The following is a 71549-nucleotide window of genomic DNA, read 5'->3' on the forward strand; positions in this document are numbered from 1 at the left end:
GACAGAAGGCTGATTCAGTATCCAAAGGCAGGCAGGGTTGGCAACAGATAATAAGATATGCGTAGGTACCGAATCAGAAAGCAGAGGGATAGTCAGGAATGCAATAGGTCATAACAGATATCAAACAATGCCTAGTCTTGGGTGTGAGGTCCGTGGTCTCTACACCCTGGAACTAGTCTAGAGTCGAATATGATGGTACACTGTATCCCTAGTCTTGGGTGTGAGGTCCGTGGTCTCGACACCCTGGAACTAGTCTGAAGTATAACTGAATGATAACACAAAGTCCCTAATCTTGGGTGTGAGGTCCGTGGTCTCGAGTCGACACCCTGGAACTAGTCTGAAGTATAACACAATGATAACACAAAGTCCCTAATCTTGGGTGTGAGGTCCGTGGTCTCGACACCCTGGAACTAGTCTGAAGTATAACACGATAACAGAAGTACTCTGGCTCAGTGTGAATTCCCAGGTCCTCCTGGTTCTAACACACTGTAGGATCTGACTAAGGTCTGAGTGCTTCCACGTAAGTGTTCGCAACGGCAGACAACTTGAGACTGACCAGCAGTGACTATATATAGCGCGGCGCTCTCCAGCGCCACCCATCAGCGATCAACCAATAGCCACTTGCTTTGAGGTCAGCTGACCAACCTGGTCAGCTGATCCCTCCTTGTTTGTCATAAAGGTTCTGCCTCTCAGTGCGCGCGCGTATTCCTCAGCCTGTGTGAACTAACAGGCCCAGCCCCACCAGACGCACGCTGCTGCGTGCAAACCGCCGCGCTGGACGCGGAATCAGCCGCCTTGCCGCCAGTACACGCGGCGGATTTTCCGCGTTTTATCACAGTGTGTCTCCTATACTGTATGATATATTTAACTGACATTTTTTTTATCAAAACAACCAACGATTTATACAGGAAAATCATGACAATTAACAAGGTTGCCAAAACTTTTGCATCCCACTGTATATTTCTTACTTGTCCTTCAATTGTTATTATGAAATAAAACGAAGTAATGATGATAAAAAGGACCAGTGTGGTTTGAATGATAAAACTGCATCTTTCGCTTATGATTTTTTTTGTGTGTGATAAGCATGGCGAGGGGTGTGGCTGGGCATGGACAGAGGTGTGGCAGGGGCATGTCTTAAAGTGTCCATCTTTTCTTTATTCAAAAAGCTGGCAGGTATGCATGCATATTCAATAATATGTCACATGCCAAATACAAAATGAATGGAATATTTAATATCACTGAATAAACATTCTGCAACAAAATTGTTTATGGGAAGAAAGTAGAAACAGAAATCATTCTACAGTCGCTTTAGCTCTATCCCCTCAGAAACCTCATTAAGAGGGAGGTCATCTCACGGGAATAGCCGAAGTTCAGCTCACAGATCTCGTTCTTTTCTCTAGTAACCTCATTAGGCTGGCATCTCTGGAGACAATACAAATTGTGTGTATAAAAGAGCCAGGTGACAGTGAGGTCTGTGACGTATAGGTTATCAATGGAACAGAAACCTGGAACATCTTTTGTAAGAAATATCCAGAGCTATCCGAAAGTTTGTACCTCCTGCACTATCTCTCTAGTAAGGATGAGCAAATTGGGTCAAACTAGCGTCAACTCTTTTGATTTATTTTTTTTTTTTAAAGAATGCAACATTTTCTGTCAAATTCACCCCATTTTGCGAATTTGCATCGAACTCTGTGGGCCTGAAATTTGATGATTGCAAAGTCTCCATATATGATATCACACCAAATTTAGTAGGTATTTCACAGGCAACTCAGGAAACATGTTAAAATGTTTCAAAACAATAAAAAAAAAATCCTTCAAGTTTTTTATTTTATTTTATTAAATTGATCTTAAAACCCAGAAGGGAGTACACAGTGTCATACTGTAAAGCTGCCATCCATGCGGTCACCAGATTTTCTATGTATACCAGGGTCACTAACTAGATCATATATATTTAAAAAAATGTTGTTGTTTAACCACTTCACTACCACAGTTTTTTCCCCTTTAAAAATCACTGCAATTTTCACATCATGCTCCTCCCATTCATTTGCCATAACTTTACTGCTACTTTTCACATGCAAATGATCTATGTAGTTTGTTTTTTTCAACACAAATTAAACTTTCTTTTGGTGATACCTTTTTACTAAGAATTCTTTTAATTTATATGCATTTCATAGGGAAGAAGAAAAAAAAATCATTATTTGTCAGTTTTCAGCCATTACAGATTAAAAACAAAAAAAAATTATACTGTAGATAATAAACCCACACCCACTGCGATGCAGTGGAATTACCCTCATAGGGTTCCATTCAATGATGAGTGAAAATGCTAATATTTTTTTCGCATTAATTGTTGTGAAAATAATGTTTAATTTGATTTTCAAGTGAAAATTTTATCGAAAAAGTTTTGAAATTTTTCATGTCTATCGCGACAAAATATAGATTTTTTGCATTTTTCATATTTTTTTAAATATTGTTTTTACGGGTTTTCACATTAAAATATCAACTTTATGCATTTTTGCAGTAAAAAAAAAAAAAACAGATATTTTGCGGTTTTGAGATAAATGCGAAAATTTAACTTTTTTTTTTAGTGAAAATGACTTTAGCGAAAATTCGCAAGGAACATTGGCTCCATTATCCTAGCGCTTTACCAATCACTGGCGACCAGCAAGCACACGGGATGCTCTGCTACTGGGCCCCGGACCTAAAGATATTTTTTTTTAATCAACTGGTGAAACCTTTAAAATGTAATTTTCTTTAACTATTGCTTGGAAGGGAGGGCCCCATACAGAGACGGGATAAGAGCCTCCAGCACCCAAGGCTAAGACACCAAAGTGCGCCCCTCCATCCCTCCCCCCCCAGCCGTCACACACTGATTGCTATTACACTAAGAGGCCCCTCCATCCCTCCCCCCCCAGCCGTCACACACTGATTGCTATTAGACTAAGAGGCACCCCAGGGCTCCCAACACCTTATTCTCTAGTTATCTGGCTTGCAGACACTGCCATGTACCCAGTGGCGGACACAGGCAGCAGTGGGCCCCTGTGCAAAATATCAATTGCGGGGCCCCCTGACCTGCGGCGCGCAAAGCGCTCCGCGGCAAAAAATGGGCGTGGATAGAACCTGCGGCGCGTAGCGCCGCGGCAAAAAATGGGCGTGGCAATGACCGGATAAGGGCGGAGCTAACTGTAATTTAAAGTGATCCCGGGGTGAGAGTGATATGGAGGCTGCCATATTTATTTCCTTTTAAACAATACTAGTTGCCTGGCGGCCCTGCTGATCTATTTGGCTGCAGTAATAAACTGAATTACACCAGCAACAAGCATGCAGCTTAATCTTCTCAGTTCTGACAATATTGTCAGAAACCCCTGACCTGCTGCATGCTTGTTCAGGGTCTATGGTTGTAAGAATAAGAGGCAGAGGACCAGAACGGCAACCAGGCAACTGGTATTGCTTAAAAGGAGAGAAATATGGCAGCCTCAATATTATTCTCACCTCAGGTTCCCTTGAAAAGTGCAACGCAAAGACAGTGGGCCCAAGTTTTGGTGACCCTTTCCCCAGAAAATTCACATAATTGTGCAGGTTTTCTCAAGAAAATACACATAATGTGAGCAGATTTGCCCAGAAAATACATTCAATCATGTCGGCAGATTTGCCCAGAAAATACGTGCAATGATGTCGGCAGATATGCCCAGAAAATACGTGCAATGATGTCGGCAGATATGCCCAGAAAATACGTGCAATGATGTCGGCAGATATGCCCAGAAAATACGTGCAATGATGTCGGCAGATATGCCCAGAAAATACGTGCAATCATGTCGGCAGATATGCCCAGAAAATACCTGCAATCATGTCGGCAGATATGCCCAGAAAATACCTGCAATCATGTCGGCAGATATGCCCAGAAAATACGTGCAATCATGTCGGCAGATTTGCCCAGAAAACACATGCAATCATGTAACAAATTTGCCCAGAACATACATGCAATCATGTGGCAGACCTGCCCAGAACATACACGCAATCATGTGGCAGACCTGCCCAGAACATACACGCAATCATGTGGCAGACCTGCCCAGAACATACACCTGCTAAAATAAATAATAAAAAAAAACATTTACTCACCTGCAGCAGCAGACCTCCTGTCCCAGCCTCCATCCGGCGCGCAGCTCCCATGGGTGGTTGGGTGGATAGGTAGCCTGGTGGGTAGGTAGGCAGCCGGGTGGGTAGGTAGGTAGCCCTTAGCCGGGTGGGTAAGTAGCCTGGTGGGTGGCTGGGTAGCCGGGTGGGTAGCCTGGTGGGTGGCTGGGTAGGCAGCCTGGTGGGTGGGTGGGTAGGTGGGTGGTTAGGTAGCTGGGTGGGTGGGTAGGTAGCCTGGTGGGTAGGTAGGTAGCCTGGTGGGTAGGTAGGTAGCCGGGTGGGTGTGTAGGTAGCCGGGTGGGTGGTTAGGTATCCGGGTGGGTAGGTAGCCGGGTGGGTGGGTAGGTAGCCTGGTAGGTAGCCGGGTGGGTGTGTAGGTATCCGGGTGGGTAGGTAGCCGGGTCAGTGTGTAGGTATCCGGGTGGGTAGGTAGCCGGGTAGGTAGGTAACCGGCAGGGTGGTTAGGTAGCCGGGTGGGTAGCTAGGTAGCCGGGTGGTTAGGCAGCCGGGTGGGTAGGTAGGTATCCGGGTGGGTAGGTAGGTATCCGGGTGGGTAGGTAGCCGGGTGGGTGGTTAGGTAGCCGGGTGGGTGGGTAGGTAGCCAGGTGGGTGGGTAGGTAGCCGGGTAGGTAGGTAGCCGGCAGGGTGGGTAGGTAGCCGGGTGGGTAGCTAGGTAGCCGGGTGGGTAGGTAGCCAGGTAGGTAGCCGGCATGGTGGTTAGGTAGCCGGGTGGGTAGCTAGGTAGTCGGGTGGGTGGGTAGGTAGCCGGCAGGGTGGTTAGGTAGCCGGGTAGGTAGCCGGGTGGGTGGTTAGGTTGCGGGGTAGGTAGCCGGGTGGGTGGTTAGGTAGCGGGGTAGGTAGCCGGGTGGGTGGGTAAGGTAGCCGGGTGGGTGGGTAGGTAGCCGGGTGGGTGTGTAGGTAGCCGGGTGGGTGGGTGGGTAGGTAGCCGGGTAGGTAGCCGGGTAGGTGGTTAGGTAGCGGGGTAGGTAGCCGGGTGGGTGGGTAGGTAGCCAGGTAGGTAGGTAGCCGGCAGGGTGGTTAGGTAGCCGGGTGGGTAGCTAGGTAGCCGGGTGGGTAGGTAGCCGGGTGGGTAGGTAGCCAGGTAGATAGCCGGCAGGGTGGTTAGGTAGCCGGGTGGGTAGCTAGGTAGCCGGGTGGGTAGGTAGCCGGGTGGGTAGGTAGCCAGGTAGATAGCCGGCAGGGTGGTTAGGTAGCCGGGTGGGTAGCTAGGTAGCCGGGTGGGTGGGTAGGTAGCCTGGTTAGGTAGCCGGGTAGGTAGCCGGGTGGATGGTTAGGTAGCGGGGTAGGTAGCCGGGTGGGTGGGTAAGGTAGCCGGGTGGGTGTGTAGGTAGCCGGGTGGGTGGGTAGGTAGCCAGGTAGGTAGGTAGCCGGCAGGGTGGTTAGGTAGCCGGGTGGGTAGCTAGGTAGCCGGGTGGGTAGGTAGCCGGGTGGGTAGGTAGCCAGGTAGGTAGCCGGCAGGGTGGTTAGGTAGCCGGGTGGGTAGCTAGGTAGCCGGGTGGGTAGGTAGCTGGGTGGGTAGGTAGCCAGGTAGACAGCCGGCAGGGTGGTTAGGTAGCCGGGTGGGTAGGTAGCCAGGTAGATAGCCGGCAGGGTGGTTAGGTAGCCGGGTGGGTAGCTAGGTAGCCGGGTGGGTGGGTAGGTAGCCTGGTTAGGTAGCCGGGTAGGTAGCCGGGTGGATGGTTAGGTAGCGGGGTAGGTAGCCGGGTGGGTGGGTAAGGTAGCCGGGTGGGTAGCTATCCGGGTGGGGGGCCCGACTCCTATCCTCCTTCACTCACCTCGGGGCCCCCCTCCCGGTATGCGCTGCAGCCGGTGGGAGAGCAGAAAATACAGGAAGTCTCCGGCCGGGGCTGCAGCAGACGCTAGAGGCAGCTGCTGCTTAGTTTCCGATATGTCTCCAAGTTGGAGACCAAGCGGCAGCTGCCGCCCCGGCCGGAGACTTCTTGTATTTTCCGCTCTCCCGCCGCATGAGGGGGGGGGGGGCGAGGTGAGGGGGGAGGACAGGAGTTGGGCCCCCCCAGGTTAAAAAAATAAAACATAAAAAAAAAAAAAAAAATTAAATAAAAAAAAACCTGCAATACTTAATGGGCCCCTGAAGCAGCGGAACTTCAGGGGCCCTCGTGCGGCGGCACGGCCTGCACGGCCGTATGTCCGCCACTGCATGTACCCACTTTTCTTATTTCTCTCTGCTTCAAACACAATAGGGGAATGATAGCTGAGTGAGTTGTGCGCCCCTCCTACACTGCGCCCTGAGGCTGGAGCCTCTCCCGCCTCTGCCTCGGCCCAGCCCCCGGGGCCCTTCCTACACTGCGCCCTGAGGCAGGAGCCTCTCTCACCTCTGCCTCGGCCCCATCCCTGCGCCCCCTCCTACACTGCACCCTGTGCCTGGATGCACATTTTATTGTGTAAAAAAGCAACCATTTTTTTTTGTCTCACAGCGATAACATTTTTATTTGTATTACCCACTTTCATTTTTTACTTTTGGAAATGGGTTTTCATGCGATTTTTTTAATTGCAGAAAAATACTGCAGATTTAGGATTGCATGCAGCATGGGAAAATAGACGCAGCCAGTTTTTTCGAACCAAAATAAAAATGCGAACAAACGCAGAGCAATTGCATACAGTAGCGTTCCTACCTAAGGGCTCAGGGGGGCGGGGCGCACCGGGTACCAGTCAGCCAGGGGGGTGTCACCACGACCCTCCTACACCTGACTAAGGAGGGGAAGAGCAGCGCTAGGAGGAGGGGTGACAGCAGGGATAGCGGCGGGGAGGGGGAAATATCCCCCCCTCCCTCACCTGGGTCCCCTCCTTCTGCTTCTCTTCTCCCCCCAAAAATGCGGGCAGCGGGCCGGTGGCAGTGGGCAGCGAGCAGGCGAGCGCGGAGTATACTCACGTTACTTCCGCGTATCAGCCTGGAACGCTGCGTCACCGTCACGTGCCTCTTCTGCGCCTCCAATCATTGCAGAGGATCGTGGGAGCTGCGCACTGGACGGAGGCCGGAACAGGAGCTCTGCTGCAGGTGAGTAAATGTTTTTTGGTTTTTTTCTTTTTAATTTATATTAGCAGCCAGGGGTAGCATTTATGTTCTGGCCAGGTCTGCTACACGATTGCATGTATTTTCTGGGCAAATCTGCCGACATGATTGAACGTATTCTCTGGGCAAATCTGCCGACATGATTGAACGTATTCTCTGGGCAAATCTGCCGACATGATTGAACGTATTCTCTGGGCAAATCTGCCGACATGATTGAACGTATTTTCTGGGCAAATCTGCCGACATGATTGCATGTATTTTCTGGGCAAGTCTGCCGACATGATTGAACGTATTCTCTGGGCAAATCTGCAGACATGATTGAACGTATTCTCTGGGCAAATCTGCCGACATGATTGAACGTATTCTCTGGGCAAATCTGCCGACATGATTGAACGTATTTTCTGGGCAAATCTGCCGACATGATTGCATGTATTTTCTGGGCAAATCTGCCGACATGATTGAACGTATTCTCTGGGCAAATCTGCAGACATGATTGAACGTATTCTCTGGGCAAATCTGCACACATTACATGTATTTTCACCCGGGTTCACGGCAAATTACAGTTAGCTCCGCCCTCATCCGGTCATGGCCACGCCCATTTTTTTGCCGCGCCGCATGTTATAGCGCCACCCATTTTTTGCCCCTTTACATTTGGGGGGGGGGGGGGGGGAGGGGTGTCTTATAATACCCAGCACCGGGTGTCAAATGCCCTAGGTACGCCACTGATTGCATAGTAGCCCATAGAGATGTGTACTGTCACTTTACATTTTAAAAGTTTGAGCAATTGAAAAAAAAAAAAGCATGGCAAAATTAATGAGACTGAAGCTGCTGCAATCTAACATTACACTGAGCTTAAAATGCAATTTCCAGTGTATATGCAATCTTCTTTCTCAGGGCCGGATTTACTATAAGGCACTGTAGGCATGAGCCTACAGGCACCTGATGATGGCAAGGTGGCTCCCTCACCTCCCAGAGCGCTTTCCTCCCTCCTTCCCTATGCAGAGTCCTGATGAGAGTGTAAATGAGAGGCTACTCACCCTGCTCTCTGCATTCCACTGACCAGATCTCCCTCACTCAGAGCACATCTAGCTACTTAATACTGAGGTTCCTCTAGCTACCTAATACTTGGAGACACCTCTAGCTACTTAATACTGAGGTTCCTCTAGCTACTTAATACTGAGGATACTTCTGGCTACCTAATGCTAAGGGGCACCTGTAGCAACTTATAATGGGCAAGAGAGTAGTGACAGCTGGGACAGCCAGAACACTTGCGCCACGGTTCGGTGGGGGTTTGTAGGATCATGGAGGGTGAAGTCTAAGGTTCCAGGACAATAGGCTCCTGTGAGGTAACTCCGGGCCTGCTCATACTACACAAAGGTGGTAAAATTGGTCAGTGATTGGCGAATCATAATTGAAAGTGTGTACTAGGCTTTATACAGACCTTTCCTGCTCATTGCCAACTTAAGCCTCGTACTCACCTTCAGTTTTGAGTGGCCTATCACTGACTATAGGCCAAAGAGTTTACCTACACAATCTGTCCATAGTATTCAATATCTGTTGACTTCATGCTACATACAGGTAAAACTGAAAGTGTGTACTTGGCTTTAGAGGGCAAACACACGTCCAATTTTAATTTGATTTTGTAAACAAGCGCTCAAACTACATGAAGGTGGTAAAATTAGCCAGATTGGCCCATCAAAGTTCTAGGTGTGTACCAGCCTTCAAGCCTAGTACACTATTTCAGTTTTGAGATACACATAGCAATACATGTACGGTATATCACAACTCTTTGTAGACACCATATTTTCAAAACGAATTCAACACTTGGGAAACACCTGTTTTTTTCAAGGATACCACAAGAAAGCAGCTGCTGCATTATGCATGTGGTGGTACAGGAAACCACATAGAGAAGACAAAGATGTTACAAGCTCTTACCAGGTGTCACCTCAGACTCGTACTGTATCACTGAGTCCAGTTATCAGGAAGATGAGGTAGATGACGAGGTTGTGAAGGCAGGAACCAGCACAGTGGCGGGAAAGAAAAGGAGAGAGAGTAGTATGTTGCCTACTTGCCCAGTTACAGAATCCTGCAAGAAGCAATAGGTTGTCCAAAATGAACATCCTCTCTGACAGATAGTGAATTTTTCTTTTAATCCTAGGCTTCTACCCAAGTCATGGTCATCTGGAAATTTTGTCAGCAACACTTCTAACAAAGCAATAATGGGCATCACTTGCATGAACAACCATGCGATGGTCCACTACACAGCTCAGCGGAGACCAGCTTAGCAGACCTAATCCTTCAGGACAAGACTCTGCAGACTACCTACACCTTTTCTAATGCTGCCATTGGGGTTTATGCATGCCCCATGTAGAAGTATGTGTGACAGGTCATCTTTAGTACACCTTAGAAGTCAAAGTGTGACTTCTGGTGTCTCCACCATGATCTGAGAAAACAGCGATCCCCTTCTCCTGCAGAGTATATATAGAAAACAACTAGTCTACATACTCCAGCTTTATATTCTACTGTTTAACTTCTATAGTCTTATCTCTACAGAGTTTCTCCATCTCCATGACCACTGAGGGACGAGCTCCAACCACTCAATGGCTAACCAGTCTGGTCTTGTTGAATTTGAATTAGTTGGTTTCCCCGGGGTCCCTCAGACATTCCATATGCTCTTGTCCTTCGCCATATTTATTATCTGCAATATAACATTAATAACCAACGGCACGGTCATCGTTTTGGTCATCATAAAGGAAAAGCTTCATCAACCCATGTATATACTGATCGGTAATTTGGCCTTCTCTGACTTCCTGTTTGACACAACTACTCTACCCAAAATGATGGCCAAGTATTGGTCCAATGACGGTAAAATATCCTTCATCGCCTGCTTTTTCCAGTCATATTTCGTGCATTGGTTGGGCGGTATTGATGCCTTCATCCTCCTCTTGATGTCGTTTGATCGGTACGTTGCCATATGCCAGCCCCTCAGATATTCTTCTACCGTTACCACCAAACATACAGTCATTGCCTGCGTTTCATTTTGGATAATTGCAGCTTTCCTTACTTTAGATACGATATTAATTTTCACCCACCCCTTCTGTGGTTTCAGGGTTCTTGGTTTCTTCTGTAACAGCTCCACTGTGTTGCGTTTGGCTTGTGGCAACGTTAATTCCACTCGTGAAACGGTTTTGATAAGAGGATTGGTTGTGCTTTTTGGTACATTGGCATTCATTGTTCTATCCTATCTCATCATCTTATTGTCCGTCATTTCATCGAGCCGTGGGGGTAGCTGGAGAAAAGCGTTTTATACATGTACCACTCACTTATTGGTCATTGCCATTTTTTATGTGCCTCGAGTGTTTATATACATTGCCAATTATGCCCAGTTGGCCCTCACCCCTGACCTCAATGTCTTCCTTATTGTCCTACATTCCTATTTACCCCCTTTAGCCAACCCTGTGATATATTGTCTTAGGACAGAGGATGTCAGGAAAGCTATTTCCAGCCTTTTTAATGGAAATGTCAAGTTAAAAAAGGTAACGTGAGGTCTTTAAAGTGTCTACTAGACCAAAGATGGCAACTAACGATGCAATTCTCTGAACAATCGTTTCCTTTTAAACAATACCAGTTGCCTGGCTGTCCTGCTGATTCCTCTGCATCACTGGTGTCTGAATCACACACCTAAAACAAGCATGCAGCTAACCTAGACAGACTTTAAGCAGAACACCTGATCTGCTACATGATTTTTCAGGGTCTATTGTATAAGTATAAAGGCAGAGGATCAGCAGGACAGACATGCAATCTAAATTGTTTAAAAATAAATCAAATATGGTATTCTCTATATGCCTCTCAGTTCAGGCATCCTTTAAAGAAAACCGAAGGTAAGGGCAGATGGGACACAGAGCCATGTTCTCTGCCTAATGACTTTCCTCTGAGTCCCCGCACCGCCGCTCTCTGCCCCCACCGCCGCAATTTAGCACTCCAAGTTTAGCTACAAGATTTGTCGCTAACTCAGAGGTAAACACAGGGGAGAGGAATTCCCTGATCAAAACGCCTGCCTGGGGGGTTCCTGCAGGGTTTCCTGAGCTGCCATTGGGCAGCTTTCTCTCCCTGGTCACGCCTCCAGCCGCTACGCCATCTCCCTGCACGTTATGAGAGACACACAGTCTCTCAGTGTAGCATCGTGACCTATAGGTCACCAAAGTGAAAGTGGGCCATTGCGGCCCACGGGAGTGGCGGTTTTTGTGGCTACCTGATCTGCTCAGCTCCCTGGATTAGGCAGCCCACCTTTTTTGTCATTTTTATGAGCCCACCTCAGGCTCTTTTTAAGGCAGGTTTTTGCCATCAGTGAACTGCTAGATCATTGTTGCTTGTAGCTTGTGAATCTGGCCATCTGTTCCTAGTTCCCGGTCTCTAACTCCCTGGTATTGATCCTTCCTATGCCTGTCTGACTACTCTTTTGCCAGCTGTTTGTGCTGTTCCATTTATGTACAGATTTTGTATGATTCTGTACTTGGATATTTGTCTTTGTATATATTTGCTTTAGTTAGTTAGTTAGTTAGTTAGTTAGCTAGTTAGTTAGATATTTAGGGTTATTATTCTGGGATCTGGTGTGCACTGTGTGTTTTTGACTGTGTTGTCATATGTATATATTGGGCACTTATAAATAAACACTATTATTTACTTTAAAATCCATCGTTTGGACCTCTGTGTTTCCTATCAAGTGATCTTCTGTTTCTCTGCAATAACGATGACGATCTGCATACACAGATCATTACAATACAAGTCTAGAAGGGTGGACACCAGTAGAAAGATCTTAACCACTTGCCGACCGCACACTCATACCGTGCGGCGGCAAAGTGGTAGCTGGAGGACCAGCGACGCAGTTCTGCGTCGCCAGGTGCCTCCCTAATTAATCAGGAAAGGGCGCTCGCGCGAGCGGCCGTTTCCTGTCGGATCACGGAGCGGGTCTCCGTGAATAGCCTGCGAGCCGCTGATTGCGGCTCGCAGACTAAATGTAAACGTAGGAGACACATGTCTCCTTTGTTTACATTGTACGGCGCTGCTGCGCAGCAGCGTTGTAAGGCAGATCGGCGATCCCCGGCCAATCAGCGGCCGGGGATCGCCGCCATGTGACAGGGGATGTCCTGTCACAGGCTGCACAGGACGGATAGCGTCCTGTGCAGCCCCGATCACCAGGGGGCAAGGTAGGAGAGGGAGAAGCGGAATTTCGCCGCGGAGGGGGGCTTTGAGGTGCCCCCCCACAACAATACAGCCAGCATAAGCGATCAGACCCCCCCTGCACATCATTCCCATAGGGGGGAGAAAAGGGGGGGCGATCTGATCGCTCAGCATACACCCTGATCTGTGCTGGGGGCTGCAGAGCCCACCCAGCACAGATCACAAAAAACAGCGCTGGTCCTTAAGGGGGGGTAAAGGCTGGGTCCTCAAGTGGTTAAAGGGAATATGAATTGAAAATAAACTTATGATATAATGAATTGTATGTGTAGTACAGATGAGAAATAGAGCATTAGTAGCAAAGAAAAGCGTCTCATATTGTTTACAGTACGGGAAGAGTTAAGAAACTGCAGTTGTTATTTATTCAAAAGATCTTCTCTGAGCTCTCTGACCCAACTTGGTGCTGTACAGTGCTGTTTTCTGAAGCACTTCAACAGTGAAAGACGTGCTGTACTTTTACTACCTAATACATACATTTTAGAAATGTTAGTCCTGGTTGACCAGATCCCCTCAGTTCTTTATTTTCTGCCCTCATACCTAAAGCAAAAAAAGATAAAACTCCCACAAAGCTCACTGGGATTTGGGGGTATGGTATGGTATGCAGAAGCATGTTTCATCTTAAAGGAAACCTAAATCAAACAGGAAAAAAAAGTTTCACTTACCTGGGGCTTCTACCAGCCAACCCCCCCCCCCCCCCAGCTGCCCTGCACCCGTGCCATCACTGATTGATCCTCCCCGCGCCGTGGATTAGGTTCGGTTTCCACCGACCAGCCAGTCGATGGCCTTTGTGCCTATGCAGCTCTGGGCACACGTGTCCTCATGTCACCAGGAGAGTACGCGATTTCCAAACACTGTACCTATGCAGGACGCTCCAGGCGACATGAGGATGCACGAGGCCAGGGCCGCACAGGCGCCAGGGGCCATCAACTGGCCAGTCGGTGGAAACCGAAACTAATCTGCGGCAGGGGGTCGGAGGTTTGGTGAGTGACAGCACGGGCTCAGGACGTCTGCAGGGGGCTGGTAGAAGCCTCAGATAAGTACAACTTTTTTTATTCACTTTGGTTTAAGTACACTTTAAACTGGCTGAACTTATTTAAGTGGTGAAGGAAGCAGAGTTTAAAGAATCTCAGCAATTCCACATTAGTGTTAATTTTGATAATTTAAATAAAGTTATGGTTCAGCTTATTCACTCTTTTATTCACGTGACTGTCTGTCTATTTATTTATGTATGTAACTATTAGTAACATGTGCAGATGCCTCCCATCATTTGTGTTTGTCAAAGTTCCTTACAGAGACCCTATATCCAAGTATATATAAATCCACTCCTATATCCTGGAAGATAATAATTTACTAAATTTTCTTCAGCTGCTTCTTACTCTGTAAAAGTTCCTCCTCCAAGTCTGACAATAGCATGGGGGCTCTGCTCCGCCTCTCTGCTAACTCCTCCTTCCCCGCCCCACCCCTCCCTTCTGATGAGTCATGCTGTCTGCTCACTGTGTGCAGAGACAGGCTCTCTCCCCAAACATCACTGAATGCATAGAGCAATTGTATTGTCTTGTACACAGAGAGCAGACAGCATGACTCATCAGAGGGGAGGGGTAATGAGGGAGGAGTTCGCTGCAAGGCAGGGAAGAGCTGGAAATCTCTCTATGCTATGGTCAGATTTCTGGTAGCTGGATGAGGAAGAGGAAGTCCTTCACAGGTTAACCAATAGGAATAGTGCTTTTAGTTAAAACTCCTCTTTCTGGACTGAGTACTGGATGTATATAATCATATATATAATGTAGGGATCAGCCATATCAGCTGCTATGGAGCCTTTAGCCAAGTGGGGCCCATGGCAAAGTCTGACGTTGATAATATGGTCTGCAGTGGGTCTCCTGAAGTGCAGAGTAATGCGAGTGGAGCAAAGAAGAGAAGTTATTTATACTGGGGCCTACCTAATACTGGGGGTCTATCTGGCTACCTGTATGGCAGGGCTATCTATGTGTCCCTCTGACTATCCATAATGGGGGAATGGGGGGCGCTACCTAATACTGGGGGTCCATCTGGCTACCTGTACTGCAGGGCTATCTATTACAGGAGGCCCCTCTGACTATATCCATAGTGGGGGGGGGGCGCTATCTAATACTGGGGGTACCTTTGACTACTTTTAGTGGGGCACACTTCTGGATACCTGTACTGGGGGAGGGGAGCACCTAATACTGGGGTACCTCTGGCTACCTAAAAGTGGTCTGTGTGGGAGCAGCACAAGTGTGCCTTAAAATGGTTTCTAGTTATGCCCCTGACATGGTCCCTTTAACCTGCTGGGCGGTCTGGACGAGCTCAGCTCGTCCAGTACCGCCGGAGGCTGCCGCTCAGGCCCTGCTGGGCCGATTTGGCTGAAATAAAAAGCAGCACACGCAGCCGGCACTTTGCCAGCCGCGTGTGCTGCCTGATCGCCGCCGCTCTGCGGCGATTCGCCGCGAGCAGCGGCGAAAGAGGGCCCCCCTAGCCGCCTGAGCCCTGCGCAGCCGGAACAAAAAGTTCCGGCCAGCGCTAAGGGCTGGATCGGAGGCGGCTGACGTCACGACGTCGGCTGACGTCGATGACGTCACTCCGCTCGTCGCTATGGCGACGATATAAGCAAAACAAGGAAGGCCGCTCATTGCGGCCTTCCTTGTTTATTCTGGGCGCCGGAGGCGATCGGAAGATCGCCTCCGGAGCGCCCTCTAGTGGGCTTTCATGCAGCCAACTTTCAGTTGGCTGCATGAAATAGTTTTTTTTTTATTAAAAAAAAACCCTCCCGCAGCCTGCCTGGCGATCTTAATAGAACGCCGGGCAGGTTAAAGGACACCTGTAGTGAGAGGTATATGGAGGCTGCCATATTTAATTCCTTTTATGCAATACCAGTTGCCTGGCTATCCTGCTCACCCTCTGCCTATAATAATTTTTGCCATAGACCCTTAAAGGGGTTCTGTGGGGGTTTCTGAGGAGAAAAGCTGCCACTTACCTAGGGCTTCGATCAGCCCCATGCAGCGGTAATGTCCCACGACGTCCTCCTCCCATCTGCCGTCCCCCCAGCCGGCATCGGGCTATTATTCATCTGTCACGTCATCTGAGGCTTGATGCGCAGGCGCAGTACAACGGTTTCTTGTACTGTGCTTGCGCAGTAAGCTTCTGATGATGCAGACGGAAGCGAGTGGGTGCGCGGCCACTGTAGCGCAGCCGCAGTTGGATCCCATGCCGCGCTAGACCGGGGCTGGCGGCGCAGATGGGAGGAGAAAGGCGTGGGACATTACCGCTGCATGGGGCTGATAGAAGCCCAAGGTAAGTGTCTGTTTTTCTCCTCAGAAACCCCCCACAGAACTCCTTTAAAGGATACCCGAAGTGACATGTGACATGATGAGATAGACATGTGTATGTACAGTGCCTAGCACACAAATACCTATGCTGTGTTCCTTTTTTCCTTTCTCTGCCTGAAAAAGTTAAATAGCAGGTGTGTAAGTGGCTGACTCAGACAGGAAGTGACTATAGTGTGAGCCTCACTGATCAGAAATTCCCCCTTTTACCTCTTTCTATCTCTCAGAAGCCATTTTCTGCTAGGAAAGTGTTTTATAGTTGCAATTTCTAATCAGTGAGGGTCACACTGTAGTCACTTCCTGTCTGAGTCAGGACTGAGTCAGCCACTTATATACCTGATATTTAACGCTTTCAGCCACAGAAAGAAAAAAAAATGAACACAGCATAGTTAGTTGTGTGCTTGGCACTGTACATACACATGTCTATCTCATCATGTCACATGTCAGTTCGGGTATCCTTTAACAAGCATGCAGCAGATCAGGTGTTTCTGACTGAAGTGTGACTAGATTAGCTGCATGCTTGTTTCAGGTGTGTGATTCGGCCACTACTGCAGCCAAAGGGATCATCAGGAATGCCTGGCAACTGGTATTGTTTAATAAAGAAATAAATGTGGCAGCCTTCATCCATTTCCCTTCAGGTGCAAGTTGAGCTGAAAGTGAATGTGAGCAACAAAATATTCACATGTTGCAACTTCAGCTTTAACCACAAGGTGTCTCACTTTTCCCACACATTGCCGCTTTCTCCAGTGTACACTATGTATTCAGTGTTCACCATCACATGCAGGGCCCGATCAACTACTCCCTACAGTCCTTATCATTTTCTTACCATATCTGTGTAATATCTGTCCAGTGCCTGGTGATGAAAAACATTCTACAAAATAATGATAAAACAAATAAATACAGAAGTATGTCAAACAAGTTCATACAGGGCAACTTATTTAGAGAAAAGAGATAATTTGCATATTCAGTACTGGTGCATTGTGGGTAACCACAAATGTTCACTTATAGCTGAATTATTGCAAATATCCTTCTGTTTTAAAGAAAACCTGAACTGAAAATTAAAAGTCAAAATAAGCATACACAAGTCATACTTACCTCCTGTGTAGTCTACTCCTCAGTGTCTTTCTCCTGTCCCGCGTCCTGTTTGTTCACTGTGATCAAGGGAATTCTCCGTCCTCCATTTTGAAAATGGCCATTACCCATAACAGCTTTCTGGTCAGCACACTGTTAAACTGTAACATAGACCACTTGAGCCATAGGGAAACATGCACATTACCTGGTACATCAGTTTTCCTCTCAGCTATAACTGACAGCAACTGATATTTTACTGACAGCAACTGATATATTTCAGATCTGACAAAATATTGTCAGAACTGGAAGGGATTATTATCAGAAGAAAATGGTGAGCTTCTGAGAGGAACTGACGGCAAGGTCTATGTAATGTTCATTTGAAGTTACCTCATGTGTTTATTTTAAATATTTTTACTCAGTACAGGTTCTCTTTAAGAAGGCAGATCACAGCAAGCATTGCTTATTAGTAGGAGGGCTTTTCGGTCTATTTTATCCCCTATACTCTCCTAGGGGTTTGGGTCACCCCGAGTTGCTTAGTTACTCTTTTGTACTGATCCAAACTCTATCCCCCATACAGCCATGAAACAGGCTGTCTGCATGTGGGGTTGGTGTGGCTGTGTAAAATTTAAAGGATACCTGAACTGACATGTGACATGATGAGGTAGACATGGGTATGTACAGTGCCTAGCACACACATAACTATACTGTGTTCCTTTTTTTCTTTCTATGCCTGAAAGAGTTAAATATCAGGTATGTAAGTGGCTGACTCAGTCCTGACCCTCCCTGATAAAAAAACTTCCCTTTGTATCTCTTCCTTGCTCTCAGAAAGCCATTTTCTGCTAGGAAAGTGTTTTATAGTTGGAATTTCTTATCAGTGAGGGTCACACTGTAGTCACTTCCTGTCTGAGTCAGGACTGGGTCAGCCACTTGCATACCTGATATTTAACTCTTTCAGGCAGATAAAGAAAAAAGGAACACAGCCTAGTTATTTGTGTGCTAGGCACTGTACATACCCATGTCTACCTCATCATGTCACATGTCAGTTCGGGTATTCTTTAAAGCTATAGGCTTGCTATACATCAGCAGTTCTGATGCTAGCCTGGCTTACAGGATGAAAAGATATAATTTGCATATTCAGTAGTGGTGGTGCATTGTGGGTAACCACAAATGTTAAACATAGCCGAATTATTGCAAAATTCCTTCTATTTTAAGAAGGCAAATTACACCAAGCATTGCTTATTAGTAGGAGGGCTGTTTGGTCCCTTTTATCCCCCTGTACATTCCTAGTGGTTTGGGTCACCCTGAGCTGCTTGGTTACTCTGTTATTTTGTTTATGTACCAGAACAGATTCTCCCTATAAATATGGTGAGAAAATAACAGGAGGAGATTAACTCATGAGAAAAGATAACTGCATCAGTGCCCTAGTGGCTGAAAAGCTGCATTGAAAGTAGAGATAAATAATTAGGCCAGCTTGCATGCACGTTTAATGCAAATTATAGGAGGCTGGGAAATGAGCTAATCAAAGCTGGTAGTAAGTGCGTTTGATTGACTTGATTCTTAAGCCTGGTACACACTTTCAATCATGATTGGCCAATTTAACCAATTTTACCTCCTCTATGTAGTATGAGGGTCGACAGATATTGAATGCTATGGACAGATTGTGTAGATAAACCCTTATACTAAATGGAGGTGGTAAAATTGCTCAGTGATTGGCCAATCATAATTGAAGGTGTGTATCAGGCTTAAAGTGGACCAGAGACGAGACGAAGCGCCCTCATGTTTTTTACCATATATGTCAGTGGGAACATTAGAGAAAACACCTACCCTGCTCTCTGTTTCATCCTTCACTGCTCAGCCTGCTTGTTATCAGCCCTGATGCAATCCCCCACATAGCATTCAGTCTGGCTTTGCTCAGGAATCATTATAGCTGAGTCTGTCTTCTCTGATGTCTTTTCAAGCCCAAGCCTGCCCCCTTGTGGCTCTGCTGTAGTGACTCAGCTATAATGATTCCTGAGCAAAGCCAGACTGAATGCTCAGTGGGGGATTTTATCAGGGCTGGAACAAGCAGGCTGAGCAGTGAAGGATGAAACAGAGAGCACGGTAGGTGTTTTCTCTAATGTCCCCACTGATATAAATGATGAAATACATGCTGGTGCTTCATCTCTGGTTCAGTTTAAGCTGCATACAATTAGCGTTGCATGCAATCATTTGCATCTGGTTGACCATCTCTAGTTATGTGTAAGCTCTACTGAGAGCCGCTTTGTTAAAAATGGCGCTGCCATAGGTGGTAGTGTAAAAACCCAGTGGCGTATCTAAGGAGCTGTGTGCCCCGATGCAAGTTTTACATTGGGGGCCCACCAAGCAATCTATACATAACAATTGATACGGCGCACCAAAACCTGCCAATGGCAACTACAGTGTCAGAGGAGCAAGAAGGGGATGGGGAACAGTTTGTTAATGATTACCACTGTTCAAAGTATCTATAGAAGTGATTATTATGGGCACAGGACCAATAGAGAGCTAATACTGAAGTTAAGGGAGGGCTCCTCGGGGCCCCTCTGGCCCAAGGGCCCCAATGCGGTCGCTACCTCTGAAACCCCTATTGCTACACCCCTGTAAAAACCGCAATTAGTGGTTATGCACCATTAATAACCACTTATAGCTTCTATTTATTATTTATAGCTGCTTTTCGCGGCTTTCAACATTGCGGTTGCGGAGATAGTGGGCTAGGTTTAGGAGATGTGGTCTTTAGTGTTGGGAGTGGGGGGGGGGGTTCCTTAGGGGTTAAAGCTGGACACAAAAGGAGGTTAAAGTCAGGTGCCAGGGGTGGTGGTTAAGGTTAGGCACCGAGGGGGGGTTCAAATTAGGCACCACATAGGGGTTCAGTTTAGGCACAGGGAGTGGGGGGTGGTGAATGATTCCAAGCTGTACTGAAATTGTAAAAAAGTTTGCAAACAGTCAGGAAACTTTATTATTGTTTGATCATCAGCTCTCCAGGCTGGAATCCACTAAAGCAATTTTTTGAGCGTTTTTACAGATCATTTTAAATTGCTAGCGATTTCCCTAAAGGCTTTGCCAATGTACACTCACTAACTAAAGGATTATTAGGAGCACCTGTTCACTTTCTCATGAATGCAATTATCTAATCAACCAATCACATGGCAGTTGCTTCAATGCATTTAGGGGTGTGGTCCTGGTGAAGACAATCTCCTGAACTCCAAACTGGATGTCAGAATGGAAAAGAAAGGTGATTTAAGTAATTTTGGGCATGGCATGGTTGTTGGTGCCAGAGGGGCCAGTCTGAGTATTTCACAATCTGCTCAGTTACTGGGATTTTCACGCACAACCATTTCTAGGGTTTACAAAGAATGGTGTGAAAAGGGAAAAACATCTAGTATGCGGCAGTCCTGTGGGCGAAAATGCCTTGTTGATGCTAGAGGTCAGAAGAGAATGGGCCGACTGATTCAAGCTGATAGAAGAGCAATAACTGAAATACCCCTCATTACAACCGAGGTATGCAGCAAAGCATTTGTGAAGCCACAACATGCACAACTTTGAGGCGTATTGGCTTCAACAGCAGAAGACCCCACCGGGTACCACTCATCTCCACTACAAATAGAAAAAAGAGGCTACAATTTGCACAAGCTCACCAAAATTGGACAGTTGAAGACTGGAAAAATGTTGCCTGGTCTGATAAGTCTCGATAGAGTTAGAATTTGGTGTAAACAGAATGAGAACATGGATCCATCATGCCTTGTTACCACTGTACAGGCTGGCGGTGGTGATGTAATGGTGTGGGGGATGTTTTCTTGGCACACTTTAGGTCCCTTAGTGCCAATTGGGCATCATTTAAATGCCACGGGCTACCTGAGCATTGTTTCTGAACATGTCCATCCCTTCATGACCACCATGTACCCATCCTCTGATGGATACTTCCAGCAGGATAATGCACCATGTCACAAAGCTCGAATCATTTCAAATTGGTTTCTTGAACATGTCAATGAGTTCACTGTACTAAAATGGCCCCCACAGTCACCAGATCTCAACCCAATATAGCATCTTTGGGATGTGATGGAACGGGAGCTTCGTGCCCTGGATGTGCATCCCACCAGTGGCGGCTCCAGGAAAATTTTTTAGGGGGTGCTATGCAGGTGCTGGACCAATTTCCGGGGGAGCTGACGACCTGCGGCGCGCGAAGCGCGCCGCGGCGAAAAAATGGGCGTGGTCATGACCGGATGAGGGCGGGGCTAACTGTAATTTAAAGTGAACCCAGGGTGAGAGTGATATGGTGGCTGCCATATTTATTTCCTTTTAAACAATACTAGTTGCCTGGCAGCCCTGCTGATCTATTTGGCTGTAGTAGTGAACTGAATTACACCAGAAACAAGCCATGCAGCTAATCTTGTCAGTTCTGACAATATTGTCAGAAACCCCTGACTTGCTGCATGCTTGTTCAGGGTCTATGGAAGAATAAGAGGCAAAGGACCAGCACGGCAGCCAGGCAACTGGTATTGCTTAAAGGGAGATAAATATGGCAGCCTCAATATTATTCTCACCTCGGGTTCCCTTTAAAAGTGCAACGCAAAGACAGAGGGCCCAAGTTTTGGTGACCCTTTTCCCAGAAAATTCACATAATTGTGCAGGTTTTCTCAAGAAAATACACGTAATGTGAGCAGATTTTAACAAAAAACACGTCCAATGACCCCAATATGCACAATCGTTATCAGATATGACCCCAATATGCACAATCGGTAGCAGATATGACCCCAATATGCACAATCGGTAGCAGATATGGTCCCAATATGCACAATCGGTAGCAGATATGGTCCCAATATGCACAATCGGTAGCAGATATGGTCCCAATATGCACAATCGGTAGCAGATATGGTCCCAATATGCACAATCGGTAGCAGATATGGTCCCAATATGCACAATCGGTAGCAGATATGGTCCCAATATGCACAATCGGTAGCAGATATGGTCCCAATATGCACAATCGGTAGCAGATATGGTCCCAATATGCACAATCGGTGGCAGATATGGTCCCAATATGCACAATCGGTAGCAGATATGGTCCCAATATGCACAATCGGTGGCAGATATGGTCCCAATATGCACAATCGGTGGCAGATATGGTCCCAATATGCACAATCGGTGGCAGATATGGTCCCAATATGCACAATCGGTGGCAGATATGGTCCCAATATGCACAATCGGTGGCGGATATGGTCCCAATATGCACAATCGGTGGCGGATATGGTCCCAATATGCACAATCGGTGACAGATATGGTCCCAATATGCACAATCGGTAGCAGATATGGTCCCAATATGCACAATCGGTGGCAGATATGGTCCCAATATGCACAATCGGTGGCAGATATGGTCCCAATATGCACAATCGGTGGCAGATATGGTCCCAATATGCACAATCGGTAGCAGATATGACCCCAATATGCACAATCGGTAGCAGATATGACCCCAATATGCACAATCGGTAGCAGATATGACCCCAATATGCACAATCGGTAGCAGATATGACCCCAATATGCACAATCGGTAGCAGATATGACCCCAATATGCACAATCGGTAGCAGATATGACCCCAATATGCACAATCCGTAGCAGATATGACCCCAATATGCACAATCGGTAGCAGAAATGACCCCAATATGCACAATCGGTAGCAGAAATGACCCCAATATGCACAATCGGTAGCAGAAATGACCCCAATATGCACAATCGGTAGCAGAAATGACCCCAATATGCACAATCGGTAGCAGAAATGACCCCAATATGCACAATCGGTAGCAGAAATGACCCCAATATGCACAATCGGTAGCAGAAATGACCCCAATATGCACAATCCGTAGCAGATATGACCCCAATATGCACAATCCGTAGCAGATATGACCCCAATATGCACAATCCGTAGCAGATATGACCCCAATATGCACAAACCGTAGCAGATATGACCCCAATATGCACAATCCGTAGCAGATATGACCCCAATATGCACAATCAGCATCACCTGAAAAAGAAAAGAAAAACCCATTTACTCACCTACAGCCAGAAGACCTTCTTTCCCGACCTCCTGTCCCGAGTCCCGACCTCATTGTGGCGCGCAGCCCCCGCGCGCCCACGATCCTCTTCCTTCCCGACGTCACGACGAGACTTCCTGCCTGCATGCAGAGAGCAGGGCTACGGGAAAATGGCCGCCCGAAGCCATGCACTGCAGACTCGAAGTCTGCAGAACAGGGCTCCGGGCGGCCATCTTACCGTAGCCCTGCCTGCTGCTCCGTGCTGCCGCTGTGTGAACTGACTTGGCGTCTTTTAGACGCCTGAAGTCAGTTCACTCCAGGGGGTGCTTTGGGGGTGCTTGGACAATTCTAGGGGGTGCTCGAGCACCCCCTTGCACCCCCCTGGCGCCGCCCCTGCATCCCACAAATCTCCATCAACTGCAAGATGCTATCCAATCAATATGGGCCAACATTTCTAAAGAATGCTTTCAGGCAGCAACTTTTTGAATCAATGCCCCGTAGAATTAAGGCAGTTCTGAAGGCGAAAGGGGGTCAAACACCATATTAGTATGGTGTTCCTAATAATCCTTTAGGTGTGTGTAAGTGGATGGAGATAAACCCACTGAAGCGATTGCAGGACATGCAGCATTTTAGGAGCATTTGCGAACCAGTGTAAAGTATTGAATTGCTGGCAAATTGCTTATGAATCACTACACATAGCGATTTTGTGTGTGATTTTGAATTACTGCAAACTAAAAAAATAATAATTTAAAATGACCAACCAGAATTGAAATCACTAATTGCAAATCGTAATCCCAATCGCTGGTTACACTTTTTCAAATCGCTACCAAAATTGCCAGAGAAAACGCTCATGAAATTTCTTACAAAACACTAATTCAAAATTCCAGGCCTCCTGGTAGATTGCGTGGCTTCTTCCTCAAATGGACCCCAGTCTGTGGCAGAGATATTAGCCAATGAGTGAGGTGGGGACATTTTATTATTTACAATTATTATTGATTTATAGCACTGACATATTCCGTGTGCTGTACAATGTACAGACATGAGATACAAACTTAATACAGACAATGGTATGTACAAAATATAAACATTGGTACATATTACAGAATTGGCAGACATAGTAACTTCAGTGACAAATGTAACATAATGAACACAATGTATGGCAAATTCCAAAACACAAATAGGGTGAGAGAGTAGGGTCAGAGAGGTGTAAGCAGGGGAGGGGACAGCTGCAGTGTCAGAGAGGTGTAAGCAGGGGAGGGGACAGCCTCAGTGTCAGAGAGGTGTAAGCAGGGGAGGGGTCAGCCACAGTGTCAGAGAGGTGTAAGCAGGGGAGGGGACAGCCGCAGTGTTAGAGATGTGCAAGCAGGGGAGACGACAGCCGCAGTGTCTGAGAGGTGTAAGCAGGGAAGGGGACAGCTGCAGTGTCAGAGAGGTGTAAGCAGGGGAGGGGACAGCTGCAGTGCCACAGAGGTGTAAGCAGGGTAGGTTACAGCCGCAGTGTCAGAGGAGTGTAGCAGGGGAGGGGACAATTGCAGTGTCAGGTGTAAGCAGGGGAGGGGACAGCTGCAGTGCCACAGAGGTGTAAGCAGGGTAGGTTACAGCCGCAGTGTCAGAGAGGTGTAAGCAGGGGAGGGGACAGCTGCAGTGTCACAGAGGTGTAAGCAGGGTAGGTTACAGCCGCAGTGTCAGAGGGGTGTAGCAGGGGAGGGGACAATTGCAGTGTCAGGTGTAAGCAGGGGAGGGGAGAGCAGCAGTGTCAGAGATGTGTAAGCAGGGAAGGGGCAGCTGCAGTGTGAAAGAAGTGTAAGTAGGAGGGGAAACAGCCGCAGTGTCAGAGAGGAGTAAGTAGGGGAGGGGACAACCACAGTGTCAGAGAGGTGTAACCTGGGGACGGGGCAGCTGCGTGTCAAAGAAGTGTAAGTAGAAGAGGAAACAGTTGCAGTGTCAGGGAGGTGTAAGCAGGAGAGAGGGCAGCTACATTGTCAAAGCGGTGTAAGAGGGGAGGGTACACTGTCAGAGAGGTGCAACAAGTCCTCAGAGGGAAGGCCCTATAAGTAACGTAAAAAATAACCTTTATTAGGCATGCATTAAAATCTTGAATTTGAAAGGTATCTACTAACTATAAAAGGGTCTATACGCATGCAACAAAGGTGTTGGACAAATACTACACAGAGCTGCAGTGATGCCTTTCTTCTTTCTCCCCTCACCAGTTAGGTAAATTCTGATAGTCTATAGACTCTAGCAATGATATGCTGACAATTCTCTTGGCATCTAGCTTAATATAGCCAGATAGGATTAATGCACTGGTCATTCAGGACAGTACAAGTGGGTGCAAGGTCCTTTACATAACACAACTAATACCTAACATGTTTCGCCCTAAACATAGGGGTTCATCAGGGGATCACCAGTGTGTAAGAGAGTAAAACAACAATACAACAGCCCCCACCAAAGACATAAAGGCTGTTACATGTATTGCTACTATCAGAGCTTTGTTGTTTCCTGTGAGCAGACACTGTTCTTAGTTACTCACCAACTACTTTCTGAGTTTGACCTAAAAATGTGCACTACAGGGATTTAACCTTCCCAGCGTTCAATTTCCCCAGGATTTCTGTGCAAACAGTGATAAAATTTATTTTTAAAACTTTTTTTTCCTGTAACTTGCCAAAATGTGTCAAGCAAGGGTCTAGTATACAGTGCAGGAGAGTATTGATGTGTATGCATGTTTATACTGTTCACAGCATGTTTTTTTGAACGGACATTTCTGTCCATACCGCTAGGAGGGTTAACTGTTTATATTTACTTATCAACCTAATTTTTTAATTCTTGGTTAGTTGGTTTTAAATTCACCTTCTTGTATAAACAACCTATAGGCAGGACATCTATAGAGGCAAGGATAACCATTTTCTGCCCAGAGCAGCTATCAGATCTCATTCAGGAATATCAGCTCTGCATATAAATCAATTTCCATAATTTACAGAAAGGAGGCCCCATGAATCAGAGACAGCAGATTCTGCAGACTTGGCCAGCAGAGTGAAATGATATTATGCACTGGTAAAATAACATTAATAAAGTTATGTAAAACTTTGCAGAAAGTTTGCATTAAAGGGATCCTAAACTGAGAAGGATATGGATTTTTCCTTGTTGCCTGACTCTCCTGCTGATCCTGTGTCTCTACTACTTTTAGCCACAGCCCCTCAACAAGCATGCAGATCAGGTGCTCTGACTGAAGTCAGACTGGATTAGCTGCATGCTTGTTTCAGGTGTGTGATTCAGCCGCTACTGCAGCCAAAGAGATCAGCAGGACTGACAAGCAACTGGTATTGTTTCAAAGGAAACATCCATATCCATCTCAGTTAATGTTCCCTTTAAGTGTAACCTCAGTAACTTATGAACCGCTGGTATAGTTGGAGACTTCTTGAGTATGTATGCGCCTTTTGATAAGGTTCTTGAGTGTACTGCTGATGTCCTTAGTCCTCAGGCAGGAAAATATGGAGTTGTCCATGTGGGCTACAAAAGTATAGAGGCACAGAATCAACATGTTCACATCATCAGAACATGGCAGAGGTAGGGTTGTATGGTGGAACATTTCATTCAAGTTTGCTTTGAGTGTGACCTCAGTTAGAAATAGTATGAACAGCTGGTATTGTTGGAGACTTCATGAGTATCCACCTTTTGACGAGGTTCTTGAGTGTCCTTCTGATCTCCTTAGTCCTCAGGCAGTAAATTATGGGGTTGGCCATGTGGGGTACGAAATTATAGAGGCAGAGAAGCAATACATTCACATCCTCGTTGAGAATCAGTTTGACCTGGTTAGCTATATAGACAAATATCCGTGGAATAAAGTACAAACAGATCACTCCCAACTGTGTAGCACACGTATAAAAGGCTCTTTTCCTACTTTCGGACTGGGTCTGTATAATGATGACTCTGATTATGATGCCATAGGAAAATAAGATGAAGAACAAGGGCAGGAGAAGCACGAACATGGCAATTCCAAAGATTGTCCTCCTCTGGGATGACACGTCGTTGCACGCCAAGGACAGGACGCCAGAGTTAGTACAAAAACAACTCCTGATGTTATTAACACAAAGTTCTATGCCAGAGTCCACGAGGGCAATGCCCAAAGCAATAACAGCTGTGATGACCCAGAATGAACAACAAGAAATGATGATGCGCCGATTGTTGATAATCGACGGGTATCTCAGAGGCATGCAGATGGCCACATAACGGTCGATGGCCATCATCAGTAGAATGTATGAATCGAAGCTTCCTAGAAAGTGGACACAGAAGACTTGGAAGATGCATCCAGCAAAGGATATGGAACCATCATCAAACCAGTACTTGGCAATAATCTTTGGCAAGGTGACCGTATCGAACAGTAGGTCAGAAATGGCAAGGTTCAAGATGATAACATACATAGGTTGGTAAAGACGTCGGTTACACGTGATCAAAGCTATCACGGTGCCATTGGAAAAAAAGGATACGAGATAAACCAGAAACAAAGTTACGGAGACTACTGTGTGGAACTTGTCTTCAATGCCTGGAAATCCAAGTAGAATAATCTCAGAGGTGTTAGATTGATTATCCATGGACTGATGAAACATCGGAGTGAAACACTTTCCTGAAACACAGAAATAAAGAGTGTTAACAATCAGATCACAATCTCGATCACAAACAGAGAGCTGTTTTCACATGAAGGGCCATATGCAATTCACTTTTTCACCTAGGTGATATTTTCATAACTAAATTAAAATGGCTTTTAAATCACTAGTAAGCCAACAAATACTTAAAGCGGAACTGTAAATACTTTTTAAATACACTGTTTCACTTACCTGGGGCTTCTGTAAGCCCCCAACAGCCGTCCTGTCCCATGCCGGTCCTCCACGATCCTCCGTTCTCCAGCCGCCGCTCCGTTCTGTACCTCGACTTGTAAGTCGAGGCCAGCGCAGCCCTGCCAAGCGTATCTTTTCTTTGTGTTCCCCTCTGCAATAGCACAGAACGTGAACAAAGGATACGTATACGCCAGAGCCACGCAGGTGCAGTGGCCCAGTGGCGAAAGCGAAAGTAGCTGGCGGCGGGCAAATGGAGGCTCGTGGAGGACCGGCGCGGGACAGGACGGCTGCTGGGGGCTTGCAGAAGCCCCAGGTAAGTGAAACAGTGTATTTAAAAAGTATTTACAGTTCCGCTTTAAAATAATTTTTACAGGAGTTTTTCACCTTCTGTTTGGTACTTTTTCCATTGCAAAGTGCTAAACAGTTATTTTAAATTGAAGATAAAAAATGATCTCCTAGGAGAAAACTCAGTAGAAAAAGTGAATTGCATAGGGGCCGAGGAGTTGTGAACTATGAGTAGTCAGGTGTATATTTTTATCAATGTTACCCGGCAACAGAGGCGTATTAGTGCTGTACATATGTGTCCATTCTGGATCGATAAAAATACTTTGACCATTCCCCAGGGAGAACCAGCTTTTACTTGGTGGTCACAGGCCTGGCAGAATTCTGCTGCAGAATGTCTTTTTACTGACTTAAATAGACTCTAAAGTGAGTCTAAATTATCTTTATTAACTTGAATCATCACCCTCAGCCCTGCTGAACCGTCGCTATCCCGCGGCAAAACGAGGGGTTTATATCCCCCAAATCCCCTCTGCAAAATCCACGACTTTCTTGGTCGTGGATTTTGCAGCTCATGGAGGCAGAGCTTAGGGCTGCAGCTCTGCCTCTCAGCGGATCAATCTGCCCGCAGATCTGTGCCTCTCCCCGCCCCTCTCAGTGAAGGAAGACTGAGAGGGGCGGGGAGAGGCGGCGATCAGCTGGGATTGACGTGCTGAGAGGCAGAGCTACAGCCATTAGCTCTGCCTCAATCAGGAAGTGCTTCCCTGACACAGGAGAGGGGATTTGGGGGGTATATACCCCTTGTTTTGCCGCGGGATAGCGACGGTTTAGCAGGGCTGAGGGTGATTCAAATTAATACAAGTTAATAAAGAGAATTTAGACTCGCTTCAGAGCCTCTTTAAAATAAACATTTTTCAGTGACATGTTCAAATCCATTTTCTCAAAAACTACAAGGTCTTTTTTGGGGGAAAAAATACTCTTGTTCCAACTATTCTCCTGAAGATACCTGGCAAATTTAGTGAAGATTGCATTTATTGAGGGCTTAGTAATTAACCGTGGAAATCGGCAGCATTGACAATAATGTAATTTCGGAAATTCCGTCTGAATTGTTGCGGAAAACCGCGGAATCAAAAACTCACTTTTTGGAAGAAAGTGGAAAATTTGTAAATCAGCATTTATGACCATACCTAGCTCCAGGTTAATAATACTTAACTTTTTTTTACCCATTATCTTTTCCTGTAAGCAGAAAGGAAATGTGTACAAAAATATGAGTTTTTTTAAGCATCTTTTAATAGTGTAATGGTTAAGGCCTCTGCCTCTGACACAGAGACATATATTTGAATCTCAGCTCTTCCTTTTCAGTAAGCCAGCACCTATTTAGTAAAGAAACCTTGGGCTACTACTGCTTACAGAGCGCCCTCTAGTGGCTGCAGCTCTGGCAATTTGAGTCTGCTCAGGGAAAAGCGCTATATAAATGTTTTGTCTCTTTTCATGTCAAAATTTACCTATTGATTTTCAAGGGGAATATTTATTTGCTGCCATTCTTGCATTGTTAATGGCACAAGCCTCAAGCCTGGTACAGTTGGTCATTGGGTGTCTGGGGTTCAAATTCAGAAAGGGGAGTGGAGCCACACACAACCAATCAGATTTGTTTCATTTTAATGCAAATTATTGATGCCAAAGACTGCAATCCTCATCAGCTAGGTAATTGAGTAATTGTGTGTTAGGATTAGAAAAAGTGGGAGGAGCCAAGACCAGCAAAATACATACCCGGGCAACGCCAGGTCATCAGCTAGTATGAGATACGGCATACATCTGTAATTATCACAAGATAATTGGGCTTAACACGATTATGTAAAAAAGGTAATTATCAAGAAAAACAAAAATTCTGAAAGGTCAGATCTACTAAAGTGCCATTAAAGCACACCGGACCCGAGGCAAAGCTACGTGAGGTTAGCACAGAGATGTGCCCATGCTGGATCCACCTACCTCTGTGCATTGTCTGTTCCTCTCCTAGTTCCTCCCTGGTTCCCATAATTACTCCTTGAAAATGTTGACTTTTGGCTTGAGTCAGATTTTCAGACAGGGAGAGGCGGGCTTGCTGCCATGTTCTCTCCTATCACCCTCCTGTTCCCTCCTCTTTAGGTGAGTGAATGGAACGGGAAAGAGGAGGAAATGGGAAGGTGATAGGAGGGAACATCGCAGCAAGCCTGCCCCCCCAAAAGGGGGGAACAGACATGCACAGAGGCTGGTGGCATAGGGATCACCATAGAAGTCATAGTGGCTCCTATAGGGCCCAGTGTGCGTGGCCAGCGGTGATGATATGGGGTCCATGACAGGCCTCGTAGAGACCTGCAATCCCCCCCCCCCCACCTTGCTGATGTGCAGAATACCGTCAGTGAGAGCACAAGACAAGTGACTCACCTCCCCGTGTTCCTCAATAGTCTGAAGGAGTCCTCATCTCCATGACTACAGCTCCCTCTAATTATAGACATTTAGACACCTGGAGATGATGGATCGTTGATGGAGCCTGTAGAGGTGAGTTACTTGTCTTATGCTTCTGCTGTCACTACTCTGCATGGGAGGGAGAAGGCTGAATCTGGTTACCTATACAGGGGTCCTTCTACCTACCTATACTGGGGGTCCTTCTACCTACCTATACTGGGGGTCCTTTTTGCTGCCTAAACTGGGTTGAACTACTTCTTCATACCTACACTGGGGGGTGGGGTGTCATTCTGCCTACCTATACTGAGGTCCTTCTACCTACCTATACTGGGGTCCTTCTGGCTGGCTATACTAGAGGGGAGGCTGCTTCTTCTTCATACTACACTGGTGGGTCCTTCTGCCCACTTATAATATGGGATCCTTCTACCTATCTATGATAGGGCCCCCAGCCAACCTATACTTGGGGCCCTCTGACTACCTTCTGGCTATCTTTGCTTTGGGGCCTACCTCTGGCTACCCATATTGGGAGTCCTTTGGCATACCTGTACTAGGGGTCCTTCTGCCTGCCTATAATGGAGGGCTACCTCTGTACCTCTGCCTACCTATACTATGGAATCTATTTCTGGGGGGGGGGGGGGGGGGTACTTATGGCTAACTATATGGGACACCTTGTCGTCACCTTTACTGAGGAGGATAATTCTGGCTACCTGTATGGGTGGCCAGAAGTAGCCATCCCATTTCCAGGATATTCATATGCATGTTCTTTAATGTAGTTAGAGGTTTGGGTCCCTCCCGCAGAGGATTACCTATTGTGGTGGAAGGGTCAAGTACCTAGTAATTTGCATGCAAACTATTTTGGAAACTAACATCCTCCAACAATGGAAATTTGGTGCATCTGGTTTTAATTCAAGGTGTGCACATTGTCTATAAGTAGGCTCTACAAATTTATGCAGCTAGTCATTTGGATGTAGTTTGTCTTAAGAAGCGCTGCCTTTTTCTGCTGTTTACCTGTATGGAGAGGTCAATTGGCCACCTCTACTGGTGGAGGGCAGGCACTACATACTTACATACATACTTGCTTGAGTTAGGTTCTGGAAGACCATAGACCTTTTACTGCGGCGTTGTCTGAACAACTGTACATCCTTAAACGAGATACGGTCCGTAAAACCAGGCAGTCCGGAATAAGATGAGGCTGTGAACAAACAGCCCTTTTTATCCTCCCCTCCCCATTTCTGTTCTGTAGATCATGTTATAAAAATGTCAGTATTCCTTCCTTCTGAGCAGAACAAATAGCAGGACTTCATGTTATTGTGTTCCAGTATCCAGTAACTGAGAAACCTAAAGTCAGATTTACACGTCATTAGCCAGATGAAATTGGTTATAATTACCTCTATATTAAGTCCCGCCTAATTGGCGAACACGCACGGCACAGGACGTCTGCCGGTAGATTGCCGCCCATGCCTCTGGGAGCTGAAGAACAAAGAATGGCTTCAGGAGTTCATTCACTGAAAAATAAGACAAACATTATTACCGTTTAGTAACTTTATTGGGTAACACCTGACGTCAAAAGACGCTGTTGCATTTTCTCACGTGTTGTCCTGTGTACAAAGTGCGCTGCGCCTGTGTCACATGATCCCTCCTAATAAATCACCGGAAAACTCCAGGATTACCATCGGGCGCCGGTGTGAGCGTTATATGGCTTTATGGTGCCGAAACTTCCTTACTGACACTTCCTCTTCTCTGCTTCTCCTTATTAACTCTTCAGGGTATATTTACTTTAGAACCGATCACAACAGCCTAGGCTCAGCATAACATCATTAATGGATGACTATCGTGAAGCATGCTTAGGTGTGTCCTACATATCCTGGCATAAATTAGATTTGTAATATCTTATGTCCCCACTTATAACTGAGGGAATCTCTCCATTGGATTACACACCTCCCAACTGTCCCGCTTTGACTGGGACTGTCCCGAGCTGCGTGGTATTGTCCTGTGTCCCATGGCACCCATCCTTGTGTCCTGGAGTGCCCTCCCTGTACTGTGCTCCACGAGCGCAGTATATGCAGCAGTGTATTGGCACAGAGGTAGCAGTGGTTCTCTCACCCCCTCCTCCGGGCTCCAACAACATGCCCCTTTCACCGCTCACCTCTCGCTTTAGTGCCCAACATCTCCTCCTGCCTCATTTACTTCAAGTGGCACAAGGAGATGGAGATACCGGGCACTATAGCGAGAGATGAGCGGAGAGAGGCGGTTGCACATTTAAGGGAGGAGGTGCTGCGCATATACTCTGCATATAAACTAGGCTAGGTGAGCACACCACTAAACACCACAAGGAAAGCTATACCACCAGGGGGAAAGGGAGGAAAGGGGGTCGCTACACATCACCAGAGAGGCTATATGTGGAGTAGAAGGGAACTAAACACCACCAAGGAAGCGATATTGTGGACGAAGAGGCCACTAACACCACCAGGAAAGCTAAATTGGGGATATAAAGGGACACTAAACATCACTAGTGAAGTTATATTGGGTAGGGAGGAACAACTAGACACCAAGGACCTGTCTAGGGGTGGGAGGAGGGAGCACTAGTCACCAGGGAACTGTATAGGGGTGGTCATGCCATATGCAAAATAGGGGCATGACTAAAGGCGTGGCAGAGGCGAGTCTTACAGTCCCTTATTGCTGGTTAGGTTGGGGGATAAACAAATTATTGTATTTTGCTTATAATCATACTGCAGTGCAATGATAGTTCCAATGGTGAAACTATTGACACCGCGTCGTCTGTTGTGGTGTCTGTGCTCAGTGCTTCTATCTAAACTCTCCACCTGATCATTACTATTATTTGCAGTGCATGGAGAGCGTCACAGATGTTGCCTCTGCTCAGTGTCAGCGCTGTGTAAGTTCATTGTAATAATATGGTAGGACATTACACTATGACTATGGTAGGATTAGATTGTGAGCTCCTCTGAGGATAGTCAGTGACATGACTATGTACTATGTAATGTGCTGCAGAAGATGTCAGTGCTATATAAATACATAATAATAATATGGTAGGACATTACACTATGACTATGGTAGGATTAGAGTGTGAGCTCCTCTGAGGACAGTCAGTGACATGACTATGTACTCTGTAAAGTGCTGCAGAAGATGTCAGTGCTATATAAATACATAATAATAATATGGTAGGGCATTACACTATGACTATGGTAGGAGTAGATTGTGAGCTCCTCTGAGGACAGTCAGTGACATGACTATGTACTCTGTAAAGTGCTGCAGGAGATGTCAGTGCTATATAAATATGTAATAATAATATGGTAGGACATTACACTATGACTATGGTAGGATTAGAGTGTGAGCTCCTCTGAGGACAGTCAGTGACATGACTATGTACTCTGTACTGTGCTGCAGAAGATGTCAGTGCTATATAAATACATATTAATAATATGGTAGGACATTAGGCTATGACTATGGTAGGATTAGATTGTGAGCTCCTCTGCTGACAGTCAGTGACATGACTATGCACTCTGTAAAATGCTGCAGAAGATGTCAGTGCTATATAAATACATAATAATAATATGGCAGGACATTACACTATGACTATGGTGGGATTAGAGTGTGAGCTCCTCTGAGGACAGTTAGTGACATGACTATGTACTCTGTAATGTGCTGCAGAAGATGTCAGTGTTATATAAATACATAATAATAATATGGTAGGACATTACACTATGACTATGGTAGGAGTAGATTTTGAGCTCCTCTGAGGACAGTCAGTGACATGGCTGAGCCGGGACAAGGTCGTCCAGCACCCAAGGCTGAGACACCAAAGTGCGCCCCTCCATCCCTCCCACCCCAGCTGTCACACACTGATTGCTATCAGACTAAGAGGCGCCACAGGGCTCACAACCTCCCCAACACCTTAATATCTAGTTATCTGGCTTGCAGCCAGTCACTGCTATGTATCCCCTTTTCTTATTTATTTCTGCTTCAAACACAATTAGGAATGACAGCTGAATGAATTGTGTGCCCCCTCCTACACTGCGCCCTGAGGCTGGAGCCTCTCCAGCCTATGCCTCGGCCCGGGCCCTGCTGTAAAGTGCTGCAGAAGATGTCACTGCTATATAAATACATAGTAATAATATAGTAGGACATTACCTTATGACTATGGTAGGGATTAGAGTGTGAGCTCCTCTGAGGACAGTCAGTAACATGACTATGTACTCTGTAATGTGCTGCAGAAGATGTCAGTGCTATATAAATACATAATAATATGGTAGGACATTAGACTATGACTATGGTAGGATTAGATTGTGAGCTTCTCTGAGGACAGTCAGTGACATGACTATCTATGTACTCTGTAAAGTGCTGCAGAAGATGTCCGTGCTATATAAATACATAATAATAATATGGTAGGACATTAGACTATGACTATGGTAGTGATTACATTGTGAGTTCCTCTGAGTACATTCAGTTACATGATTATGCACTCTGTAATGTGCTGTAAAGGTGACCCAGGGGGTGCATATGGTAGTTTTTATTATTAGAATTTTATATAGCATTGACATCTTCTGCAGCACTTTACAGAGAATCTAGTTATGTCACTGACTGTCCTCAGAGGAGCTCACAATCTAATCCTACCATAGTCATAGTATAATGGCCTACTATATTATTATTATTATTATTATTATTATTATTATTATTTTTATTTTTATTATTATATATTAATACAGCACTGATATACTCTGCAGCACTTTACAGAGTACATAGTCATGTCACTGACTGTCCTCAGAGGAGCTAACAATCTAATCCTACCATAGTCATAGTATAATGGCCTATCATATTATTATTATTTTATTATTATGTATTTATACAGCACTGATATACTCTGCAGCACTTTACAGAGTACATAGTCATGTCACTGACTGGTGGGACAAGGTCCTCCAGCACCCAAGGCTGAGACACCAAAGTGCGCCCCTCCATCCCTCTCACCCTAGCCGTCACAAACTGATTGCTATTAGACTAAGAGGTGCCACGGGGCCCCCAACCTCCCCAACACCTTAATATCTAGTTATCTGTCTTGCAGTCACTGCTATGTATCCCCTTTTCTTATTTCTTTCTGCTTCAAACACAATTAGGAATGACAGCTGAATGAATTGTGCGCCCCCTCCTACACTGCGCCCTAAGGCTGGAGCCTCTCCAGCCTATGCCTCGGCCCGGCCCTGCTGACTGTCCTCAGAGGAGATCACAATCTAATCCTACCATAGTCATAGTTTAATGTCCTACCATATTATTATTATGTATTTATATATCGCTGACATCTTCTGCAGCACTTTACAGAGTACATAGTCATGTCACTGACTGTCCTCAGAGGAGCTCACAATCTAATTCCACCATAGTCATAGGCGATCTCTAACTAGTCTAAGTCCAGTTTTCAGAAAAAAACAACCAATCAACCTAGGTGACATGTGACATGGGTATGTACTCCCCTTCTCATACAAGCGCATCCACGCTACACAAGCACACAGTACACGGAGCTGCTTCTGCACTGCGTTTTTCTCATTGCTATTGCACATGCATACCCCCCAGCTTTTTGAGATGAGAAAGAGGGACACTTAAGCCATGCCCTGCCACACCCATCACCATGCCCCCATCACACCCCTGATCACACCCCCAACACACCCCTAGTCACGTATACCATAAAGATTTCATAAGAAGAATATGTTGTTTTATAATTCAAACCACACTGGCCCTTTCAATCCTGGTTCATTTTCCTTCATATTAACATTTTAAAATTAGTAATATATCCATTAACCTCCTGGGCGATACAATACGGTAATATCGCCAGGGGGCAGCACAGAACTTTTTTTTAATTTTGTTTTTTTTAATCATGTAGCTAGCCTAGCGCCAGCTACATGATAGCCGATGTGCAGCGGCATCCCCCCACCCCCACCGATTGCCTCCGGCGATCAGAGCAAACAGGAAATCCCGTTCAGAATGGGATTTCCTGTTTGGCTTCCCCTGTCGCCATGGCGACAATCGGGATGACGTCATCCACGTCAACTACGTCAGAGGGAATCCCGATCCACCCCTCAGCGCTGCCTGGCACTGATTGGCCAGGCTGCGCAAGGGGTTGGGGGGAGGGGGGGGCTGGCGGGTAGCTGCAAATCATTTTTAAGTAGAGAAATGTATATATTTACATAGAAAGAGGGACAAAGTCCTGAAATCGGGACAAATGAGGGAATAAGAGGGACAGAGGGCCAGGGCTCCCAAAGAGGGACGGTTGGGAGCTATTGCACATGCATGGCAGTCCGTGCACCTGCGCTGTGTGGCTACAGTCGTACAGACAGACAGGAGCGCAGCCACAAGGAGGAAGAGGAGGGGCTGTGCACCTCCGAGCATCTGGAGGCTTCCCCCTACTGATAGAAGTATAAGGCCCCGTTCACACTTGCGTTTTGGCAAATAAACGGATCGGATCCTGACCTGATCCTGATCAGAACCGTACGGTTCCGATCTGGATCCAGTCCGTTTGTATCAGGCATGCATCAGGCTGCCATCCGGATCCGTGGGCAAAAAATAGCAAAATTTGAAAAAAAAAAATGTTGGGGTCAGCAGAAGGTGCACCTGGTGCACCTGTAGAATCAGGTTCCTCCGCTGTAGGCCTCACCTCCACCTCCGACATTCTGCCAAAACAGCTCCAGCACGTCTGTCACTGCTGCTCCACTCCAGACATGCTTGGCCCATGTGTCCCCATCCGAAATGGCCGCTTGCATACGCATAGGAAGTGGGGTAGAATGTCAGGTTTTTGTAGGCAGTGTGTTCTGTGCCTTCCGTTCCGTTCTGTGTTCCTGATGGTGCTGTCAGGCTCAGGTCCGGCTCCGTTCCGGGTGCGTGGGCCGGAGATCCGAACCCAAAAAATAGTGCATGTTGGAAAAGAGTCCGGAGTCCGGATCCGATCCGGCTCCGTACTGTACGGAACGGACGCGTGTGAACGTCCGCATACACTTTACATTGCTATGCGGAACGTACGTTCCGTTTGCACAGTATGCGGTCCGGATCAGATCCGGAAAATCTGGATAGCGAACGCTAATGTGAACCGGGCCTTACACTTACAAAAAAAAAAATCTTCAGGTCTATATAGAGTGAACCTGAACTCAGAACTTCCTCTCTGCCCTACAAGAAATGCAACAACATAAAAACCTTTAAAGAAAAACATTTCTTTCCTGCAATAAATCTGAAGTGTGTCAACTTCCTGCTTTCATGGAAGCAGACAAAGGGTTAACATCCTGTGTTTACAAATTAACTGCTCTGCCTTGGCAGAGGAGATTCCTGAGCTGACACAGCTAAGAGATCAAATTCCAGTGGTGATTAGTCACAGATTAGGGGGAATTAGACAGGCTAAACTCTCTAAATACACACAGGGTGCATTTCTCTGTGTTTTGCTTCTGTCCTGTGCAAGAGTTCAGGTCCACTTTAACACAAAAAAGCAGTTACTGTAGTGCACTCTAGATTACTGAGATGATTGGAGCGTTGCCAGGTGAGAGCACCCTACATAGAAGTATGACTCACCCAACAATCGGCCAGATGGTCAGTAACGGGGGTTGGGGGGGGGGGGAGGGAGGCCTCCATATCTGCAGGGCTCACCCTGCCTCTTAGCACCCCCGGGTGTCATGGAAAACAGCATTTAATTGCCCTTCTCCATTAAGCTACATTAGCTATTGAACCACGGCTGTATTTATATTTTGCAGATCCTGTATTTGACAAACACTGATAAGGACGGCGTTATCCCAGCGCAGGGCGGAATCAATACTATTAATAACAGCACGACAGATGGTATAATGAATGACTGCCTTTCATGCCATCGCGATATAACGTGGTGATTGGGGCCGCAGAATTACACCACATTCTGTCATACAATACCGTAGACACACGTGAATCCAGCCACATAGTCATTGCAAAATAATTGTGTGCAGGGCCGCCATCAGGGGGGGAACAACTGACACTAGAGTGAGAGGCCCGGAGGCCTTCCCCCCCACACTGGCATTAAAGGAGACCTTAATGGTGGCTCTCCTCATGCTCACCACTCTTACTGAGAATGGGGGGTCGCTACTGACTAATGGAGAGGGATGGAGGAGAACGGGGGGAGCGTTGGGCCCACTAAACATGCCTGCTCCACCCCATTTTTCATTTTATTTTCCACTAAGGTATCCTTAATTCTATCCTATGAAAACACTTACTGGCGGGCAAGGGTTGGGTTGGCTAGTGGGCGGACATAGCAGCCAGTGGGAGGGCAAAGGCCTGATGATGTGTGAGGGGTCCAAAAATTTCTGATGGTGGCCCTGATTGTGTGTCTTTTTATAGCAGGTAGAAGTGCCTCGGGGGCATTTATCAAGAGTGTCTGAGACAAAATATTAGTAGGTTTTTAGAAATCCGTGCAGAACTGTCTCAGACATCCTAAGAAATCACTGAATAGTGCAAATTCCTTCTTAAACTGTTAGGAATAGGAGGAGTTAGGAAGGTCTCTCAGGCAGTGCACTGTGAGGAAAATTGCTGTTGCTGAGGTAACCAACACATCTGCTTTCAGCAGGCTCTGAGTGAGGGGGGAGGAGCCCTTCACAAATCACATCTATCCTGCACTGCTGCACTATCTGGAGAACTGCTATGAAGCACCTCTTAACCCTCCTGGCGGTTTGCTAAAAATTTGCCAGGGGGCAGCAAATCTTTTTTTTTTTAATTTTTTTTTTGTTTTTTCATGTAGCGAGACAAAGTCTCGCTACATGATAGCCGCTGCTCAGCGGCATCCCCCCAGCCCCTCCGATCAGGAGATCCCGTTCAAAGAACGGGATCTCCTGGAGGGCTTCCCCCATCGCCATGGCGACGGGGCGGGATGACGTCACCGACGTCATCGACGTCGTGACGTCAAAGGGGATTCCGATCCACCCCATAGAGCTGCCTGGCACTGATTGGCCAGGCAGCGCACGGGGTCTGGGGGGGAGCGGCTGCGGCGCGACGGATAGCGGCGGATCGGCGGGTAGCGGCGGCGATCGGGCACTGCACACAGCTAGCAAAGTGCTAGCTGCGTGCAGCAAAAAAAAATTATGCAAATCGGCCCAGCGGGGCCTGAGCGGTGCCTTCCGGCGGCATAGCCCGAGCTCAGCTCGGGCTTACCGCCAGGAAGGTTAATCTGCAGCAGTTTAGGGATGGATTTGCACTTTTCTTAACTGTAGTGCAGCTCTAGAAATACACGCTAAACTGCTGCTATTACGTAGGATTTGGGAAGTTTCTTACTATCATACAGAACATTTCCTCTGCTGGTTAGAACAGTTTTAGAAGAAAAATTGTCAGTAATGCTTTGATAAATCTGGCCCTTAGTCTCCCTGCACAGCAGCACGCATACTGGGAGTGGGGGCAGGGCAGGATTTTTGGAAAAGCCTCAAAAGGCCCATGTCTTGGGTGACTGCAGGCCAAGGGGCACCTGGACTTGAAAGAGGGGTTACTACATAGGAAATGGCTGAAAATGGGGGGCAACACATGGAAAAACTGATGCTAATGGAATTTGTTCATGTAGGAAAGGGGCTGCTGTACGTGGATTATACACATGGAAGAGGTAGGGCCGGTTCTCTCATGAAGCAAGGTGAAACACTTGCATGAGGTGCAGAGATTACAGGGGCCGCATGTTTGTACTGTGTTTACACTAACAGCATACAGTCAGAGTAGGAGGAGAAGTGAGAGGAGAGCGAGGTGAAGAGGTCATCACTGGGGAAAAATAGGGATGTTCATTCGGATTCCTCGGAAATGCAATTTCCACATTTCCGATCGGAAATTGCATTTCCACATTGGAATGTAGAAATCGGTAATACAAGTGCGGTAGGCGGATTTTCACGGACATTGTGGAAATTTCCACCGACTTTAACATCGATTTTCTCAAAAACGATAGGGTCTTTTTGAATTTTTTTTCCACTTGTTTCCAGTCTCCTGTTTAACAAACAGAACCTGAAATATTGGTGTTTCTAGCACCTACGCGGGTTGTGCTATTAAATGCTAAAGTTTAAAGTCTAAATCCCCATTCTCTGATTGGTTTATTCATTCTGAGTCTTCTGATTGTCATAAAATTACTGCATATCCATGATGCGGATTCTCTGCATTTTACATTACAGTCAATAGCCGCCAACTTTAGATGTTAATAGCAAAGCTCCCGTAGGTGCTAAAAACACCACATTTTCAGGGTATGTTAAAAAGAAGACTGGGAACAGGAGGACATTTTTTTTTTTCAAAAAGACCTGATAGTTTTTGAGAAAATTGTTGTGAGTGGAAAATATCCACAAAAATCCGCATCGGAATGCAGAAAGCGGAATCGGTAGTGGTAATTGGCAATGGTGGAAAACGGATGTTTCCGCGGAAGCAGAAATTGGCATTTCTGTCCATCCCTAGGGAAAAGCAGCTTGCTGTGCTGTGTGAGGAGTCTGACAGTGAGAGAGGACAGGGGAGGCAGGAGAGCAGCAGTGTTTTATTTGACTTGCACAGCAGAAGGGAGGTGGCACTGCTGTCCTGACTGAGGAGGAATGGAGTGGCTGAGGGTGAGCAGCCAGCCAGTGTGTTATTGTGTTGAGCTGCAGCATGTCATGTCTCATGGGGAGCGCTCTCGCCTTGCAGTGCTGAGCCCCTGGTTTGAATCCCAGCCAGGGCACATGGAGTCTGTATGTTCTCCCTATGTCTGTGGGGGTTTCCTCTGGCCACTCCGGTTTCCTCCCACATCTCAAAAACATACAGATAAGTTAAGTGGCTGCACCCTAAATTGTCCCAAGACTACGATTCATGCACTACACCATACATACATAGACATATGACCATGGGAGGGATTAGATTGTGAACTCCTCCAAGAGACATACAAGACAATATACTCTGTACAGCACCGCAGAAGATGTCAGCACTATATAAATAATACTGATGTATTCTATTGCCAATTAATTGTACTCTAGAACATGTGTATGATAATAACTGCCTGTACATTATTTTCATTTTCTATGAACTGTAACTAGGGCTTATTTTCAGAGTAGGGCTATTTCAAGCTTCCGCAAAAATCCGAAAAAAGACTTTCTGGCGGCGCTTTATTTATTTTCAGAAGTGAATACTGACTGCTGGAATCTCCCACCATTGTGTTATGCAACTGGCTGGAAATAAGGATAATGTGAGTGATAGTTAGTGGTGTCTGCTGCTGCTCATACTTACCTGTCCCTGGCTCAGAAAGTTAAACATTGCCCATCATCTACGCAGTGCAGAGCATTTTACAGCCTGGGAACAGCAGGTGCGGCACTGTTTGCTTAGCGATGAGCTGGTCATGTAAAGGATGTAGCTTGAATCTAACGATTATCAGACTACCACACTTCATTGTGCGATATCGTGGACAGTTTTTCGTTTTTGTATCGCAATTGGATCATGTTTCTGTTTGTTTACCATGTGCTATTGTTTTTTTTGTATGAGTTTGTAATTACTATGTACAGCAAAGTCCCCGTCATTAGGAACTCAGCCAAATGGAAGTCTCATCTAACCGGCATGCCTGAGGGGACTGTGTTTTGCAGGGGTTAAAATACTTACTGAGATCCCAGCGCCATCTTCTAAGCTTCCTGTAGCTCCTATTGGCTTTATGGTATCCGTGCACAGCTCCAGGCATGTGATGTGACCCGACACCTGTCAGGTGACACGCCAGGAGGCGTGCACGGAAGATGCAGGAAAGCCACCAGGTGCTACAGGAAGCTTACAAGACGTCACTGGAGGGTCGGTAACGGTAAGTATTTATTGCTGTACGGGGAGGGGGAGGGTTTATGCTTTTTAGGCCGTTAGCTCAAACAACCGGCAAGCACATGTATTCGGCTTCAGGTGGTCCCCGCCAGTGCCGAATACCAGGGACTCTGCTGTCATAGAATTAACCTCCCTGGCAGTAAGCCTGAGCTATGCTCGGGAGAGCTGCTGGTAGCTCAATGCAGAGTATAGCGCACAGCAGGCGTTTTTTACTCACCTCCCAGGAAATCCAGACATCGGTAGCTGTTCTTCTTCCTGTCCTCCAAGGCTCTGAATCACTCTGGTGAGATCGCAGTCAGTGATCTCACAACAGAGTTACAGCGCCACCCGGAGTACAGAGGGAGAATTGCAGTGCTGGAACCCAGGGAGGTGAGTAAGTGCAGAGGCTGCTGCTGGCTTTCTGGCGGCATTATTTTTCCTTATTTTAGGGTCTGAAAGTGAAACGTGCTGAAAAGACCCTAAAATCTGGAAATAATCATACGGCCAGGGAGGTTAATGGACCCTTTCCCTCACTGCTGCATGTGTGCCTGCGCTCTCTCCCTCCCTGCTGCATGTGTGCCTGCGCTCTCTCCCTCACTGCTGTGTGTGTGCCTGCGCTCTCTCCCTCCCTGCTGTGTGTGTGCCTGTGCTCTCTCCCTCCCTGCTGCTGTGTGTGCCTGCGCTCTCTCCATCCCTGCTGTGTGTGTGCCTGTGCTCTCTCCCTCCCTGCTGTGTGTGTGCCTGCGCTCTCTCCCTCCCTGCTGCTGTGTGCCTGCGCTCTCTCCATCCCTGCCTGCGCTCTCTCCCTCCCTGCTGTGTGAGTGCCTGCGCTCTCTCCCTCCCTGCTGCTGTGTGTGCCTGTGCTCTCTCCCTCCCTGCTGCTGTGTGTGCCTGCGCTCTCTCCCACCCTGCTGCATGTGTGCCTGCGCTCTATCCTTCCCTGCTGTGTGTGTGCCTGCACTCTCTCCCTCCCTGCTGCATGTGTGCCTGCGCTGTCTCCCTCCCTGCTGTGTGTGTGCCTGTGCTCTATCCTTCCCTGCTGTGTGTGTGCCTGCACTCTCTCTCTCCCTGCTGTGTGTGTGCCTGTGCTCTCTCCCTCCCTGCTGTGTGTGTGCCTGCGCTCTCTCCCTCCCTGCTGCATGTGTGCCTGCGCTGTCTCCCTCCCTGCTGTGTGTGTGCCTGTGCTCTATCCTTCCCTGCTGTGTGTGTGCCTGCACTCTCTCTCTCCCTGCTGTGTGTGTGCCGGTGCTCTCTCCCTGCCTGCTGTGTGTGTGCCTGTGCTCTCTCCCTCCCTGCTGCATGTGTGCCTGCGCTCTCTCCCTCCCTGCTGTGTGTGTGCCTGCGCTGTCTCCCTCCCTGCTGTGTGTGTGCCTGTGCTCTCTCCTTCCCTGCTGTGTGTTCCTGCGCTCTCTCCCCCCCTGCTGTGTGTGTGCCTGCGCTCTCTCCCTCCCTGCTGTGTGTGTGCCTGTGCTCTCTCCCTCCCTGCTGTGTGTGTGCCTGCGCTCTCTCCCTACCTGCTGTGTGTGTGCCTGTGCTCTCTCCCTCCCTGCTGTGTGTGTGCCTGCGCTCTCTCCCTCCCTGCTGTGTGTGTGCCTGCGTTCTCTCCCTCCCTGCTGCTGCGTGTGTGCCTGTGCTCTCTCCCTCCCTACTGTGTGTGTGCCTGTGCTCTCTCCCTCCCTGCTGTGTGTGTGCCTGCGCTTTATCCCTCTCTGCTGCTGTGTGTGCCTGCGCACTCTCCCTCCCTGCTGCTGTGTGCCTGCGTTCTCTCCCTTCCTGCTGTGTGTGTGCCTGCGCTCTCTCCCTCCCTGCTGGGTGTGTGCCTGCGTTCTCTCCCTCAGTGCTGTGTGTGTGCCTGCTTTCTCTCCCTCAGTGCTGTGTGTGTGCCTGCTCTCCCTCCCTCCCTGCTGTGTGTGTGCCTGCGCTCTCTCCCTCCCTGCTGTGTGTGTGCCTGCGCTCTCTCCCTCCCTGCTGTGTGTGTGCCTGCATTCTCTCTCCCTACAGGAGAATAAGTCCATTACCTTCCCCCCATTGACAAGGGCAGTGTGGTGGTGGTGTTGGACACTGCTGCATACGAGTCCAAAATTTTTCGAAGCTTCCTGATCAGAATGTATATAAATATGTTTGTATGGATCCCTTTCCTGGTATTTGTAGAAATATTGACACTATACTTAATAAATCTTTGCATGAGAGTATCGTTGATCAAGGTTTATATGCATATCTTAAAGAGGCCCTCCATACAAAAATAACAAAAATCAGTCAGCGTTGCTGTAATGAAAAGTTATATTTACCTCTGAAGTCTTGTCCCATGAAACCGCCCCGATGACCCCACATCATTCCTCTTCCACCGCTTGGCCCCGCCTCCCCTCTCTTCTCCGAGAAAAACGCTAGGCTATTTTACTGCATTAAATTGCCTGGCGTTTTTTTCTCTGAGGCGCTGACTGATGTTTATTTTTTGTATGGAAGTCCTGTTTTATGAGAGTTGTCCTAAGACTCCTACACTGTACACCCTTCACAAAAATTCATAAAAATCTACCCAACCGACCCAGACGACCTATTGTCTGCGGTGTGGGTTCGGTGTGCTGGTTCCAGTGTGGGTTCTCTGGCTAAGTTTTTGGACCAGATCCTGCAGCCAATCGTTCAATCAACTCCTTACTATGTTCGTGACACAAACATGTTTTGGGATAATATTCAGACCTTGAAATTACCCGCTGAACCAGTTCTCTTAGTGATCTTGTATGCTGAAAGCCTCTACACCACCATCCCTCATGATGCGGGTGTAGAGGCGGTGGATTGGTATTTGATGACGCAAACAGACTTGTCTGATGCCCAGAGAAGGTTTCTTTTGTCACGTTTGATTATTGTGCTTCAGTGCAATTACTTAGAATTTAAAGGGGTGTTTTATATCCAATGTCGGGGGACGGCAATGGGTTCAAATGTGGCACCCTACTACACAAATATTTACATGGGCCTCTTTGGAGAGGCCTTTGTTTATCCTAATTCTCTATTCCACTAGCATGTTTTGTGCTGGTGGCGTTATATTGCTGACATCTTTTGTGTACGGTGGGGGGGGGTCACATGATTCCCTCTTGTTGTTTATCTCAAAATTAGAAGCATTTTGCCCCTTTATCCGCCTCACCTCTCATAATGATTCTACATCCGTTTATTTCCTTGATAAAGTGGTTATCAAGAAAGATGACAGAGTAGTCACTGACATGTATGTTAAGCATACTGGCAGGAATTCTGTCTGGTATTATAACAGCTTTCATCCCAGGGGGACAAAGGAGAGCATCCTCTTCAGGCATTTGCAACGTGTGGACAGAATTGTGAGTGAGTAACACATTAAAAAAAATGGGAGGGAGAGATGATTCAAAAATGTCGAGCCCGGGGTTACCCTGAAAGTAGTTTTTCCCCTAAGATACATACACTCTGGAGACCGATTGGTCCTCATCTTCCATGTGTGTCCCGCTACAATGCCTGCAGTGATTTGGTTTCACATTCTATTTGCAGACATTGGCACTTCCTTAGGGATGGGTTAGCTATGATTCCAGAGTTCAGATACCCCCTGATTATGTTTTTCAAAAAGGCACCGATGGTACGTGACAAAGTTTGAGACTCTAAGCCTAGAAATAAAAGTTTGGTTGGTATGTAGGCATAACTACTAAGAGATTAAAAGGCCGTGTATCCGTGTATCGAGGACAATTGGTCTCTGAACATTTTACCTTTATGGGCCATTCGGTGTAACAGCTTAAGATTATGGCCATCGATTGAGTTTCTAGTGATTGGAAGGGCGGTAGTAGGGAACAAGCCTTGCTTAAAATGGAGGCTTTTTGGATAAAACATTTAGGTACCTTCAGAGCCAGGACAAGGTCCTCCAGCACCCAAGGCTGAGACACCAAAGTGCGCCCCTCCATCCCTGCCACCCCAGCCGTCACACACTGATTGCTATTAGACTAAGAGGTGCCCAAGGGCCCCCAACACCTTAATCTCTAGTTATCTGGCTTGCAGTTACTTCCATGTACCCCCTTTTCTTATTTCTCTCTGCTTCAAACACAATAGGGGAATGATAGCTGAGTGAGTTGTGTGCCCCCTCGTACACTGCGCCCTGAGGCTGGAGCCTCTCTCACCTCTGCCTCGGCCCCGCCCTGCGCCCCCTCCTACACTGTGCCCTGAGGCTGGAGCCTCTCTCACCTCTGCCTCAGCCCCACCTGGCGCCCCCTCCTACACTGCGCCCTGAGGCTGGAGTCTCTCTCACCTCTGCCCAGCCCCACCCTGCGCCCCCTCCTACACTGCGCCCTGAGGCTGAAGCCTCTCTCACCTCTGCCTCGGCCCGCCCTGCGCCCCCTCCTACACTGCGCCCTGAGGCTGGAGCCTCTCTCACCTCTGCCTCGCCCCCGCCCTGCTCCCCCTCCTACACTGCGCCCTGAGACTGGAGCCTCTCTCGCCTCTGCCTCGGCCCGACCCTGGGTACCTTGGATGGAGGGTGGGTTAAACCGTGAATATGAATTGAGCTTCTGTTTGCGGATTTTTGAGGTGCTTTATTAGCATCTTTTTACTGTAGTAGATGTACATTTAATATGACATCCATATTTATTTGATTTTCTAATTTTTATATTCAGTGTTCTAATTTTGACATATATTGCTTTTCAGATGCCATGAAGGGGCCGTGGCTGACCTGTAGGGGGGGGGAGGGGGACTTTCTGTTTGATGGATAGGTCAGTTATTTACATTGGACCAGATCTGTCACGTTTGGACCACATATAGCATTGTGGGCAGCTTTTATATTTTTCAGCATTTTGTTTTTTTCACTTGGCCTTTTTAAGTGATATGACAGATCTATCCTTATGTTTTATTATTAGCGCTCTAAGTTTTGCATCGTCTGGCTGTGATCGCTGGCTTTGGGCATCCAATGATATTGTATTGGTGGTGATTGGCTGTCTTTTGCAACCACACCACCTTTATGTTTGTTAACTGGTAATGTATTGAGGGTGCCGCTCAGCCTCTATATACAATGCAGTGGTGCCCGTATTGTGCTACAGCGCAGGCGTGCTTCGTTTTCCCACTCTGCACAATTTGGTTACCATGGTAACCCAATTCCCTTCCTCTTCGATCCTGCTGACTGTTAGCTATGTGAGCGGTGTTTGATTCTTTGCTCGTCATTCATTATAAACTGGGCTCCCACTCCTCCCACTTAATTCTCATTGGCTGAGCCAGTGTGAGTGTCATTTTTGTTGGCCATTTCACACTGGCCTGTTGCTATGACAGTGCTGCCTTTTTGCAGCTCTGCCTTATCTTATTATACCAGCGTGAGCGGTGTTTACTCTGGTCGCTACGCGCTGGTTGGTTGTCATGATTTGTCACTCCGCCCCTTCCACAGGTGCTCCGGGGAGATTTTGCTCTCCTATAGCTGCTAGTGATGATGTAAGCTAGGGCGTGTGTTAGACCAGTGCCCACACTTTTTTGACTTGCGAACTTCTTTGAAAATTACTGAGCTTGAGAGATCTATGAACATTTAAAATAGCCAGGTATAGGTGCCACCAATATAGGTTAGAAAGGTATAAGTGCCCCCAGTATAGGTTAGCTAGGCATAGGTGCCCCCAGTATAGGTTAGCTAGGCATAGGTGCCCCCAGTATAGTTTAGCAAGGTATAAGTGCCCCCAGTATAGGTTAGCTAGGCATAGGTGCCCCCAGTATAGCTTAGCCAGGCATAGGTGCCCCCAGTATAGGTTAGCCAGGTATAGGTGCCCCCAATATAGGTTAGCTAGGCATAGGTGCCTCCATATAGGTAGCTAGGCATAAGTGGACCCCATATAGGTAGGTGCAACCCATATAGGTAGCATAGGTGCACTCCATATAGGTAACTAGGCATAGGTGCCCCCTCCCTCCATCCACTGGCCGCTGTTCTCCTCCACAACATTGTCACCCACCTCACTGGCACTGCATGCCCAGAGGGACATGCAGCACTGAGACGTGGACAGGAGAATGATGGGTAACGGCGGGTATACAGGTAAAGCACTTTCTATATACGCATCATTACCCACCGCTCTCCTCTCCACTGCGGGTCGCTGCTAATCTGAGGTCTCAATGCTGCCAGGCAAGCAGCGCCAGCGAAGGGGAACCCAAATTTGATGGAGGAGTGCGGCGGCGGCGGCCAGGGAAGAAGAGAGGCGGGCTAGGGAGGAAGGGGGATGGGCAGGACGCTGCTCTCACTTGCTGCACCTCTCCTGATTGGCTGTGTGCTGCTTTGCATAGGGCAGCAGAGCAGCAAAATGAAATGGTACGCTGGCGCTGCACACTGTCAGCATCTGGCGTACTATTTTAAAATGCAGACCGCGATATGCCCAACATTCCTTCGCAATCTATTGGTAGATCGCGTTCGACGCAGTGGGTACACCTATGCTAGACTGAGGAGTCAGCTTCCTGCGGTGAACAGGGTGAGTGTCAAGTGTTACTGAATGTTTCTATTAATTTATCTGTTGATATACTAACGTGTAGTTCCCCATCAGGTCTGCCGTGGCCACACCCAGAGTGCGTGCTCATTGGATGAGCATTCAGGTGTCCATACATGAAATAAAGGCGCCTGGAAAAAAAGGGCGCAAAGCCCCGAAATGCTGCAAAGAAGTAACATTTGGTTGCCCTGAGGCACCCGATTACTGGCAAGCAGCTATGCACCTGCAGCCATGCAACCAAATTTTTTTTTTTTGCTGCAAATCGCCTATGGCAGCGCCTTTTTTTTCTAAAAGGGCTCCGGTGCTGTTTTTACCTGATTCGCTCAGGTGTAGGTGTATATTAGCCACTTCACTACTCTCCCTCCCTGCTGTGTGTGTGCCTGCGCTCTCTCTCTCTCCCTGCTGTGTGTGTGCCTGCACTCTCTCCCTCTCTGCTGTGTGTGTGCCTGCGCTCTCTCCCTCCCTGCTGTGTGTGTGCCTGCGCTCTCTCTCTCCTTGCTGTGTGTGTGCCTGCGCTCTCTCCCTCCCTGCTGCTGTGTGTGCCTGCGCTCTCTCCCTCCCTGCTGCTGTGTGTGCCTGCGCTCTCTTCCCTCCTGCTGTGTGTGTGCCTGCGCTCTCCCCCCTGCTGTGTGTGTGCCTGTGCTCTCTCTCTCCCTGCAGTGTGTGCCTGCGCTCTCTCCCTCCCTGCTGTGTGTGTGCCTGCGCTCTCTCCCTCCCTGCTGTGTGTGTGTGCCTGCGCCCTCTCCCTCCCTGCAGTATGTGCCTGCGCTCTCTCCCTCCCTGCTGTGTGTGTGCCTGTGCTCTCTCCCTCCCTGCTGTGTGTGTGCGCCTGCGCTCTCTCCCTCCCTGCTGTGTGTGTACCTGCGTTCTCTCCCTCACTGCTGTGTGTGTGCCTGTGCTCTCTCCCTCCCTGCTGTGTGTGTACCTGTGCTCTCTCCCTCCCTGCTGTGTGTGTGCCTGCACTCTCTCCCTTCCTGCTGTGTGTGTGCCTGCACTCTCTCCCTCCCTGCTGTGTTTGTGCCTGCATTCTCTCTCCCTCCCTGTTGTGTGTGTGCCTGCGCTCTCTCCCTCCCTGCTGCTGTGTGTGTGCCTGCACTCTCTCCCTCCCTGCTGTGTGTGTGCCTGCACTCTCTCCCTCCCTGCTGTGTGTGTGCCTGCGCTCTCTCTCTCCCTGCTGTGTGTGTGCCTGCGCTCTCTCCCTCCCTGCTGTGTGTGTGCCTGCGCTCTCTCCCTCCCTGCTGTGTGTGTGTGCCTGCGCCCTCTCCCTCCCTGCAGTATGTGCCTGCGCTCTCTCCCTCCCTGCTGTGTGTGTGCCTGTGCTCTCTCCCTCCCTGCTGTGTGTGTGCCTGCGCTCTCTCCCTCCCTGCTGTATGTGTACCTGCGTTCTCTCCCTCACTGCTGTGTGTGTGCCTGTGCTCTCTCCCTCCCTGCTGTGTGTGTACCTGTGCTCTCTCCCTCCCTGCTGTGTGTGTGCCTGCACTCTCTCCCTTCCTGCTGTGTGTGTGCCTGCACTCTCTCCCTCCCTGCTGTGTTTGTGCCTGCATTCTCTCTCCCTCCCTGTTGTGTGTGTGCCTGCACTCTCTCCCTCCCTGCTGCTGTGTGTGTGCCTGCACTCTCTCCCTCCCTGCTGTGTGTGTGCCTGCGCTCTCTCTCTCTCCCTGCTGTGTGTGTGCCTGCGCTCTCTTCCTCCCTGCTGTGTGTGTGCCTGCGCTCTCTCTCCCTCCCTGCTGTGTGTGTGCCTGCGCTCTCTCCCTCCCTGCTGCTGTGTGCGTGCCTGCGCTCTCTCCCTCCCTGCTGTGTGTGTGCCTGCGCTCTCTCCCTCCCTGCTGTGTGTGTGCCTGTGCACTCTCCCTCCCTGCTGTGTGTGTGCCTGTGCTCTCTCCCTCCCTGCTGTGTGTGTGCCTGTGCTCTCTCCCTGCCTGCTGTGTGTGTGCCTGTGCTCTATCCCTCCCTGCTGCGTGTGTGCCTGAGCTCTCTCCCTCCCTGCTGTGTGTGTGCCTGCATTCTCTCCCTCCCTGCTGTGTGTGTGCCTGCACTCTCTCCCTCCCTGCTGTGTGTGTGCCTGCGCTCTCTCTCTCCCTGCTGTGTGTGTGCCTGCGCTCTCTCCCTCCCTGCTGTGTGTGTGCCTGCGCTCTCTCCCTCCCTGCTGTGTGTGTGTGCCTGCGCCCTCTCCCTCCCTGCAGTATGTGCCTGCGCTCTCTCCCTCCCTGCTGTGTGTGTGCCTGTGCTCTCTCCCTCCCTGCTGTGTGTGTGCCTGCGCTCTCTCCCTCCCTGCTGTATGTGTACCTGCGTTCTCTCCCTCACTGCTGTGTGTGTGCCTGTGCTCTCTCCCTCCCTGCTGTGTGTGTACCTGTGCTCTCTCCCTCCCTGCTGTGTGTGTGCCTGCACTCTCTCCCTTCCTGCTGTGTGTGTGCCTGCACTCTCTCCCTCCCTGCTGTGTTTGTGCCTGCATTCTCTCTCCCTCCCTGTTGTGTGTGTGCCTGCACTCTCTCCCTCCCTGCTGCTGTGTGTGTGCCTGCACTCTCTCCCTCCCTGCTGTGTGTGTGCCTGCACTCTCTCCCTCCCTGCTGTGTGTGTGCCTGCGCTCTCTCTCTCCCTGCTGTGTGTGTGCCTGCGCTCTCTTCCTCCCTGCTGTGTGTGTGCCTGCGCTCTCTCTCCCTCCCTGCTGTGTGTGTGCCTGCGCTCTCTCCCTCCCTGCTGCTGTGTGCGTGCCTGCGCTCTCTCCCTCCCTGCTGTGTGTGTGCCTGCGCTCTCTCCCTCCCTGCTGTGTGTGTGCCTGTGCACTCTCCCTCCCTGCTGTGTGTGTGCCTGTGCTCTCTCCCTCCCTGCTGTGTGTGTGCCTGTGCTCTCTCCCTGCCTGCTGTGTGTGTGCCTGTGCTCTATCCCTCCCTGCTGCGTGTGTGCCTGAGCTCTCTCCCTCCCTGCTGTGTGTGTGCCTGCATTCTCTCCCTCCCTGCTGTGTGTGTGCCTGCGCTCTCTCCCTCCCTGCTGTTTGTGTGCCTGTGCTCTCTCCCTCCCTGCTGTGTGTGTGCCTGCGCTCTCTCCCTCCCTGCTGTGTGTGTGCCTTTGCTCTCTCCCTGCCTGCTGTGTGTGTGCCTGTGCTCTATCCCTCCCTGCTGCGTGTGTGCCTGAGCTCTCTCCCTCCCTGCTGTGTGTGTGCCTGCGTTCTCTCCCTCCCTGCTGTGTGTGTGCCTGCGCTCTCTCCCTCCCTGCTGTTTGTGTGCCTGTGCTCTCTCCCTCCCTGCTGTGTGTGTGCCTGCGCTCTCTCCCTCCCTGCTGCGTGTGTGCCTGCGCTCTCTCCCTCCCTGCTGTGTGTGTGCCTGCGTTCTCTCCCTCCCTGCTGTGTGTGTGCCTGCGCTCTCTCCCTCCCTGCTGTGTGTGGGCCTGCGCTCTCTCCCTCCCTGCTGTGTGTGTGCCTGCGCTCTCTCCCTCCCTGCTGTGTGTGCCTGCATTCTCTCCCTCCCTGCTGTGTGTGTGCCTGCGCTCTCTCCCTCCCTGCCGTGTGAGTGCCTGCGCTCTCTCCCTCCCTGCTGTGTGTGCCTGCGCTCTCTCCCTCCCATCCGTTTATTTCCTTGATAAAGTGGTTATCAGGAAAGATGACAGAGTAGTCACTGACATGTATGTTAAGCATACTGGCAGGAATTCTGTCTGGTATTATAACAGCTTTCGTCCCAGGGGGACAAAGGAGAGCATCCCCTTCAGGCATTTGCAACGTGTGGACAGAATTGTGAGTGAGTAACACATTAAAAAGAAATGGGAAGGAGAGATGATTCAAAAATGTCGAGCCCGGGGTTACCCTGAAAGTAGTTTTTCCCCTAAGATACATACACCCTGGAGACCGATTGGTCCTCGTCTTCCATTTGTGTCCCGCTACAATGCCTGCAGTGATTTGGTTTCACATTCTATTTGCAGACATTGGCACTTCCTTAGGGATGGGTTAGCTATGATTCCAGAGTTCAGATACCCCCCGATTATGTTTTTCAAAAAGGCACCGATGGACGGTACGTGACAAAGTTTGAGACTCTAAGCCTAGAACTTAAAGTTTGGTTGGTATGTAAGCATGACTACTCAGAGATTAAAAGACCTTGTATCCGTGTATTGAGGACAATTGGTCTCTGACCATTTTACCTTTATGGGCCATTCGGTGTAACAGTTTAAGATTATGGTCATCGAGTGAGTTTCTAGTGATTGGAAGGGAGGTAGTAGGGAACAAGCCTTGCTTAAAAAGGAGGCTTTTTGGATAAAACATTTAGGTACCTTCAGAGCCGGGACAAGGTCCTCCAGCACTCAAGGCTGAGACACCAAAGTGCGCCCCCCCCCATCCCTCCCACCCCAGCCGTCACACACTGATTGCTATTAGACTAAGAGGAGTCCCAGGGCCCCCAACACCTTAATCTCTAGTTATCTGGCTTGCAGTTACTTCCATGTATCCCCTTTTCTTATTTCTCTCTGCTTCAAACACAATAGGGGAATGATAGCTGAGTGAGTTGTGTGCCCCCTCCTACACTGCGCCCTGAGGCTGAAGCCTCTCTCACCTCTGCCTCAGCCCCGCCCTGCGCCCCCTCCTACACTGCGCCCTGAGGCTGGAGCCTCTCTCACCTCTGCCTCGGCCCCACCTGGCGCCCCCTCCTACACTGCGCCCTGAGGCTGAAGCCTCTCTCACCTCTGCCTCGGCCCCGCCCTGCGCCCCCTCCTACACTGCGCCCTGAGGCTGGAGCCTCTCTCACCTCTGCCTCAGCCCCGCCCTGCGCCCCCTCCTACACTGCGCCCTGAGGCTGGAGCCTCTCTCACCTCTGCCTCGGCCCCACCTGGCGCCCCCTCCTACACTGCGCCCTGAGGCTGAAGCCTCTCTCACCTCTGCCTCGGCCCCGCCCTGCGCCCCCTCCTACACTGCGCCCTGAGGCTGAAGCCTCTCTCACCTCTGCCTCGGCCCCGCCCTGCGCCCCCTCCTACACTGCGCCCTGAGGCTGGAGCCTCTCTCACCTCTGCCTCGGCCCCGCCCTGCGCCCCCTCCTACACTGCGCCCTGAGGCTGAAGCCTCTCTCACCTCTGCCTCGGCCCGCCCTGCGCCCCCTCCTACACTGCGCCCTGAGGCTGGAGCCTCTTTCACCTCTGCCTCGCCCCCGCCCTGCGCCCCCTCCTACACTGCGCCCTGAGACTGGAGCCTCTCTCGCCTCTGCCTCGGCCCGACCCTGGGTACCTTGGATGGAGGGTGGGTTAAACCGTGAATATGAATTGAGCTTCTGTTTGCAGGTTTTTGAGGTGCTTTATTAGCATCTTTTTACTGTAGTAGATGTACATTTAATATGACATCCATATTTATTTGATTTTCTAATTTTTATATTCAGTGTTCTAATTTTGACATATATTGCTTTTCAGATGCCATGGAGGTGCCGTGGCTGACCTGTAGGGGGGGGGGGGGGGACTTTCTGTTTGATGGATAGGTTAGTTATTTACATTGGACCAGATCTGTCACGTTTGGACCACATATAGCATTGTGGGCAGCTTTTATATTTTTCAGCATTTTGTTTTTTTCACTTGGCGTTTTTAAGTGAAATGACAGATCTATCCTTATGTTCTATTATTAGCGCTCTAAGTTTTGCATCGTCTGGCTGTGATCGCTGGCTTTGGGCATCCAATGATATTGTATTGGTGGTGATTGGCTGTCTTTTGCAACCACACCACCTTGATGTACCAGTTTGTTAACTGGTAATGTATGGAGGGTGCCGCTCAGCGTCTATATACAATGCAGTGGTGCCCGTATTGTGCTACAGCGCAGGCGTGCTTCGTTTTCCCACTCTGCACATTTTGGTTACCATGGTAACCCAACTCCCTTCCTCTTTGATCCTGCTGACTGTTAGCTATGTGAGCGGTGGTTTGATTCATTGCTCGTCATTCATTATAAACTGGGCTCCCACTCCTCCCACTTAATTCTCATTGGCTGAGCCAGTGTGAGTGTCATTTTTGTTGGCCATTTCACACTGGCCTGTTGCTATGACAGTGCTGCCTTTTTGCAGCTCTGCCTTATCTTATTATACCAGCGTGAGCGGTGTTTACTCTGGCTGCTACACGCTGGTTGGTTGTCATGATTTGTCACTCCGCCCCTTCCACAGGTGCTCCGGGGAGGTTTTGCTCTCCTATAGCTGCTAGTGATGATGTAAGCTAGGGCGTGTGTTAGACCAGTGCCCACACTTTTTTGACTTGCGAGCTTCTTTGAAAATTACTGAGCTTGAGAGATCTTCCAACATTTAAAATAGCCAGGTATAGGTGCCACCAATATAGGTTAGAAAAGTATAAGTGCCCCCAGTATAGGTTAGCTAGGCATAGGCGCCCCCAGTATAGGTAGCCAGGGATAGGTGCACCCAGTATAGGTTAGCCAGGTATAGGTGCCCCCAGTATAGGTTAGCAAGGTAAAAGTGCCCCCAGTATAGGTAGCCAGGGATAGGTGCCCCCAGTATAGGTTAGCCAGGCATAGGTGCCCCAGTATAGGTTAGCCAGGTATAGGTGCCCCCAGTATAGGTTAGCCAGGTATACGTGCCCCCAGTATAGGTTAGCCAGGCATAGGTGCCCCCAGTATAGGTTAGCTAAGCATAGGTGCCTCCATATAGGTAGCTAGGCATAAGTGGACCCAATATAGGTAAGTGCAACCCATATAGGTAGCATAGGTGCACTCCATATAGGTAACTAGGTGCCCCCCTCCCTCCACTGGCCGCCGCTCTCCTCCACAACATTGTCACCCCCCTAACTGGCACTGCATGCCCAGAGGGACATGCAGCACTGAGACGTGGAGAGGAGAATGATGGGTAACGGCGGGTATACAGGTAAAGCACTTTCTATATACGCATCATTACCCACCGCTCTCCTCTCCACTGCGGGTCGCTGCTAATCTGAGGTCTCAATGCTGCCGGGCAAGTAGCGCCAGCGAGGGGGGAATCCAAATTTGATGGAGGAGTGCGGCGGCGGCCAGGGAAGAAGAGAGGCGGGCTAGGGAGGAAGGGGGATGGGCAGGACGCTGCTCTCACTTGCTGCACCTCTCCTGATTGGCTGTGTGCTGATTTGCATAGGGCAGCAGAGCAGCACAATGAAATGGTACGCTGGCGCTGCACACTGTCAGCATCTGGCGTACTATTTTAAAATGCAGACCGCGATATGCCCAACATTCCTTCGCAATCTATTGGTAGATCGCGTTCGACGCAGTGGGTACACCTATGCTAGACTGAGGAGTCAGCTTCCTGCGGTGAACAGGGTGAGTGTCAAGTGTTACTGAATGTTTCTATTAATTTATCTGTTGATATGCTAACGTGTAGTTCCCCATCAGGTCTGCTGTGGCCACACCCAGAGTGCGTGCTCATTGGATGAGCACTCAGGTGTGCATACATGAAATAAAGGCGCCTGGAAAAAAAGGGTGTAAAGCCCCGAAATGCTGCAAAGAAGTAACATTTGGTTGCCCTGAGGCACCCGATTACTGGCAAGCAGCTATGCACCTGCAGCCATGCAACCAAATTTTTGTTTTTTGCTGCAAATCGCATATGACAGCGCCTTTTTTTTCTAAATGGGCTCCAGTGCCGTTTTTACCTGATTCGCTCAGGTGTAGGTGTATATTAGCCACTTCACTACTGAAAGTTTTTTCCCCTTCTGTACCAGAGCAATTTTCACCTTTCAACGCTCTTTCCATTCATTCGCCTATAACTTTATTACAACTTATCACAACAAAATCATCTATATCTTGTTTTTTAGGCTTTCTTTGGGTGGTGCATTTTGCTAAGAATGATTTTATTCTCAATAAAAAATAGGGAAAAAAATCATTATTTCACAGTTTTCGGCCATTATAGTTTTAAAACTATACATGCTACCGTAATTAAAACCCACACATTGTATTTGCCCATTCATCCCAGTTATTGCAACATTTAAAATATTTCCCTAGTACAATGTATGGCGCCAATATTTTATTTGGAAATCAGAGTGCATTTTTTCAGTTGTGCATCCATCACTATTTACAAGCCCATATTTTCAAAAATAAGAGTAATATAATTACTCTCTTGACATACATATTGAAAAAATTTCAGTCCCTAAGATAAGTATTTATGTATTTTTTTTTATTGTCATTGTTTTAATGCATATAATTTATTTGGGCAACTATGGGAGTGTGCGGGAAGTTTAAATTAATTGAAATGGTATGCGTATGTATGTGTATGTGTAATAATGAAAACAAATGTCTGTAGGTGTAATTTTACTATTTGGCCACAAGATGTCCTCGCGCATTATTTCCTGTGTGTACTATTAGAACAGGAAGTAATGCATGGACACTTCCTTAGTTACAATCTCATTGATGCCAGCGATCATTGACATGAGGACTTAGATCAATAAATGGGGACAGTGGTTAAGGGGGATGCGTGCACTGTTGATGCAATTTCAAAAAAGGGCTATACAGCAGTCTGTTACTGTAGCTACTGTATTAATGCAATAAAAGAGCTTGAAGTCTCCTTGGTGGTGCCACCTTCTTGCTTTAAAGTGAACTGCCTGGGAAATGGGGGTTGAGGTCGTGGCACACCGCTTGAGGTGGCCACTAGCGATGCTCATCCAGATTCCAGATACCCGAACTATCCAGATATCCAAACTTTTTTCTGGTATCCGAACTTGGATATGGATTCCAGATAGCTAGATAAATCCGGAATGCACTATCCAAGTGAATCCAGATACGTAGGTATCCGGAAATCAGTCCAGATACCTATTTCGCGTACCCGGATCCAGATACCGTAACCACGGAGATGACGTTCATGATGACGTCATTGAGCCAATCAGAGGGCTACCAGCTGAATCCTTGGCAACCAATCACAGAGGGGAACCCTGGCCAGCCCCTCCAGTATAAAAGGTGGGCGCCATGATGAGAATCTCGTCCTTGCTTGTGACTGCTCACTGAGAGACATCTCCAGTGCTGTTTGGCTAAGCAAGTGCTGTATTACTGTGTTAAACCTAGCGTTTTTGCTCCTAAACACTTGTACTACACCAGTATTTTATTGTTTTTTAGTTAGCTAGCTTGTATTTTGATTTTAGTCAGTGTGACAGTCAGAATCAGTGCTGCAGTTGCTAGGCTAGGTTAGGGCCTGCTGTGTGCACAGGCTAGGCCTGCTGCCAGCCTTAGCTACAGTATAGCTTGTAGGTTATTAGGGATTAGATTACTGTACTACTACTAGTCTTATATTGTGTAGTTAGTTAGTTGTTAGAGAGAGTATTACTACTGTGTTAGCTTCATTTACTACAGATAGTTACTGCAGTGCTGCTGTTAGAGTCAGTCAGTTTGTGACAGATAGACAGTTAGTGTGTGCTCCTGTCACTCCGTCAGTTGAAGTTCTACTAGTACTACTACAACTACTCTACTACTACCAGTTATATATAGTCAATTTGCATTGAGTTGACTTACTTTAATTGCAGTGCTGTTACAGTGTGACAGATAGACAGACAGTGTGTCAGTGTGTGCTACTCTGCTGTCACTCCGTTTTTTGAAGTTTTACTGCTACTATATACTAGTACTACTGATTTGAATAAAGTACAAGTACCCCACATCATTTGGACGCATATAAAGTTGTACTATGTCTGCTGGCACTGGCAGCCGGGGGAGGGGCAGCATGAAAAGCAAGGGCAAGAGGAGAGGGAGCAGCATTGCCGCCACCGTCTGCAGTTCTGCCGCATCAGTGTCCATTCCGCCGCTAGCCACTGGCCATGGACGCACTGGGCACCCAGCTGTTAGGCGGCAGGGCCGGGCCGAGGCATAGGCTGGAGAGGCTCCAGCCTCAGGGCGCAGTGTAGGAGGGGGCGCAGAATTCATTCAGCTCTCATTCCTAATTGTGTTTGAAGCAGAAAGAAATAAGAAAAGGGGATACATGGCAGTGACTGCAATCCAGATAACTAGATATTAAGGTGTTGGGGAGGTTGTGGGCCCTGTGGCCCTCTTAGTGTAATAGCAATCAGTGTGTGATGGCTGGGGTGGGAGGGATGGAGGGACGCACTTTGGTGTCTCAGCCTTGGGTGCTGGAGGACCTTATCCCGGCTCTGTTAGGCGGAGTCACATTGCAGAGGTGCAGCAGCGTGTAGCGTCCATTTTACAGCAGGGTCATCGCCGCACATTGGAGGAGAAAGACGCCGAGCCTGTGATGAAGCTGATGGTGGATGAGCAGGCCACCACCAGCTCTACAACAGAGATCTCTACCCACTGCCAGGGTGCACACAGAACAAATCTTCTGCTGCCAGTCTGCCACCAGCTATTACTCAACTACAATAGCTGTATTTTGTTTAAAAAAAAAAAAACTATTTAATTTTTTTTAGATGTCTGGGCTGAAAACTGTGATGTCCCAGGTGTGCATTGGACACAATGTGGGCTGCACGACCCCTGTCTGGAACCTCCTGATGTTAATTTACAGCCATTTCTTTCTTTTTTTTTGTGTGTTTTTTTTGTATTATACCTCCCCACATAAACAATTGCTGTTTTTCTTTAAAAAAAACATGATGCTTCATGCTTCATTTAGCAATGAGCGGGAGCAAGGACACGGCAACGCAGGCGCAGTGGTTTTCAGACTTTAAAGTCTTAAATTCCAGAAGTGAACCGGGGGCGGGGCCGGAGCATCGGTGAGTGGCTGCGCAGGAACAGGATGTCTGCGGGGGACCATTAGAAGCCCTGGGAAAGTTCAACTCATTTTCCCCTGACCCCCCTACAGTATCCCTTTAAAGGACTTACGAGGCGAACACACGAAAAAAAGTTAATTACCTTATGGCCATTGCAGTGGTCATAGCAGACTATCAGCGCCTGGCCTGTCACTGTGTGGCCCTCTGTTAGCATTATCCAAGCTGTAGTTCAGGCCCCGACCCTGCCCAGGGTCGCCCTATCAATTTGCGATCAAAATCGCCGCTTTGAAAAAAATCCTACGTCTGCGCAATTCTTAGCCGCTAGTGCGGCTGCGCAGGTTCTCTGGCCTGTCCCCGGCCCGTCCTCGCTCCCTTCACTCAGCTCCGTACGTCATGTGGGCGTGCCCGCACGGCCGCCCACATGACTAGTGGCCACACGCACCACCAAGGAATAGTACGCACAAAGCAAAGACTGCGTGAATTGTACTGGTGGACAGGCATGGATGCCCGTGTACTATGGGCGTTGCCAGGATCCTAAGAGATTTGGGGCGCTTTTGGGCACTCCAGCCAGAAAATGGGTGTGGCCACGCACCAGAATGTGGGTGTGGTCATAGGTGGAGCCAAATTTAAATGAACTTAACAGCGGTCTAAGTAGTCCTGCCGAGCTAAATGTTGGATGAAGCCGCCCTCTCCATTAACACAAAAAAAAATGCAGCATATCACATAAATAGGCAGTGTCACTTAACCTCCTTGCCGGTCCAATTCCCGCCGGCAAGGAGGCAGCGCAGCATTTTTTTTTTTTTTTTCAAATCATGTAGTGAGCCCCGGGCTCGCTACATGATAGCCGCTGAGCGGCGGCCTCCCCCCACCCACTCCGATCGCCTCCGGCGATCAGAGTAAGCAGGAAATCCCGTTCAGAACGGGATTTCCTGCAGGGCTTCCCCGGTCGCCATGGCGACGGGGCAGGATGACGTCGGGACGTCAGAGGGAATCCCGATCCACCCCTCAGCGCTGCCTGCCACTGATTGGCCAGGCTGCGCAGGGGTCTGGGGGGGGGGGGGCGGCTCGGCGCAGCGGGTAGCGGTGAATCGGCGGGTAGCGGCAGCGATCGCGTACCACACGCAGCTAGCAAAGTGCTAGCTGCGTGTAGGGAAAAAAATGCAAATCGTCCCAGCGGGGCCTGAGAAATCCTCCTGCGCAGGTTACCCCGAGCTGAGCTCGGGATAACCGGCAAGGAGGTGATAGGGGTTCTGTGGAGTCCTGCAATAAACATGAACAGACACTTACCTGGAACTTCTATCAGCCCCCTGTAGCTGTTATGTTCCGCGTCGTCCTCATCCGATCACTCCTTCCCCGCTGCCGATCCTGGTCTAATTACGTGTGTCACCGCCTGCTGTGCGGCAGTGGCCGCGTGTGTGCGCACTCCCGCTCGCATTGCTGGGAGCTTCCTGCGCAGGCGCAGTACAAGAAAACCTCATACTGTGCCTGTGCAGTAAGCTCCTGGAGACACGAGTGAGAGCGCGCATTATTCGTCTTGTTAGACGAATAATTGCCCGGTGGCGGGGAAGGAGTGATTGTAGGAGGACGGCGCGGGACATGACAGCTACAGGAAACTGATAGAAGCCCCAGGTAAGTGTCTGTTTATGTTTATTGCAGGACTCCACAGAACCCCCTTAAACATAACTAGGCAGAGTTACCTGGCTTCTGTGCTGGCAGTATTGGCTTTCTGCTGGGCTGGCTGGCAGTTCCGCATAGCATTCTCTGACCTTCTAGTGGACCCTCTCCCATCATGCTTCCACGGGCCTCCCATTCAGGCACCTCTTCTCCCAGTGTGCCCCCATAGAAGAACCACAGCCCCCTGCATGCCCCCACAAAGGCATCACAGTGCCCAACATGGCACTATAGCACCCAGTATGCCCCCTATAGGGGCACCACAGCACCAAGCATACCCCCAGTTGATCCACCACAGCTCCTAGCATGCCCGCCATTGAGGCACCACAGCTGACTCTGCCTGGGGGACATCAGGGGCACCACAGAATAGATCCGGGGCACGTGCCACTGTTCTTGGGGCAAGCAACGGCCCTGGTGAGTACTAACTGCAATTCAGTCTTGTGTTACCTGTAGTGATGAGCGTAATGACCTAATTAGGTTTACGCAAAAGTTTGCCTTATTCACAAAATTACGATAACGGCAGTAATCGGAAATTAGAAATTTCACGGAATTACATGAAATTTCTAATTTTGATTGTTTATCGTAATTACGATCATTTCCTTAAAGGAGAACTGTAGTGAGAGGTATATGGAGGCTGCCATATTTATTTCCTTTTAAACAATACCAGTTGCCCGGCAGCCAGGCAGCCCTGCTGATCTATTTGGCTGCAGTAGTATCTGAATCACACCGGAAACAAGCATGCAGCTAATCTTGCCATATCTGTCAAAATTGTCAGAAAAACCTGATCTGCTGCATGCTTGTTCAGGGTCTATGGCTGAAAGTATTAGAGGCAGAGGATCAGCAGGATAGCCAGGTAACTGGTATTGCTTAAATGGAAATAAATATGGCAGCCTCCATACACCTCTCTCTACAGTTCTCCTTTAACGGAAACAAATCATAATTTCTTGTTTGACTCGGAAATTCATCCATTCCCAAAATTGTGTTCCAGTCTAGAGCCTCCTGATACATTTAAAGCAACAGCACACGCTGGGGTATTTGCATTATCAGATATTGCAAGGCCCAAAAACCAAGTGGGTCTCAGCATGCTTGACCGCTAAGTGCACCTTGACAAAGAGCACCTGTCTTAGAAGTGGCTGCAGGTAGAGCCTCCTGATGCATTTAAAGCAACAGCATGTGCTGCGGTGTTTGCACTATCAGTAATTGCAATCAAATGAGTGGCTTTCCTGAGTTTAGTAATTACTTAAATTTGCATAATTACTATTAGAAACGAAATTGCATCCATTTTCGTAATTAGAATAACTCTGTTTCTATAGAAAACACGAAATTACGAAATTTCGCGTTAAAAATGCAAATTTGCGGCCGAATGCGAAATTACGCGATGGAAATTATGATTAAGGAATTACGAATTACATTTTGTAATACAATTACGAAATTTTGAATCTGCGTCCTAGCGGCAAAACTTGCGTCCGTAATTACGGAAACACGAAATTACGCAAATGTCAGCTCAACACTAGTTACCTGTCAAGAGTTATGACAAATTTTCTGTAACCCACACAACACTGCTTCAGTCAGTACCGTTTCCTTATTCTGCCAGGGAAAAGCCTGCTTTTGGTATAGTGGGTCCTTTTGCAGATGCCTTAATGGATTGTCGCAGAATTGCCTTTGTGTCATATGTCACCTCAGCTAGTTCATCAAGAATATCGAGTTTAACTTTTAAAAGTGGGTGTTCCGGGAAGGCTGTAACCATAGCGAATCTATCTACAAAGATAACTGAACATTTACCTCAGCCTCACATTGTGTTACAACAATACAACACACTCTACTGGATTCCTGAGAATCAGAGGCTTTCACTGTCAATTCCCTCTTCTGCTACCAGCGATGGCGTCTGCTGATCTGAGCAAGGAGCTGGAGTGTTCCATCTGTCTGAGCATTTATAGAGATCCTGTGAACCTGCAATGTGGACACAACTTCTGTTGCATCTGTATTGATCGTGTGCTGGATACACAGGAAGGGTCTGGAGGTTATTTTTGTCCTGTATGTATAAGAACATTTAAGGTTCGGCCTACACTGCAGAGTAATTTTGACCTGAGGAAGATAGCAGAGAGTTTCCTGTCAACTCATCCAGATCAGGAGGAGGCCGGAGTGTTCTGCAGTAACTGTGTGGACTCTTCTGTGAAGGCTGTGAAATACTGTCTGCACTGTGACGCTTCTCTGTGTGATAAACACCTGAAAGTCCACAGCAAGGCACCAGAACACGTCTTATGTGACCCCAACACTTCCCTGGAGAACAGGAAATGCTCCGTCCATAAGAAGATCCTGGAGTATTACTGCACTGAGGATGCTGCCAGTATCTGTGTGTCCTGCAGGCTGGATGGAGAACATCGGGGACACCAGGTGGAGACACTGGCTGAGGCCTCTGAGAAAAAGCAGAAGAAGCTGAGAAATGATCTGCAGAAACTCATGGCAGAGACAGAGGATGCTGAGAAAAGAGTCCAGAGTCTGGTGGAACGCAAGAGAAAAGTACAACAAAAAGCAGATGGTGAAAGTAAGAGAGTCATTGCCCGGTTTGAAGACCTCAGGAGACGGCTGGACATTCTGGAGAAGAAAGTCCTGAGTGACATCATGAGACAGTTCCAGCAAGTGTCACAATCCTACAATGACATCATTCAGCAGCTGGAAATAAAGAAGGAGGAGCTGTCCAGGAAGATGCGTCACATTGAGGAGCTGTGTAACATGACTGATCCACTGACTGTCTTACAGGAATCAGACACAGGTGACTTGTGTGACACGGAGGACAGGGAGAGACATGATAAACAGCTCCATGATGGAGGGGATCTGGATGTGGCCGGCATCTCACAAACATTACATGCAGGACTACTTGAAATCATGTCTGGGGTAATTGTGCAGAAACATACAGACACACAGACCAATCCACATTCTAGTACAGAGGACAAAGTTCCCATCACTGCTAAACTATCCAGGCCACGCCCCCAACCCACCCCTACCACACAACACACACAGGCCTATCCACATTCTATTACAGAGGGCAAAGTTCCCATCACTGCTAAACTATCCAGGCCACGCCCCCAACCCACCCCCACCGCACAACACACACAGCGCCAGGCTGGGTGGACAAATATTGGGGCTGCACAGCAAACATCAGGGCTGCCAGTGTATGCAGACATATTACTGGATGTAACCACCGCTGGTAATAATCTACAGATATCAGATGACAGGAAAACTGCATCCTGGTCAGACAGAAGCCAGAATCGACCAGAAACACCAGAGAGATTTCAATATCCTCAGGTATTGAGCAGCCAGAGATTCTCCTCAGGACGACATTACTGGGAAGTGGATGTTGGAGGATCAGATAACTGGAGAGTTGGGATGTGTTACCCCAGTATAGACAAGAGAGGAGATCAATCATGTATTGGAGGTAATAACAAGTCATGGTGTTTGTACAGGGGGTATAATCAGTACTCAGTGATACATGACAGCAAAGTCCAGTTACCTGACAAAATCCCCATTTATAGAGTCAGGATATGTCTGTATTATGAGGCCGGGCAGATCTCCTTTTATGCCCTGTGTGACCCGATCAGACACCTCCACACCTTCACTGCTGCCTTCACTGAGCCCCTCCATGCTGGGTTATGTGTATGGAGAGATTCTATAAAGATATCAGGGGGGAAATAGAATATTTATAGATTCTCCCACTGGTGACATCACTGTGAGAGAATTGTGATTGTCCAGATAGTTTTTAGTAGATCTCTGTGATTTCTATGGACACTCTCAGCATTACAGGTTTATAGCTCCCAAGTGTCCCTCTTTTGGAGGAACAGTCCCTCTTTGGGAACCCTGTCCCTCTGTCCCTCAATCTTCATCCTCATTTGTCCCTCTTTCAGGACTGATGTACAGATCTATGTAAATACAGTGCTGCCCATAATTATTCATACCAGAGGCAAATTTTGACTTAAAGTTACTTTTATTCAACCAGCTAGTAATTTTTAGACGGAAAATGACATAGGTGTCTCCCAAAAGACAATAAGACGATGTGCAAGAAGAATTATTGTGGAAAAAAAATTCTCAGTTTTTATTTACATTTGAGCAAAAAGTGTCCAGTCCAAAATTATTCATACCCTTCTCAATAATCCATAGAAAAGTATTTATTAGCTATTACAGCAATCAAATGCTTCCTATAATTGCAGACCAGCTTTTTGCATGTCTCCACGGGTATTTTTGCCCATTCATCTTTAGCAATGAGTTCCAAATCTTTCAGGTTGTAGGATCTTCTTGCCATCACCCTGATCTTTAGCTCCCTCCACAGATTCTCAATTGGATTCAAGTCAGGACTCTGGCTGGGCCACTCCAAAACGTTAATGTTGTTGTCTGCTAACCATTTCTTCTTTACTTTTGCTGTGTGTTTTGGGTCATAGTCATGCGGAAATGTCCATTGGTAGCCGAGGCCAAGTTTCTCTGCAGACTGCCTGATGTTGTCGTTGAGAATCCTCATCATGTACTACTCTTTTTTTCATGGTGCCATTTACTGTGTTTATGTTCCCTGGTCCAGTGGATGAAAAAACAACCCCAAAGCATTAGGTTTCTACCACCATGTTTGACAGTGGGGATGGTGTTCTTTGGGTTGAAGACTTCTCCTTTTTACGCCAAATGAAGGGAAGATCATTGTGACCAAACAATTCAATTTTTGTTTCACAGAAACAGTTTTACAGCTTTTGTGTGCCTTATCTGGAAGGCATAAGGCATCCTCCTTGTTCTGCCTAAGTGGAACCAGCAGTGTGCAGTGTCCGTTGGATTGTCTGCCTTCAGACATTGCCACCAGCAGAGCCCCGATTCACCAGGATGGCCTTGGTGGTGATCCTTGGATTCTTTTTCATCTCTCTCGCTATCCTCCTCGCCAGCACAGGTGTCACTTTTGGCTTCCTAACACGTCCTCTGAGATTTTCCACAGTGCAGAACATCTTGTATTTTTTAATATTACTTTGCACTGTAGCCACTGGAACTGCAAAACATTTAGAAATGGGCTTGTAGCCCTTTCCTGACTTGTCAGCAGCCACAATGCGCAGCCGCAGGTCCTCACTGAGTTCCTTTGTCTTAGCCATGACTGTCCACAAACCAACTGCAGAGAGCTGCTGTTTTTCACATATTGAATTGATTAAAACAGCTGTTTCCAATTCTTTAGAACAGCTTGGACTATTTGGAATAGTATAGAACTTTGGATTTTCCCACAGACTGTGACAGTTTGTGAAGGGTATGAATAATTTTGGACTGGACACTTTTTACTCAGATTTAAATAGAAACTGAGAACTTCTTTTTTTTTTTTTTCAGAAAATTGCCTTTTGTACATCGTCTTATTATCTTTTGGTAGTCACCTATGTCTTTTCCCATAAAAAAAAAAAAAAATTACTAGCTGGTTGAATAAAACTAACTTGCCTAAGTCAAAATTTGGGGTATGAATAATTATGGGCAGCACTGTATGTGTATTTTATCTACTGAAAAACGTGTTTAATTGACGCTAAACTTTATTCCCATCCTTTAAAGGACATCCGAGGTAAAAATAAACTGATGAGAAAAACAATTGCATCTATCCTCTTTCTCCTAAAAATGACTCTTTTCGATATTCCACAGTTTTATTTCATATTTAAAACTAGTTTTTAAGGTTTTTTTTTTCTCTTTTATTGTCTTTGCTCAATGACACCTTCATTAAAGTATGCCATAGCTCAAATCTATGAATTATTGACCCTACTTATCTCTTTCCTGCTCTCAGAAGCCATTTACTGACAGGAAAGTGTTTTATGGCTGTAATTATTAATCAGTTATGGTTTATGCTATAGTCTGACCCAGTCCTGACCCGGTCCCAGTCCCGATTGTCACTTGCATCCCTAATGTTTAACTCTTTCAGGCAGAGAAAGAAAAAAGGAACACAGCCTACTTATTTGTGTCATTTGTGACATACACATGTCTGTCTCATCCTGTTACCTCGGGTGTCCTTTAAATTAATAAATTTCTTATTTTTAAATGTTACTATGAAGGAAAATGAACCAGGATAGAAAGGACCCAGTGTGAGTTGAAATATAAAACAACATATTTTTCCTATGAAATCTTTATTGTGTGTGTGACTAGGGGTGTGCAAGGGGCGTGGTCAGGGGTGTGGCTTAACTGTCCCTCTTTTATATCTCAAAAAGTTGGGAGGTATGCAGGTTTAGTCCCTAGAAACATTCCTGCTAAACTATTATACTATGGAATCTGCATTTATAGTCCAGTTATAGTAATTTCTTTTGATTGTTAAAATTCCAGAGATATGTATGCTCTCTGCGATGAAATTAAAATTAATCAAAGATAATTATCCTGCAGATGAATATGTCATGCTGGAGATTTGCTGCACTTTGTTAATAGAACAGCAACAAATGGGTGCCTGTTTGGGCACAGCATGAGGAGGAGGAGGATGCAGTGTGTGGGTAAGTGTACAGCTGATGTGCTTACAGCAAGTGGGTGGGATTAGGGTATGCTGGGTATTTTTATTTAGTATTTGTATAGCACCAACATCTACTGCAGTGCTGTACAAAGTATTCAAGTCTTGCCTCATAACTGTCCCTTTAGAGGGCTCACAATCGAATCCCTACATAGTCATATGTATTGTGTATGTATCGTGCAGTGTATGTATCATAGTCTAGAGACAATATTTTTTGTAATGGGGAAGCCAATTAATTTATCTGCATGTTTTTTTGGGATGTGGGAGGAAACCGGAGTACCCAGTGGAAACCTGCACAGGCACGGGGTATGTTTATAAGTTTGAGGCCCTTGGCCTCATTGCGAGTTTTACATTGGGCCCCCTCACTTGCTGTATGCGCAACGATTGATATGGAGCACCAAAAACTGCCAAGAACAGCTGCAGTGTCAGAGAGGTGTAAGCAGGGGTGGGGACAGCTGGAGTGTCAGAGAGGTGTAAGCAGGGGAGGGGACAGCTGCAGTGTCAGAGAGGTGTAAGCAGGGGAGGGGACAGCTGCAGTGTCAGAGAGGTGTAAGCAGGGGAGGGGGCAGCTGCAGTGTCTGAGAGGTGTAAGCAGGGGTGGGGACAGCTGGAGTGTCAGAGAGGTGTAAGCAGGGGAGGGGACAGTCACAGTGTCAGAGGGGTATGAGCAGGGGAGGGGACAGTCGCAGTGTCAGAGGGGTATGAGCAGGGGAGGGGGCAGCTGCAGTGCCAGAGAGGTGTAAGCAGGGGAGGGGACAGCTGCAGTGTCAGAGAGGTGTAAGCAGATGAGGGGACAATCGCAGTGTCAGAGGGGTATGAGCAGGGGAGGGGGCAGCTGCAGTGTCAGAGAGATGCAAGCAGGGGTGGGGACAGCTGGAGTGTCAGAGAGGTGTAAGCAGGGGAGGGGACAACTGCAGTGTCAGAGAGGTGTAAGCAGGGGAGGTGACCGCTGCAGTGTCAGAGAGGTGTAAGCGGGTGAGGGGACAGTCGCAGTGTCAGAGGGGTATGAGCAGGGGAGGGGACAGCTGCAGTGTCAGAGAGGTGTAAGCAGGGGAGGGGACAGCCTCAGCCTCAGTGGCTCCCTTTTTTGTTCCTCTTTCATGACTTTTCTACAGATCTATGTAAAAATGTATTTTTTTACTAAAAAAAAAATGACCTTTATTCCCAAACACTTCGCACCTAGGCCTGTTTTCCTGTTATGGGCTAGAGCAGAGTTGATGTTTGTTCTAATTATACCTCTATAACTATATCAGCAATATCTTTATCACTACTTATGACACCTTAGTAATATATACATTGGGTACTTTTTTCTCAAGGAATTGTTTTATTTTCTATGTATTTTAAAAGGAAAAAATAAGAAAAAAATAATGAAAAAATATGCAGTTTCTCTGTTTTCATCTATTAATATTTTAATATAAAAAGTTGTACTGTAGATAATAAATCCTAATTAACTTTGGCTATTTATCCTGTCTATTATAAAACTTAAATGTTGCTACTGCTACAATGTATGGTGGGGGGATTCTGTAATAAAGGTATATTTTTCTGCATCATGTATTTTTTTTTCCTTCTAGTATCTCAATGTTAATAAAAATATGTCTAAAGGTTAACCGAGAAATAAAACATTTAGAGAAAGCACAATTGATTGCTTTATATGCAGGGGGTGTGGTTAAAAATGGATGGGGCTATAATTTGTGGCAAAATGGTATTTTTTTTACGTAATAGCACCTTTTTTGTTATAGCTTGTCCTGCTGAACTAGCGGTTCCCCTGTCATTATTTCTTTTCTTGGCGTCTAGCAAAACTTTCCCTGGGGTCTTGTGGTCTCCTTCCCCTTCATATAGGCCCCCCTTTCACATTAAAGCGGATCTGAGATGAAAAACTAACTATAACAAGTAACTTGTCTATATATCTTATCTAAAGTTTAGATAGTTTACACAGCAAATCTAGCTGCAAACAGATTTAATAGAAAATGATTATTTCTTCCTGTGATACAATGACAGCAGCCATGTTGTTTGTAAACATTACACAGAGGCAGGCTTATCTGCACCATCAGCACTCAGACTGTGAAAAAAACCTAATCCCCCCTCCTCCCCTCTGCCTCTGAACTCAATGGCTAGTAACACCTCCTCCTCCCCCTGCCCAGACTGAGCTCCCATGAGCCCTTGCTACTGCCAAGGCTCTCTGAAAACCTGTGGGCGTGGTTGTCAGGAATATAGCAGCTAGTTATGAGGCTGATGATGTAAGAATAAAGGAACATATTCTTTCATTTTTCTGCCTATGTTCCGTGTAGGTCTGCTAGAAGGGAGCTGTTGCCTTGAGTTGCTTGGGGCAAGGAAATGGGTGATTGTCTTGACCATATGAAGTACTTTGAGTTTCTGAATGCAGTTCCTCTGAGAGTGGTTCCCTGCTAATGGGATTATCTGCCTGGCTTTTTGAACTCAGGAGATGGCCCATTGTCTCAATACACAAACCAAGACTACCAGAGTCTAGAGACTAACACAGGAATGTTTGAAATGTACATGACAGCCTACTGGAAATGGGTGAAGGGGTGAAGTCCTTTTGATACCATTTTTTACCTGAGGAAATTAAATTATTGGTGGAGGTGCAAACTATATCCTTATCTTTGATCAGCTAGGAAATACAGTCAACAATGGAGTTGAAAAGTCTCACTTCACAATCTTTTGATGTATAGACTTTTACCTGGAGAACTTGGATTAAGGAAGTCTTTTGTTGTGTGTGTGCTAAAGTACATTTTTCATGTGTGGATGTTAGATCTCTGGAAATCCAATTATGACTGAGGATGTAATTAAATCTAGTTCCCCCCGTCCACACAGGCTTACAGCCTTGAGGCGAATATTTCATTATAAAAACCAGGGGACAGATACCTCAAATCAGTCCCCTCCTGACGGTAGCTGCAGCTGGACTCCTGGCCCAAGCTAGTGGACTCCTGGTCTAACCAGAATTGTGTCCGTCCACAAAAGTCCAAGGTTCTTCTATCTGGATCCCTGTATTTTGGTAAGCAAATCGCTTTGTGTGCATCATTGTAACTCTTAATTTTGTAACTTTTTACTTTGTTTTTGTAATCTTTTGTATATATTCTGTTCTGCATTGTTCCACTTTTTTCCCTGGAATATTAAATTATTATTTAATAAGCTTGACTTCTGCCGTACTAAACTAACACTCATAGCCTAGAAGAGATTGAAGTGTGTATAAGTCCATGCCTAATTGTATGCTTGACCAACACTACCATATGAAATTGTAATTGCATTGTGTGTGGGGGCGTTTGTCATACGTTGGCCTAAAGCGCGCAGATGACCCAACGTACGAAACCGCCAGTGCGCGTAGCAACAGCAGAGTGGCTAACAGTATCGTTCGGAACAACTGTTAGTGGTTTTGCTTCATTACAGTGTAAGATTGCAACTGTGTGTGTGTGTGGGTGCGTGGCGTTCCCGTATTCGGCCTAAGCGCAAAGCTGACCCGAATACGAAAACGCGGATTGCACGCTGAGGACTCGACAGCAGAGTGGAAGTGTCTAGCGAACCGCTAGTGGTGGCAGTGAGAGGTGTTCTGAGAGGTCCCAGCCTTGTTTTAGCTCAAATAAGGCTGCTCCTCGCTTGATCTGGTCAAACCCGCAGTCGAGAAACGTATACGCAGGCGTGCCGCGGGCCGGTTCCTGACAGTGGTTTATTTAGTTTATAGGGAATTAGAGTATTAAAACAAAAACAAAAAAAGTATTTGGCTTGAGGAATGCCCTATAAACAATAGTAAAGGAACACAATTATGCAATGAGCAAAAGTTCACCTCGGATCCACTTTAAGGTAGTCCCTGCTAACCTAGTGATCTCTCTTCCCCTTTAAGGCTTTTATTGGTAGTATAGTGGGCCGCCTCTTTCTCCCACAGCTCTCCCTTGTAGTCTAGTGCTCCCCTACTACCCAATAGTTTTTTGTGTTAGTCTAGTGGTCTTCCCCATACCCTTTAATTGCTTCTGGTAATTTAATGGTACCCCCCTTTCCCTTTAAGAACTTCCTTGTGGTCTAGTACCCCCTTCTTCTTTAAAAAGACTCTGTTACAATCATGTCATCATTATTTCTGCTATCCTATAAGTTCCTTTACCTGTTCTAAAGTGCTCTGTC

General features: G+C 47.5%; 3 protein-coding genes across 3 annotated transcripts; 2 read left to right on the forward strand and 1 right to left on the reverse strand.

Annotated features, from left to right (window-relative positions):
- The first annotated feature begins 9783 nt into the window (after positions 1 to 9783).
- Positions 9784 to 10728, forward strand: LOC137544673 (olfactory receptor 10G7-like). The gene has a single exon (XM_068265769.1). The coding sequence runs from the start codon at positions 9784 to 9786 to the stop codon at positions 10726 to 10728; it is 945 nt and encodes a 314-aa protein (XP_068121870.1).
- A 15755-nt stretch (positions 10729 to 26483) lies between these two features.
- LOC137544674 (olfactory receptor 56A4-like) lies at positions 26484 to 27473 on the reverse strand. The gene has a single exon (XM_068265770.1). The coding sequence runs from the start codon at positions 27471 to 27473 to the stop codon at positions 26484 to 26486; it is 990 nt and encodes a 329-aa protein (XP_068121871.1).
- A 35336-nt stretch (positions 27474 to 62809) lies between these two features.
- Positions 62810 to 64624, forward strand: LOC137544675 (E3 ubiquitin/ISG15 ligase TRIM25-like). Its single transcript, XM_068265771.1, has 2 exons — positions 62810 to 63832; positions 64085 to 64624. The coding sequence occupies exons 1-2, from the start codon at positions 62810 to 62812 to the stop codon at positions 64622 to 64624; spliced, it is 1563 nt and encodes a 520-aa protein (XP_068121872.1).
- Positions 64625 to 71549: the final 6925 nt, after the last annotated feature.

The sequence above is a fragment of the Hyperolius riggenbachi genome, chromosome 2, assembly GCF_040937935.1.
Source record: "Hyperolius riggenbachi isolate aHypRig1 chromosome 2, aHypRig1.pri, whole genome shotgun sequence".
Lineage (NCBI taxonomy): Eukaryota > Metazoa > Chordata > Amphibia > Anura > Hyperoliidae > Hyperolius > Hyperolius riggenbachi.

What these genes read in the sequence shown, in the direction of transcription:
- LOC137544673 (XM_068265769.1), top strand. Translation starts at nt 9,784, where the DNA reads ATGGCTAACCAGTCTGGTCTTGTTGAATTTGAATTAGTTGGTTTCCCC.
- LOC137544674 (XM_068265770.1), bottom strand. Translation starts at nt 27,473, where the DNA reads ATGTTTCATCAGTCCATGGATAATCAATCTAACACCTCTGAGATTATT.
- LOC137544675 (XM_068265771.1), top strand. Translation starts at nt 62,810, where the DNA reads ATGGCGTCTGCTGATCTGAGCAAGGAGCTGGAGTGTTCCATCTGTCTG. An exon ending in AAATCATGTCTGGGGTAATT is followed by an intron (nt 63,833 to 64,084) that starts GTGCAGAAACAT and finishes GGGGCTGCACAG; the next exon opens with CAAACATCAGGGCTGCCAGT.